This window comes from Medicago sativa, chromosome 7 (assembly GCF_051527215.1).
Source record: "Medicago sativa cultivar Bolivia chromosome 7, Bolivia_mono, whole genome shotgun sequence".
Classification (NCBI taxonomy): domain Eukaryota; kingdom Viridiplantae; phylum Streptophyta; class Magnoliopsida; order Fabales; family Fabaceae; genus Medicago; species Medicago sativa.
Genome location: NC_140755.1, coordinates 4,407,288 through 4,478,281, shown reverse-complemented (window position 1 = coordinate 4,478,281; position 70,994 = coordinate 4,407,288). Strand labels below are relative to the sequence as shown.

Below are 70,994 nucleotides of genomic sequence, written 5' to 3'. Positions count from 1 at the left end.
ACACTTGCTTCTATTTAATTGATTACCTAGACTTTGTAGGTACTAGACCAGCCGGTAAGGGCGACATCGTGGTGGGTGGCATCATTACATACATAGCTAGGTGTTTTGGGGTGAGTGAGGATGAGGGGATCAAACCAATTGAGGGAAACAATAGGCTCAATAGGGAAATCCTCATTGCTATGAATTTCATTAAACGTCGTCCACCTCTCCATTACCAACTAAAGCTAAATGTGCCTATTATGTTTTTACTTCCTAACCCATCTCGGACTACCACCGAGGTGGAAGAGAATTGGTTGTATGTTGATGATGTACATGTTCTTGGTGAGCAAGCTCATGATGCGGGAGAAGGTGCTACCTTGCACCAAGAGGAAGGAGAAGGTGCTAACTTGCACCGTGAGGGAGAGTACCATGACCATGAAGCCGGTGAGCTCAATGAAGATCAAAGATGGGCATGGATTCACAATGAAGTTGAAAGAGTGAGCACCGAGCAACAAAGGCAAGGTGTTGAAATCGACGGACTAAGGAACTATGTTCAAAGGGGCAACCGCTTAACTCAAGAAAATAATGAGATGCTCCTCCGGATGATGCAACACCTACAACTCCAAGGTCCTCCTTATGGGTCTCATACTCTCACTATCTACTTCTTCTACTTCTTCTTCTTCTTCTTCTTCTTCTTCTTCTTCTCTTTTAATTCTTTTTTGTTTGAATCATTGAGGACAATGCTTCCCCTAAGTGTTGGGGGGGGGGGGGGGGGGCTAATAAAGTGTCTAGAGTCGTAGTGTTTCCAAACTCCCTTGAACTTTATTCTTTTGTTTTGTTTTTATAGCGAAAGGCATGACAAGTAGCTTGTTTTTAATGTAAAATATGGCATAAATTTTTTTGTTTTGTCTCTTCCTTAAAGGTTGTTTCTTGTACATGAAAGTGGTTTCTTGTGTTTCTTGTGTTCTTGCTATACCCATATCTTGTTTTATTGTGAAAAATCTCCAATGAGAAAAGCACCCGGTTGCAATCTTTGAGCAAGTGTATGAATAGGTATTTTAAGGAGCACGTTCTATCTTTAGTGTTAACTTAGACCCTTTAAAGTCTTAAGAGTAAAAGTAGTATAAGTTTGTATGGGAAATTAATCAATTGTGCTTCAATGTTATATTCTTGATTGTTAAAAGTTAAATGGGGCGGGAGAATGGCACCAACATGTGGGGGAAAGGACAATCCCTAACTTCCTAATTGTGGTGGTGACTCCCTAATTTGAACTTAAAGAAAGTAAATTCATCAATGCTAGGGGGAAAGGACAATTACGTCCAAAAAGACTTCCTACGCGGAGATGAAATAAAAAGAAAATTTTGCAGCACTGCTTATGGTGATTTTGAATCTAGGGGGAAAGGACAATTACATCCAAAAAGACTTCCTATGAGGATAGATAGCCCCTAAGCACTTGCAGCCCCTTTGTGCTTAATTGTTAATTTAATTCAATTTTAACTAAACTCCCATCACTCTTATATGAAATGAAGAAAGGACTTTTCTCGGTTACTTTAGCATTAAGGATAGAACATGTCCCTCATAATATCTGTCTTATACAGGAGCAAGAAAATGGTTGGACTGCACACACACACTCACTTGGGACTTGATGTTGGGTTGAATAGGTTCATGAGGAATGTTTGAAATTGTAATTAGTGTACTTGAAACAAAACCTTTCTTTGAGACATGTGTTCTTAATAAGTATTGCCATGATTAATCTTTTGTTGCTATGTCTATTGCCTTTTGCTTGAGGACAAGAAAAGATTCAAGTGTGGGGGAGTTTGATGAGTCAATAATTAGTCTAATTTAATGCATTATTTAGTTTAGTTTTATAAAGATTTTATTTTATTTTATTGCATATTTATTTCCTTTTTGAATATTTTACTTTAAATTGCTTTTTATTATATTTTAGGAACGAATATATGGTGGAAGGTGTCTTGGAGCAAAAGAAAGAGGACTGGAGCAAATACAGTGCGAAAATACGAAGAAACAGAACAAAAATATGTTCCCACCAAGTCAGAAGCTTGGCACGGCCAGTGCCAACATGTGGCACGGCCGTGCCACCTCCAGAGGCCACTTTTGCTGCTTTTTCTTCAAGCCCAAGTTACCCTGTTGCAGCTTTACTGTTTTGCCCTTTTAGTTGCTTAGTTTCTAAGTCGATTGTAAAGCTATAAATAGAGTAGCTCCCCACCATAAACATTGACCTTTACTTTGAATATTTTAAGTATTATTTCAATAAAATATTTATTTCCTTTTACTTTCTTTTCTCGCAATTTACTTTATTGCATTCTCTCTTCTTCCCCCATGTCTACGATGAACATGAGTGAGTAGACTTTCTTTGTCTTGGGATTGTTGGATAAGTCTAATGACGTAATCCGGATCAAGCCAAGCCTTAAACCCTAATTATATGTTACCTTAATTCCTAATCTAAATTCACCGTTTTAACATGAATTAATTATTATCAAACTGTGGAAGCGAACGCGGAGGGTATGATAATGGTTAATTCATCATCACAGATATCAATTCATAAAGCGAACGCGGAGCTTTGATATCCGAACAAGTGAATTTAGACAAGGTTTGCGAAACATAAGAATAGTCTAGCAAACCTTGGGACACATAAAGTTTCGATCTTCAAGGGTCCCAAAGGCAATCACCCATGAGAATAGGTGTGGTTGTTGGAGGGATACACTCACTGACTTCGAGAGAAGCTGTGATATGCTAAAGAGAAACTTGTCCTTAGAAATTAAGATTAACATAGAATTATAAAGTTTAAGGCTTTCTTGTGAAAAGATTCGTTATTATGATGAACCAATGATCCCAAGGCTCTTTATTATTATTGTTATTTACTTTCAAACAACTGCACTCTCAACTTCTTATTTCTTTCTCCTCTAATCATTTTCTAAAAGTTAATTAGATTGAACAACTCCCTAGCGGAACGATACTCTACTTACTACTATTACTTCGATAGGCCGTGCATTTGCGGTTTGGCCCTATCAGCAACTGTCACGATTTTCCTTTTGTTCAAGTCTCCACTCCAGATGAAATTTTTTATCCACTTTTCTATTTCTCTGAGAAAGCTAATATGCCAAGAATAAATTGACATTGAGTAAAGAAACAAAGACTGAATAACTGATTTTACTAACTGAACCCTGCCAGCTATATATATATATATATATATGAGAGATGATTTCCATGTAGCAAGTTTAAGTTTGACTCTATCAGCTACTGATTAAAAATAAATGGATTTAGGTTTCCCTTTGAAGATGATAACACCTAAATAAGTGAATGGAATAGAGCCTATAGAGAAACCTAACATCCCAACAATGTTGTTCATTCTGTTTTGATTTATGCGACCAGCATGAATAGACTATTTCCTCAAATTGATAACCTGTCCCAAGCAATTAGCATATCTAGTAAACAATTCCAAAGCCTCAAGACTTGACATTTTGCATTTGTAATAAACCATGAGATCATTAGCATAAAACACTTTGAAAGTATTTTGGCCTTTTTAGAAGCACTGATCAACTCCACTTTCCCTTCTTCCACTAATTTAGAGATACCTATATTGAGAACCTCCTCAACAATGCAAAAAAGAAGTGGGGAGAGAGGGTCTCCATGTCTGACCCCTCTCTTGCACTTAAAGTATCATTCTTGAGAGCCATTGATACTGATAGAAACATTTGTTGAATTAAGAATTGCTATGATCCATTCACAATAAACTTGATTGAAACGAAAACTCTACAACACTTTAATGAGAAAATCCCAATTAAGAGTGTCAAATGCTTTTGAGACATCAATCTTTAGAGCTAAATTATCACCATATCATCTTTTATCAAGAAAATTGATTGCTTCAGAACCAATGCAATACAATCCTTGATGTTTCTTCCCCATATGAACCCTCTCTGCTCCTTAGAGATAATCTTAGGTAAAATATTAGCCAGTCTGTAAGAAAGAACTTTAGTGATTATTTTGAATTTGAAATTTTCAGGAGCAATTGGTTACTGATCAATAGTATCTACACTTGGACTCTTTGGAATCAATATCAAAGTATTGGGATTGAAATTAGGAGGAAGCCAACCAGTTTGGAAGAATTCAATGACAACTTCAGTAACTTCTTTATGAACAATTTCCCAATAAGTTTGAAAGAATGATGCTCCAAAACCATCTGGGACTGGTGCCCATCAGAATTGAGATTAAAAACAACATTTTTAATTTCATTTGTTGAAGGAAGCATAGTAATCAGTCTATTTGTTTGTTCATCAATGAGGCTTGGAATTACTTCATCCACAAGTAAAGATTCATGCAAAACAAAGTTAGTGGAAAACAAGGCATTATAATAATTCACAATATGATTGGAAATTCTCAGAGGATCTGTAATGATTTCATCCTCATTTCTTAGTGAAGAAATGAGCTTTGTTTTGTTCTTAATCTTTGCAACTATGTGGACAAATTTAGTGTTCCTGTCACCATTCACATGCCAATTTAGCCTAGCTTTTTCTTTCCATAATATATCTTGCTTGTTGAGGGCATCATCTAAATTACATTGAGCATTCTTTTATTCTCTCATCAAATCATCAGTGTGGCTAGATAGCTGAATTTTATTTTGCAATCTCAACTTCATTCACTTTACTATGATTATTTCTAGAAATATGTTTGTTCCACAGTTTGAGCTTGCCTTTCAGGATTATGAGTTTAGTACCGAGGATATGCATTAGACAACCTACAATTCTAGTACTCCATGTTTCAGAGATGAGTTGTTTGCAATCTTTGTGCAGGATCCACATTTTTAAGAATTTGGTTATTGGTGTGAAATTCAAATAGCAAAGGATAGTGGTCAGACCTGGTCTTGGTAAGGGTAGAGCAAGATATGGAGGAGCAAAGATCAAGCATTTGTTGGTTACATATTGCTCTATCAAGTATTTTCTTTGTATGTCTTCTGCCTAACCTACCATTATCCCAAGTGAATGAGACTCCTCTGGTGGGAAGGTGAATGAGATCATGTAAATTTGTCCATTGCTGAAAATCTCTAATTGGGGGTATAGCAGGGGGAGTGTTTCCATAGTGTTCATGTGCTCCCATAATAACATTAAAATCACCAAGGAGCATTATACTGAGATTGCAACTGAGAAAGTTTCTGCCAGAGTTCCTTTCTCCTCAAGTAATCAGTTGAGATATAGATTGCAGACAAAAAAACTGCTGAACTATTTACATTCAATATTGAATTAATTTTACATTTACATTGTTTTACAATTATTTCATCCATTAAATCGTCATGAATCCAATAGTCAAAATTGAATTTTAAAACTGTCTTTAAAACAATGTTTCTGCAATATTTTCAAAAGAGAAATTATTCAACCATCCTTCTAGATTCCATTGTATCAGTTATATAAACCAACACTAATTAATTCTTCAACATCCATATTTAGTAGTCGATATATTCCTCCACTAAATACCTTGCCCGCAATAAAGGGTTCTTTTCATTTTGGCAATCATCTTCATCTTTATGTTCACCATCTCAATCTTCACACAAAATTAAAACCTATAAAAAATAAAAACAACGAAACAATCAACCATCACATAAAATCATAATACTGAATATCGAAAAATGTGTAAAAGGCAAAAGTGTCAAATAACTAGAGTATCTTGATGATTCTATATTTAGTCTATTTTTATATATTATTTAGTTTAGTTTTATTTAGATTTTATTTTATTTTATTGCAATTTTATTTCCTTTTTGAATCTTTTTACTTCAATTGCATATTTTATATTTCAGGAACGAATATATGATGGAAGGAGCCTTGGAGCAAAAGGAAGGAGTCTGGAGCAAATTCGAAGCAAAAATACGAAGATACGGAGACAAAAATATGTCTCCCACAAGTCAGAAGCTTGGCACAGCCCGTGCCAACATGTGGCACGGCCGTGCCACCTCCCAGAACTCTTTTTGCTGCTTTTGCTTGAAGGCCAAGTTACTCTGTTTTAGTTTTACCGAAAAGCCCTTGTAATTGCTTAGATTTTAAATCGATTGTAAAGCTATAAATAGAGTAGCATTCCATCACAAACATTCATCTTTTGTTCTTGGAAATAATATGTGACAATTGTTTCTTTGAATAAAAGTTCATCGTTATTTTCTTGTTATTTATTTTATGTTCTTCTTCTTCTTCTTCTTCTTCTTCTTCTTCTTCTTCTTCTTCTTCTTCTCCATATCTACAATGAACGTGAGTGAGTAGATTTCTCTTGTCTTGGGATTGTTGGATAAGTCTAATGACATAATCCTAATCGAACCAAGCTTTAACCCTAATTTCATGTGATTCTAATTTCTAATCTAAATTCACCGTTTTAACATGAATTAACCATTATCAAACTGTGGAAACGAAAGTGGAGGGTTTGATAATTGTTAATCCATCATCTCAAATATCAATTCATAATGCGAAAGCGGAGCTTTGATATTGGAACAAGTGAATTTAGACAGGAATTGCAAAGGCAGTGAAATAGTCTTTGCAATTCTTGAGACATGTGTAGTTTCAATCCTTTTAAGCTTCTTCTAGTAATCAAGTCAGCGAAATAGGCTTGGTTGCTAGAGGTAAACTCTCACCGGACTTGATCGGAAAGGTGATGGGCTAAAGGGAAACCGGACTTGATCGGAAATTAGGTGTAAAGCATGAAATTAGAAGTTAAAGTCTTGGCTAGTGAAGGACTTGTCATTAGGATGAACCAATAATTCCAAGACTCTTTTATTTTATTATTGTTATTTCTTTTAATTAAAAATCCAAACTTTTTAACCTTTGAAACCTTCATCTAATCATTATTAAAAGTTAATTAAATTCATAACTCCCTAGCGGAACGATACTCTCTTTTACTACTATTATTTCGATAGACCGTGCACTTGCGGTTTGGCCTCATATATCTTTTCCATCGTCCATGTGTTTGTTCTTCCATTCCACTATTTTCCATCTTCACATTAAAATCTATTAGAAATAAAAATAACTTCCAACACCAAATCATGCCCCTCTGTCACTCTCTAATACTCTTTAATTGTCAAATTCTATTTCGCCCCAAATGTGTGTTTTTTTTTTTTTTTTTTGCTTTTGGTGTTTAGATAGTGCAAATTGTCAAGGTTTATGCACCAAGTGTTATGAGGAATGATATTTGTACAACCACATTTTAACAACTCTTTAAACAACTCTCTCTCTCATATTCACATGTTTTTTTATTCTCTCTCTTCTTCTTTCTCTCTCCATTGTTTTTGTCCTATCACAGGAGGAGAAAATTGATTGTCATCAAAGTTGTCTAATTTTATTTGTACAAATATCACTCCTCAAGTGTTATAGGTGGGTTGTGAAGTTTCATCAACAATGCAAGGCTTTACATATCAAAATCATTAGTAGAAGCGAGGCTTGATGACACCCACGAGACTTTAGTGCCAATTCATCATTTAGTTAGAGTTCAAGATAATATTATGATTGTAGTTTAGGGTTATTATTTTCCTTCATGTTGGAGCTTTGTATCTTTGTCATGGAAGTATTTTAACTGAGGTTGTACCTACATTCTTCCATTTGAAGCTTTGATTTACGAGTAAGTCAGTTGTAACAAAATCATTTTATAAAATGTGGAAATGATTTTAATCATCGTCTTTAGAAAAAACTTTTGCAATCAAATATTTTACTCTTAGTTTAGTTAAGTGACTATTGTGAATGTTTTACCCGTAAGTATTGATTGTTAAAAATGTATCCCCTATTAAAATTCGGAGTGTTATAGTTATATTAAGGTCTGCCTTAATATCAAGGATGTTGATAAGATCCCTAAGTACTTAGGTCTTCATAAAATTGTTGTTAGATCGAAAAAGTTTATTTACTAAAATCAATTGGATAAGATCTGGAAGAAAATCAAAGGCTAAAAAAAAGGGTTCTATCTTAAGCTAGCACAAGCATACTTCTTAAAGCAGTGGTTCAAGTTAATCCCTCCTCTGTAATATGATTAATCGATATAACGTGAAGGGTCAAAGACGTAAAAAATATAGTTATGAGAATAAAGTAAAAGTGTAAAACTAAAAGTTAAGGATTAACTATGTAACGAAGCATCCTTAAAAAAATTGTGTAATAAAACCAAATTTTATAAATATGAAAACAAAATTTTGAAATTTCATAGGAACTAAAAATATATTTAACCCTATTTTTAAATTACAAACTTATATAATTTTCCGAATACAACATAAAATTTAGGAAAACGGTAACAAATGTATTTAAGGCATTATTTAAGCAAACAAAAGTAATAACGCTTGTATAAAAAATTGTGTGATTATTATTTTTAGGCTAAAATATGCAAATGAACCCAGCAAATACAGGTTGGTTGGGTTTCGGTCCCTGCAAGAAAAAATTGAAATCAATTCTTGCAAAAAATTTTGTTTTTTAAAATAGTCCTTGGACCCACTTTCTAGATGATTTGGCACCATCTTGCTTATGTGTCACTTGCTGACTGTACCAACTTGTCCATGTTGCAAATACGTGGCATTTCATTATTTTTAAATATTTTATAAATCAATTAATAATAACTAAATTGTTTCTTATTTATTTTTCAACCAAAACAACAACATTCATCCTCAATCCAGCAACAACATTCATAAAAAGCCCAGCAACAACAAATCTTCCTCTTCTTCCACTTCTCTCTTCTTTCACAAAGAAGATTGCTTGTTGTTGGAATTTTAAACCCAGCAACATAGTAACAATAACTTAACAACAACAACAACAATACGACAACAACAACACGATTCTCTTGGCATAATTATCTTCTCCCCTCCCTTTCATTTCCACTACAACAACTACTACTCACATCATATTAGTGAAAAAAAATCTCAAAATTTCTCCAAATCCACCACCCTCCTTCATCATCATCACCATCGTTCAGCCACATCCCTCCCTCCTTCAAAATTAATTTCATGTGCAACAATAACAACAACAGATCTACAATTTCTCAAATCCATATACAATTTTCTTCTAGTTCGAATCAATATCATATATGGTATTTGCGAACCATTTCAGCAATTTGGGCGAAGAAGAAGACAAAAAATTAGCAAAGGAAATAGAAGAAAACCCAAATCAGGAAATAGAAGAAAAATAACAATTTGGGCGAACCATTTTCTCTCTCTCACAACACCCATTCGTCTTCTTTCTTTCTCTCACTCTGTCTCACAACCCGTTCTCTGCCGTCATACTCCCGCCATCACCAAACATTTTGTCATTCTTCTTCATCAAATCAGATCTGGAGGTGGCAGAAATCACTTTTTCATTGTGTTATTCAACTGTTCTGTTATTTTTGAAAAGGTGATTAGCTGGATTTGGGTTTGATTGAAGAAACTTAATTTCTCGCCATGATCATGGTGGTTTGGATCTGTGAAAAAGAAGAATGTTTGGTGTTAGGGAGGAAGAACATTATAGGGAAGAAGAATGACATAAACCCTAGATTTTAATCTACCCTTTCTATTTAAAAAAAAATTATGAAGAGGAGAAGATTGACGGAGAAGAAGAGGAGAAGATGAAATAGGAAAAATTGAAACCTTTTCTGTTTTTATTTTTATTAAAAATATTAATTTTTAATTTTAATTTCTGAAATTTTTTTTTATAATTTATAATTTGTTTTTTATTTAATTTATTTTTTTTAATTCTAACATCATCTACCAGTGCAATGATGAGTCATAATTTAGTCTATTTTTATGCATTATTTAGTTTCGTTTTAATTAGATTTAGTTTTATTTTATTTAAATATTATTTCCTTTTTGAACTATTTTACTTCAATTGCATATTTTATATTTCAGGAACGAATATATGATGGAAGGTGTCTTGGAGCAAAAGAAAAGAGTCTGGAGCTGATTTGGAGCAAAAATACGAAAGATTTGGAACAAAAATATAAAGCCCCCAAGTCAGAAGCTTGGCACGGCCCGTGCCAATGTTGGCACGGCCGTGGCACCTCCCAAGACTGCTTTTGCTGCTTTTGCTTGAAGGCCAAGTTACCCTGTTTTAGTTTTACCGGAATGCCCTTATAGTTGCTTAGATTTTAAGTCAATTGTAAAGCTATAAATAGAGTATCTCTCCATCACAAATATTCATCTTTTGTTCTTGGAAATAATATGTGACAATTGTTTCTTTGAATAAAAGTTCACTTTTATTTTATTGTTCTTTTATTTTATGCTTTCTCTCTTCTTCCCCATATCTACAATGAACGTTAGTGAGTAGATTTCTTTGTCTTGGGATTGTTGGATAAGTCTAATGACGTAATCCGAATCAATTCAAGCCTTAAACCCTAATTATATGTTACCTTAAGTTCTAATCTAAATTCACCGTTTTAACATGAATTAATTATTATCAAACTGTGGAAGTGAACGCGGAGGGTTTGATAATGGTTAATTCATCATCTCAAATATCAATTCATAAAGCGAACGCGGAGCTTTGATATTCGAACAAGTGAATTTAGACAAGGTTTGCGAAACATGAGAATAGTCTAGCAAACCTTGAGATATATAAAGTTTCGATCTTCAAGGGTCCCAAAGGCAATCACCCATGAGAATAGGTGTGGTTGTTGGAGGGACACACTCACTGACTTCGAGAGAAGCTTTGATACGCCAAAGAGAAACTTGTCTTTAGAAATTAAGAATAACGTAGAATTATAAGTTTAAGGCTTGATTGTGAAGGATTCGTTGTTATGACGAACCAATGATCCCAAGGCTCTTTATTATTATTATTATTTACCTTCAGCAATTAAACCTCCTTCTTATTAAACTTTCTTCTCCTCTAATCATTCTTTTAAAGTTAATTAAATTGAACAACTCCCTAGCGGAACGATACTCTTTCTTACTACTATTACTTCGATAGGCCGTGCACTTGCGGTTTGGCTCTATCATGCAACTATGCCAATGAGACAGAGACACACCCACAATCTTTTTTGGACCATCTCCATTCACCTCATTTGCATTGAGAATTTTGTCGCTGGTCTGCAACCGAGTAGAAAGCACAACCAAAAAATTTGCATCACATGTCCCACTTTTTTTTTTATCTTGTAACTTAATATGTGCTTTTATATCAAAACTTTTTCCCTAGTTAAGTTCTCTAATGACAAAAAATGGTTTTGATAATAGTAACAACAAGAGTTTGGAGTTCTTATTTTCAAGAAGACAAGCACAAAGCATTGTCAAACTTGACATCAAACCTTCAAAACCTTTTATATCCTATGCAGTGTTAAAAGTAACAGTACTTCACTTTGTCTTATGCCTATTCATTAAAATTATGCAGCTTGCAATCAATCACATGTATAATATATATATATATATATATATATATATATATATATATATATATATATATATATATATACATATATATATATATATATATACATATATACATATATACATATACACATATACACATATACATATATACATATATATATATATATATATATATATATATATATTGTGTGTGTGTGTGGACTCCTTCAATCTTGCACGATTATATTTCTAAATAGGGTTTGATTCCATGTTATATATAGACTAGTCATTAGATTCTTCATGGAGGCCATTTTAGAACCCTTGAAGAAGACCACCCAATGACAACGAATTATTCGATAGGTCATGTGGTAGGGACCAACTAATATGCTTTTTAAAAAATTATTAAGTATACATTGCAAATATAATGGAAGCTTGTTCATGGATAATTTATGTTTATGATGTCAGCTTTAATGATTGTTTTGTTAATTTTGTTAAGGTGCTTGAAATATGTGAACATAATTTTGGGTTAAGTTGGGAGAAGTCGTACTTAATTATAAGAGAAGGAATAAGTTCTCAAACATTTAATGTTGACATTAATGTTGATAGACCAAAATTGAGGTGATAGAGATGACTAGTTTTATGGTACAAATTTATTTTCACTATCGGATGAAAAAGTTCCACCATTATATCAAGTGAGAGATAATGAAACTTATTGATCAAATGATAAAATCAAATTTGTACACGATGCAATAGCATTTTATTTATGCACCATAGATTAGTCATGGAGAATATGTCATCTCTTAACTTTTGTTAAGAAAGTGCAGATGATTTCTTGAGAAATATTGGATTATATTCTACCAGTGTTTCATAAAAGGCTTTTCAAAAAATTCGACGAACTTGCTTTTTAAGACGTGTCTTTTGAGTTTGATAATTTGCGTAGATGCACTTTGCAAGTTAAACTAGGCATTGATATGAGACTCAAACGCAACTCATAAATCAGAGGTAGTTCCTTTTGAAATTACGTGTGTTGTAAACAATTTCTCTATTAGTGTAGTATAATGGTATATTGGGGTAGAGGAAAGACAAAATTCATGTGATTTGCACTATGCCACCGGTGAAATACCATCTATTCCGTAATATTGAACATAATAAAAAAGCATGCAATTTTTTTGTCGAATTAATAAGTTTTAAAGTAAAGAAGTCACAAATAATAATTTGAGGAGAAAATCAAACGAAGTTAGAATCTGAAGTCTAAATATCATTGTAGCAAACAATTTAAGTCATTGATCTAACAATTTTGAAAAGGATTAGAACGAGCACATACAAATTAGTCAATACATAAAAAACACATAAACATTATGATGTGTGTGTCCAAATATCCTTTACAATTTGAAAATATTGACATTGAATTCTCTCGAAGATATCTTTATGAGCTCTATCACTTCAACCATTCGTTCTCATACAACACTTGCTTGTGATAAGTACTTCACAATTCACATTGGATAAACCAACACCTAAGCCCTATCACATAAGGAAGATTAATTAACAAAAAAAGGTACCACTTATGCCTTAAACTCACGATATATAAATATATTGAAATTAAAATGAATGGAATGCGATAAAGGGTATATGTATAATTACAATCCACCAAAGGTTATGGATCCTACAACTTCAAATATAGTACCACACCTATTTAAGAATTGATGACAGCTCATCTAATGGTGTTTTAGTTATGTTTTTCGATCATTTAGCAAGCATTTGAGAATAATTTAAAGGAATTTTAGAGGAGTTGCTTATGGTTTAAGAGAAATTTTGTATTGTTTTTTTTTTTCATTTGAGTCATTGTAATTTTATTTCTTCCCAAAACCAACAACTATATAGATGTTGTGAGTCTTTATCGATAAATCTTGTAATTCGACAAACCAAGACCTCTCATAAAAGTTATAAAAGCGAGAGAATGAAGAACAATTGAGCTTTAGAAGGAAAACACTCGAAGAAATAAGAAAAACAACAAAATCCGCACATTTGAATGGGCAACTCGCCCCAGAATGCGCCCCTAGGCACATTGCCCTAACATAAAGCCGAATTTTCCCTACCTCATGTGCATTGCTACGAGAAAGATTAGCTTTTTCAAGCATGATCGATGGATAAATCCCATAATTCTTATGCAAATCCATGTACAAAGATGCCTCTGATAGAAACTCTTGTACAGAAAAATGTCCATTCATAAACTTAGCAGTACAAGGTGAAGGCAAACATCAATATGAGTTTCCATCTTCTCTGTTGGTTTTAGTTACCATGAGTAACTAAACACTATAGGATTAGGATTTTAAAATGAACCTCTATTCTTTTTTGTCGGGCTCAATCAATGCAATTTCTTTGTTCGGTTACGATCTAAGTCTTATTGATTTGCCATTTGTTCTGATCGTAATGCTTTGCAACTCAAGGCATAAGAACTAATGAGTCATAGATTAGTCTAATTTAATGCATTATTTAGTTTAGTTTTATTAAAGATTTAGTTTTATTTTATTGCATTTTATTTCCTTTTAGAATATTTTACTTTAAATTGCTTTTTATTTTATTTTAGGAATGAATATATGGTGGAAGGTGCCTTGGAGCGAAAGAAAGAGGACTGGAGCAAATACAGCGCAAGAATACGAAGATACGGGGCAAAAATACAAATCCCCCTTACCAGAAGCTTGGCACGGCCCGTGCCAACATGTGGCACGGCCGTGCCCGTCCCCAGAATCCTCTTTTGCTGCTTTTTCTTCGAGCCCAAGTTACCCTGTTGCAGCTTTACTGTTTTATCCTTTTAGTTGCTTAGTTTCCAAGTCGATTGTAAAGCTATAAATAGAGTAGCTCTCCACCATAAACATTCACCTTACTTTTGCTTAGAATATTTCTATTTTCAATAAAAGTCTTTATTTCTTTACTTTCTTTCTTGCAATTTTACTTTACCGTTATTTTCTCTCTTCTTCCCCCATGTCTACGATGAACATGAGTGAGTAGACTTCTTCGTCTTAGGATTGTTGGGGAGTCTAAATGACATAATCCTAAACAAACCAAGCTTAAACCCTAATTTTATGTAACCCTAATTTCTAATCTAGATTCACCGTATTAACGTGGATTAACAATTATCAAACTGTGGAAGCGAAAGCGGAGGGTTTGATAATCGTTAATTGTAACCGTAAATCCGCAAGTGCACGAGTTTACCGTAGTAGTAATAAAGAGAGAGTATCGATCCACAGGGAGTTATTTAAATTCCAATCAAAAGTAGTAAAGGTTAGGGAGAAATCGATAATTAGGGTTTCAAGGTAATCTAAACGACGGTTGAAAACAATAGCTAAAGGCAACCTAGGGATTATTGGTTCATCCTATGGTTGACCTAACATCCTAATCCTAATCCTTGTTTATGTAAATCCTAGTTTCTAAGGACGAATCTCTCTAAAGCCTATCCCCTTCTTCGTTCGATATCCGGGGAGTGTGTCTCTCAAGGTGTTAGACCTATTCTCATGGCTAACTCCTATATTAAGATCCTTGATTGTACGAGATTCTATAAGTCCCAAGGTTCACTAGGCTATTCTCATGCTTCGCAATCCTTGTCTAAATTCACTTGTTCGGTTATTAAGACTTCTTCGTTCGATTCATCACCTTAATAACTAGGGTAACGAATTAACAAGTACTAACCCTCCGCGTTCGCATCCAAAGTTTGGTACTTGTTAATATCGTTGTGAAGAACGGTGAATTTAGATAAGAAAAGTAGGGTTACATAAACTAGGGTTTCAGATTAGGATTGTTGGATCAAGCCATAGGACTCTCCCAACAATCCCAAGGTCTAAGGGAATTACTCACTCATGGTTGGTGTTGCCATGAATGAATAAGAAGAAAACAATAAGAACAATTGAATAAAAACGAGAACTTTTATTGAGAAATAGTATTCTGTCACAATACAATATTCAGAATTCAAGATGATCAAACAAGGAGAACAAGCTCTCTATTTATAGCCTACTAATGACTTAAGCCCTAAGAAATAACTGAAGGAATATTCTCTGAAGATCCATGGGCTTTATCGTCAAAGCAGGCTGCGTAGAAAACCGCTGTTCGGAGCAAAAAGCAGCTAAAAGGGATGCTGGCAATCGCGCACGGCCGTGCGCCTTGCAGGCGTGGGCCGTGCGCCCTTCACTGACTTGGGGGAGCGAATTCTGATTTCTTCAAGTGCATATTTCGGTCCCAAATCTTGGAAATCTCCTATTTTTGTGCTCCAAATCCCTTTTCTTTAGCTCCAAGCCTTGAAAATCATATATTTGATCCTGAAATATAATATTGGATTCTTTGAAGTAAAAAGCTCTTAAATATAAATAAAAACACATAGAATCTAATTAAATCTAAATAGAATTAAACTAAATAACTTAATTAAAATACGTAATAAATCTACTTATCAAACTCCCCATACTTGAATCTTTGCTTGTCCTCAAGCAAAAGGCATAGACATAGCAGCATAGAAAACATTTAAGTATATGACAAAATTAAAACACATGTTCCCTCCAAGGCCTTGTCCTAAGCATACACTAATCACAACCTCAAGAGCCCCTTATGATTCCTATTCAACCCAACAAGAGAAACTAAGTGAGTGTGTGTGTGTAGTGCATCCCCTTTGCTCCTGTATAAACAGGTATTATGAGGAAACAGGTTCTAACCCCAACAGTACATCAACCGAGAAAAACCTCATTTTCATTCCATATAAGCAAGGTGGGAATTAAGTTTAAGTTGGTTCAATTTTAAATTGTGGACCATATTTTTCTTTTCTTTTGGTCTCTTTTGGGGCTACAGATGCCTAGGGGATATCACTTTTTCATAAGAAGTCGGAGAGGGACTCACTCCTTCCTCCACTACTCCGGCAATCACCCTAAGTAGTGCTGTAGTTTGTAACTTCTTTCATAAAATTTTTTTTCTTTTTCTTTTCTTTCTATTTTTTTTCCAGAAGTTTGTAGAAGCTATACAATCACTAAGGAGGTACCATCCTTCGCGTAGGAGTTGTTCGAGTACACTATCCTTCCCTCCATGCTCCGGCGGTGTTCTCAACTTAGTGAAAAAGTGAAAATCATGCTTCCCCCCATATTATTTCAACGTTAAATAAAGTTAATTAAATTTCCCCACACAAGCTTATACTACTTTTACTCCTAGAGACTTTAAAGGGTCCATGTACCATAAAACTTAGAACTTGGTCCTTAAAATACCTATTCATACACTTACTCAAAGGATGCACTGTGAATTTTCTCATTGGAGAAGTTTTGTTCACCTAGAATCAATGTGGGTCTATTGGAAAAACTTAAGGCAACAAGAAGCTATTTTCATGTACACAACAAGAACATTATTTAGCCTATATTGGAAGAGAACTTAACAAAAAGTATATGTCATATTTAACAATTAAAACAAGAAAACTATCTAGCCGCTTACATGCCTTTCGCAATAAAACAAAACAAAAGATAAAAATTCAAGGGAGTTTGAAACACTACGACTCTTACTACGACTCTTACTACCTAGACACTTTATTGGCTCCCCCCCATACTTGGGAGAAGCATTGTCCTCAATGCTTAAAGAAAACAAGAAATTAAAAGGAAGAAAGGAAGAGAAGAGAAGAGAAAGGAAGAGGAAAGCTCACATTTTTAATTGGTTTTTAGAAGTGAAAAACAGCTCTTCCTATGTGCATAATCGCGCACGGCCGTGCGCCTTCCAGGCGTGGGCCGTGCGCACCTTTATGCCTTCCTGTGGTCAGATTTTTTTTTTCGAGTTTCCTCAGCATTTTGGACGTACACCTACAAAGCAAGCTTAAAACAAAACAATTAAATGCGTGGGTTGCCTCCCACGAAGCGCTCTTTTAATGTCAATAGCTTGACAACCAAAACCTAAGCAAGGTCTTTGAAAATTAAGGTTTCCACCTCGACTTCTTCACTAGCCCTATAGATTTTTAGCCTTTGGCCATTGACCTTAAATGTTCCGGTCTTTTCCGACCAGATTTCAACTGCCCCAAAAGGATAAACCTTGCGGACATGAAATGAGCCGACCATCTTGACTTTAGCTTACCTGGAAAAAGTTTCAACCTAGAGTTGTATAGCAGCACAAGATCACCGCTCTTAAAATCTTTTCGAATAATACGCTTATCATGCCATTTCTTTGTTCTTTCTTTGTAAATACGGGCATTCTCATAAGCGTCCATTCCAAGTTCCTCTAGCTCAGTTAGTTGAAGTTTTCTTTTTAGACCTGCTAGCTTTGGGTCCAAGTTTAGGTTCTTGATTGCCCAATAAGCTCGGTGCTCTAGCTCGACCGGTAAATGACAAGATTTCCCATAAATGAGTTTAAAGGGTGTCATACCAATGGGGGTTTTGTAGGCTGTTCGATAAGCCCAAAGAGCATCATCAAGCTTAGTTGACCAATCTTTTCTAGATGCCGAAACAGTTCTTTCAAGGATGGCCTTGATTTCCCTATTTGAGACCTCAACTTGGCCACTTGTTTGGGGGTGATAAGGTGTTGCAACTTTGTGTCTCACTCCAAATTTTTGTAGCAATTTTTCAAAATGTTTGGATATGAAGTGAGACCCTCCATCGCTTATGACAATCCTTGGCACCCCAAACCTCGGGAATATGATCTTTTTGAACAATTTTATAACAACTTGTGCATCATTGGTAGGAGAAGCAATGGCCTCAATCCATTTAGATACATAATCCACCGCGACCAGTATATATTGATTTCCAAAGGAGGAAGGAAATGGTCCCATGAAGTCAACACCCCAAACATCAAAAATTTCTACTTCTTGGATGTTGTTCAAGGGCATTTCGTTTCTCCTGGTAATATTACCGGTGCGTTGGCATTGGTCACAACGCGAGACAAAGGAATTGACATCTCTAAACAGGGTTGGCCACCAGAAACCGGCTTGTAAGATTTTAAAAGAAGTTTTCTGAGTGCCGGCGTGGCCACCATAAGAAGAAGAATGACAATGTTTAATAACATCACGTACCTCATTTTCCGGGATGCATCTTCTAAAGACATCATCTGAGCCTTTTCTGAAGAGAAAGGGATCATCCCAGTAGTAATGCTTGAGGTCATTGAAAAATTTATTCTTCTGGTGATAGCTTTGACCTGGAGGTAGTACTTTTGCTACAAGATAATTCACAAAGTCTGCGTACCATGGTGCAGCAGCTGTTGCTAATGAGAATAGTTGATCATCCGGGAAGGAGTCATCTAGTGGTAGTTTATTCTCATCGGGCTCTCTGAGACGGGACAGGTGGTCAGCTACAACATTTTCAGTACCCTTTTTGTCTTTTATCTCAAGATCAAACTCTTGTAGGAGTAGGATCCATCGGATCAATCTTGGTTTGGCATCTTTCTTGCTCAACAAAAACTTTATTGCCGAGTGATCGGTGTAAACAATGATTTTTGACCCCACCAAGTATTGTCTGAATTTATCGATAGCATAGACCACCGCTAAGAGCTCATTTTCTGTTGTTGCATAGTTCATCTGAGCTTCGTCCAAGGTCTTACTTGCATAGTATATGGCATGCAACTTTTTCTCCTTTCGTTGCCCAAGTACCGCCCCAACTGCATAGTCACTAGCATCACACATTATCTCAAATGGGAGGTTCCAATCTGGTGGTTGTATTATAGGGGCACTAGTTAGAGCTTCCTTCAACCTGCAAAATGCCTTTAGGCACGAATCATCAAAGACAAACTCTGCATCCTTAAGGAGCAGAATGGTCAGTGGTTTAGTAATTGAAGAAAAATCTTTAATGAAACGGCGATAAAAACCAGCATGTCCTAGGAAACTTCTAACTTCTTTGACCGATTTAGGAGGTAGCATGTTTTCAATGATTTCAATTTTTGCTTTGTCTACCTCAATTCCTCGTTCAGAGACTAAGTGCCCTAGGACTATACCTTCTTGGACCATGAAATGACATTTTTCCCAATTTAAGACTGAATTCACCTTTTCACATCTTTCTAAGACCCTTTCTAGGTTAGCCAAACAGTTATTAAAGCTGGATCCATGTACAGAAAAATCATCCATAAAAACTTCCATGATGTTTTCAACAAAATCAGAAAATATAGACATCATGCAACGTTGAAAGGTGGCTGGGGCATTACAAAGACCAAAAGGCATCCTCCTATAGGCAAAAGTACCAAAGGGGCATGTAAAAGTAGTTTTCTCTTGGTCATCGGGATGGATAGGTACTTGGAAGAAACCAGAATAACCATCTAAGTAACAAAAATGTGAATGCTTAGCCAACCTTTCCAACATTTGATCAATAAAAGGGAGTGGGAAGTGATCTTTACGGGTTGCTTTGTTAAGCTTCCTATAATCAATGCACATTCTCCACCCCGTGACAGTTCTTGTAGCAATGGATTCATTTTTATCATTTTTAATAACTATGAGACCACCCTTTTTAGGTACTACTTAAACAGCACTAACCCACTTAGAATCAGAAATTGGATAAATAACACCTGCATCAAGGAGTTTCAAAACTTCTTTTTTCACAACTTCTTTCATGTTTGGGTTTAGCCTCCTTTGAGGTTCAATGGAGGGTTTGTAGTCATCTTCAAGTAGTATCCTATGCATGCACAATGAGGGATTTATGCCTTTGATGTCCTCAATAGTGTACCCTATTGCCTTAGGGTATCTTTTGAGGACTTTGATCAATTTTTCAGTTTCATCCTCATTTAGGCTTGCATTTACTATGACAGGGTAAGTGGATTCAGGGCCTAGAAATTCATACCTTAGATTTTTCGGGAGCGGTTTGAGCTCCACCTTTTGTGCTTCCTTTGCGCGAGGTTCATCCTTCTCCTCACTTAGTTTTTCCACCTCCAATGATTTCACTTGGGGACTTTCATCTAGGAGCCTCTCATAGGACTTAGCATCTCCTTCAAGTTGTGTACCTGCATCACCAATCAAACATATTTCCTGACCGTCTTGTGTAGGTGATGCTAGTGAGCATTCTTTCACGCAACGGTCAATCATATCTATCATGAAACACGAGTCCTTAGAGGAAGGACCTTTCATTAGCTTAGCAAGTTCAAATTCAACTTTTTCTTTGCCAACATTAAAGGCCAACTTACCATTTTTGACATCAATTATGGCTCCTGCGGTAGCAAGGAAAGGTCTCCCTAAAAGGATGGGTACGTGAACGTCTTCTTCCATTTCCATCACAACAAAATCAGCCGGGATGTATACTCCTCCTACATTGACTGGAACATCCTCAACAATTCCGGCTGGGTACTTAACGGAACGGTCTGCTAGTTGAAGGGTCATCCTAGTGGGTTTGAGCTCTCCTATTCCCATTCTCTCACAGAGAGATAAGGGCATTAGGCTGACACTTGCTCCTAAGTCGCACATAGCCTTTTTTATAGTCTCGGTTCCTATGACACAAGGTATGGAAAAACTTCCTGGGTCCTTAAGCTTGGGTGGCAACTTATTTTGGATGATGGCACTACACTCTACAGTGAGGTTTACTGTTTCTCCTTCATCAAACTTACGCTTATTAGTGATAATTTCTTTCAAGAATTTAGCGTAAGTTGGCATTTGGGTTAATACCTCGGTAAAGGGGACATTAATGTAGAGCTTGTCCATCATTTCAATGAACTTTTTGAATTGTGCATCAAGCTTGGACTTGGCTAATCTTTGTGGGAAAGGGACCTTAGGCTTATAGGTGGAAGGTTCGACCGAAGGGGGTGTGATAGGAGGAGGTGTGACCAGTTCTTCAACTTCTACCCTAGTTTCCTCGTTCCTCTCATTATTGCTCTCCTTCACATTTTCGTCGGCTTGTGGTTTGATTGTAGGACCAGGCAGTTGCTTACCACTCTTAAGAGTGATGGCATTCATTCGCTTGGTATTAGCCTGACTAATGTGGAGGACTACAAGGGAGAGTTGTTCTTCTATGAGTTTGTTATGGATAGCGATGGAATCAACTTTTGATGCAAGCAAGGCAAGGGAGTCACTCAAGAGTCTATTTTGGGTTTTTAATTCCTGATTTTGTTCAGCTTGGTTTTGAATAAAACTCTCCAAGAAGAGCTCCAATTTAGACCCTTGGGTGACTTTATTGCTCTCTATAGGATTATGGTCAAATACCCCATAAACCCCTAAGGGTGAAGACGCGGGGTCATTGTCTATCCTATCAATTTCAAGTGATAAAGTGTCAATTTTGGCAGATAAATCATCAATAGAGGAGATTTCTTTCATACCTGCTTTCTCAATGGAGGAGGTGGTTGAATCGGTTGTGGTGATCTCATCTCCTGACCATTGGTAGTGATTTTGTGCCATGTCTTCAATCAACACATAAGCCTCCCTGAAGTTTTTATTCATCAAGGTCCCACCTGCAGCTGCATCAATGAAAATTTTTGTATTATATAGCAAAGCATTGTAAAAGGTGTGGATAACAAGCCAGTCTTCCAACCCATGGTGGGTACAAAGCCTAATTATTTCCTTAAAGCGTTCCCACACTTCATATAAGGATTCTCCTTCTTTTTGGGCGAATCGATAAAGTTTACCCCTTAGATAAACGGTTCTAGAGGGAGGAAAGAATTTTTGAAAGAAAGCTAGCCTCATTTGCTCCCAATTGGTGATAGAACCGTGTCTTAGAGAATAGAACCAAGTAAGAGCCCTTTCTTTCAAGGAAAACGGGAAAAGATGAAGCCTAACGGCCTCTTGGTCCGCTTTCATGGTCACACTAAATCTCCAAAAATTTGACATATGGAGGTAAGGGTCCTCTGAGAGACATCCGGAGAATTGGCTTTGTTGCACTAGAGAGAGGAGTGCAGGTCTTACTTTAAAATCAACTCCCTCAACCATCGGGTACACGATAGGAGAAGGTGGTTCATCTGCAGAAGGGTTAGTAAAATCCTTAAGGATACGCTTTTCAGCCATGACTGCAAGTAGAAAAAAGTTAGAAATAACAAGAAGAAATCGATTAGAAGAATTAAAAGACAAGAGGGAAGTAAATACAGAAAGAAAACCTAACCGTCACCAAAGTTAATCGGAATTTGGTCAACTCCCCGGCAACGGCGCCAAAAACTTGTTACCGTAAATCCGCAAGTGCACGGGTTTATCGTAGTAGTAATAAAGAGAGAGTATCGATCCACAGGGAGTTATTTAAATTCCAATCAAAAGTAGTAAAGGTTAGGGAGAAATCGATAATTAGGGTTTCAAGGTAATCTAAACGACGGTTGAAAACAATAGCTAAAGGCAACCTAGGGATTATTGGTTCATCCTATGGTTGACCTAACATCCTAATCCTAATCCTTGTTTATGTAAATCCTAGTTTCTAAGGACGAATCTCTCTAAAGCCTATCCCCTTCTTCGTTCGATATCCGGGGAGTGTGTCTCTCAAGGTGTTAGACCTATTCTCATGGCTAACTCCTATATTAAGATCCTTGATTGTACGAGATTCTATAAGTCCCAAGGTTCACTAGGCTATTCTCATGCTTCGCAATCCTTGTCTAAATTCACTTGTTCGGTTATTAATACTTCTTCGTTCGATTCATCACCTTAATAACTAGGGTAACGAATTAACAAGTACTAACCCTCCGCGTTCGCATCCAAAGTTTGGTACTTGTTAATATCGTTGTGAAGAACGGTGAATTTAGATAAGAAAAGTAGGGTTACATAAACTAGGGTTTCGGATTAGGATTGTTGGATCAAGCCATAGGACTCTCCCAACAATCCCAAGGTCTAAGGGAATTACTCACTCATGGTTGGTGTTGCCATGAATGAATAAGAAGAAAACAATAAGAACAATTGAATAAAAACGAGAACTTTTATTGAGAAATAGTATTCTGTCACAATACAATATTCAGAATTCAAGATGATCAAACAAGGAGAACAAGCTCTCTATTTATAGCCTACTAATGACTTAAGCCCTAAGAAATAACTGAAGGAATATTCTCTGAAGATCCATGGGCTTTATCGTCAAAGCAGGCTGCGTAGAAAACCGCTGTTCGGAGCAAAAAGCAGCTAAAAGGGATGCTGGCAATCGCGCACGGCCGTGCGCCTTGCAGGCGTGGGCCGTGCGCCCTTCACTGACTTGGGGGAGCGAATTCTGATTTCTTCAAGTGCATATTTCGGTCCCAAATCTTGGAAATCTCCTATTTTTGTGCTCCAAATCCCTTTTCTTTAGCTCCAAGCCTTGAAAATCATATATTTGATCCTGAAATATAATATTGGATTCTTTGAAGTAAAAAGCTCTTAAATATAAATAAAAACACATAGAATCTAATTAAATCTAAATAGAATTAAACTAAATAACTTAATTAAAATACGTAATAAATCTACTTATCATTAATCCATCATCCCAAACATCAATTCATAAAGCGAGAGCGGAGTTTTGATGTTGGAACAAGTGAATCTAGACAATAATTGCAAAACAGTGAAATAGTCTTTGCAATTATTGAGACAAGAGTAGTTTCAATCCTCTATGCATCTTCTAGTAATCAAGTCAACGAAATAGGCTTGGTTGCTAGAAGTAAACTCTCACCGGACTTTCATCGGAAAAGTGAGGGGCTAAGGGAAACCGGTCTTTAGAAATTAGTGTGTAAACCATGAAATTAGATGTTTAAGTCTTGTCTAGTGAAGGGTTTGTTATTATGACAAACCAATAATCCTAAGGCTCTTTATTAATATTGTTATTTACCTTCAGCAATCAAACTCCTTTTTACTAAACTTTCTCTCCTCTAATCATTCTTAAAAAGTTAATTAAGTTGAACAACTCCCTAGCGGAACGATACTCTTTCTTACTACTATTACTTCGATAGGCCGTGCACTTGCGGTTTGGCCCTATCAAGTTTTTGGCGCCGTTGCCGGGGAGTTAACTAATTTGATTAACTTTTTTTTCTTAGTGATTAGAATTCTCTCTTCTTCTTTCTCTTTTCTTTTTCTTTTTATTTTTAACTTTTTATTTTTCTGTTATCGTTAACTTCTTGGGTTCTCAATTTTTTTTATGCGAAAAACCAGAAATCGAGTTGTAATAATCAACGAGATCGAAAGGTATTTGCATAAACGAAAGAGAGACGCACGAAATAACACCACCATGGCCAATCGCACTCTCAAAGAGTATGCAATGCCGTCTACGGCTGAGCCACAAGCTGTTATTGTGTACCCAACGGTTGAGGATGACAACTTTGAAATTAAGCCTGCCCTACTTAACTTGGTGCAGCAAAACCAATTCTCGGGATCCCCCACTGAGGATCCCAATCTTCACATCTCTGTTTTCCTACGAATTAGTGGAACCATGAAGGAGAACCAAGAGGCCGTAAGACTTCATCTCTTTCCCTTTTCCTTAAGGGATAGAGCTAGCGCTTGGTTCCATTCCCTCGAAGTCGGTTCCATTACTTCATGGGATCAGATGAGGCAAGCATTCCTTGCCCGATTTTTTCCACCATCTAAAACCGCTAAACTTAGAGACCAAATCACACGGTTCAACCAAAAAGATGGGGAATCTCTCTATGATGCGTGGGAGCATTTCAAAGAAATGCTAAGACTTTGTCCCCACCATGGCCTAGAGAAGTGGCTTATAGTCCACACTTTTTATAATGGCTTGTCTTATACAACTAAGATGTCTGTTGATGCAGCTGCAGGTGGAGCACTTATGAACAAGAACTACATGGAGGCATATGCCTTGATTGAAGACATGGCTCAAAATCATTACAAATGGACCGACGAGAGAGCCATCACTAGTTCTTCATCCTCCAAAAAGGAGGCAGGTATGTACGAAGTCTCTAACTATGACCACCTTGCTTCTAAAATTGATGCGCTAACCGAAAAACTTGAAAAACTCAATGTTAGTGCTATCAATTCTGCTTCCACTCCTTCTTGTGAAATTTGTGGTATAACTGGTCATGCTGGTGTTGATTGCCAACTAGGTAGTGCTATAAACGGTGTTGAGCAAATGAATTATGCTCAATACAACCAAGGGATGAGACAAAATCAAAATTTTTACAAAAACCAAAATCCCTATGGACAAGTAGCACCACCCGGTTATGCAAACAACCAAAGATTCACTCAGAAATCCAATTTGGAAATTTTGTTGGAAAACTCTATTGCCAACCAAACCAAACAACTTCAATAACTTAAAAACCAAACTGGATTTCTGAATGATTCTCTTTCCAAGCTCAATACCAAAGGTTGATTCTATTGCTACTCACTCTAAAATGCTTGAAACTCAAATCGCTCAAATAGCCCAACAAGTGGCTACCTCTTCCCAAACACCGGGAGTCTTTCCTGGTCAAACCGAAGCCAATCCCAAAGCCCAAGTTAATGTCATATCTTTTGGGGGTAGTAAGTTAAACGAAACTTTTGCTAAGGTTAAAAACATTGGGAAAGAAAGTGTCAAGCCTTTGGGTGATAAAATTGTGATAGAAGAAGCAAAACCGCTTGAAGAAAACAAAACTCCATCCCCCTTAAATCTTGATAAGCTTAAACTAGAGGGTAAGTTTGAAAAATTTGTCAACATACTTAGGAAGATTTGCATTAAACTTCCCTTTGCTGAAGCTTTGTCTAGGATGCCTCTATATGCCAAGTTTTTAAAGGAAATTTTTTCAAAGAAAAGGCCTATAGAGCATAGTGAGACAATAGCTGTGGCTAAGGACACTAGTGCAATCATTCAAGAAGCACCCCCCAAGCTTAGAGATCCAGGTAGCTTTGCCATACCATGTGAAATTGGGAATGAAACCATAAACAAAGCCTTATGTGACTTAGGAGCTAGTGTTAGTTTGCTGCCTTTGTCTCTTCTCAAAAGGATAGGGATAGGAGAATTGAAACCTACCGAAATAGAGTTGAAGCTAGCTGATCGTTCTACCATGAAACTTGTAGGATTTGTCGAGGACATACCGATTAAGATAGAAGGGATATATATCCCAACTGATTTTGTAGTCGTTGACATTGCGGAGGACGAAGACGTCCCTATAATACTAGGTAGACCTTTCCTCGCCACTGCGGGAGCTCTTATAGATGTCAAGAACGGTAGGATAGTTTTTCAAGTGAGTGGTAAGATGGTAGGATTTGAGTTGGAAAATTTTATGAAGGGTCCCGCTCTTTACTCTTGTTGCATGCTTAACGATCATGTTGTGGAAGAACGTTTTATAGCGTCATCTACACAATATGATATCTTTGATCCATTCTAAGGACTCTTTCTAACCATCAAGCTAATGACATTAAAAGAGCGCTTCGTGGGAGGCAACCCACGCATTTAATTGCTTTGTTTTGTTTTGTTTTTCTTTGTTTTAAGTTGTTTTGTAGGTAATTGTCCAAGTGTGATTCGAAAAAATTGAAAAAGGAAAAATTTTGAAGCCCCCTACCAGAAGGTTGGCACGGCCCGTGCTGAAGCTGGCACGGCCGTGCCATGGTTTATGAAGAAAAAGAAGCCAGGAGCCACAGAGTGTTGTCACGGCCCGTGCCAAGGGTGGCACGGCCGTGCCCGACGTCTTGATGCCTATATACATAAATTTTTCTCTTCTTCTTCCTCATTCACAAACCACAACCTTCTTTCATCTTCTAAACCTCTCTCTAAACCTCCATAACTATCAAACCTCAAACCTTCATATCTCCATCAAATCTTCACCAAATCACTCCATTCTTTCACCAAACCAATTCTAAACATCATTCCAAACACAAACCACCAATCAAAAACATCTTTCATCCATCCAAACCTATAATTCACCAAAACCCTAATCTTTCAAAACCCTAAACCTTCCAATCAATTCAAACAAGGGTCAAATGGCTTCAAGAAGAAGTGGTAAGGAACCAGCAAGATCTCAAGGAGACCCTCCCCCAAAGAAGCAAACACAAGTCAAGAATCATGGAATTCAGTTCAAAGATAACAAACAAAGGGACAGGTACAAAATTCTTACTTCTAAAACCTTACATCCCTCTAGATATCCTGATTCCTATGATTTGAATGTGCTAGGGCTTAGAGATGATGTTTTTAGGTTGATAGGTAGGCTAGGTTGGACTGATATGCTAACACCTATGAGGGGTTATGAGAATTTCACTTATGAATTTTTAAGCTCACTTGTTTTTACCAAAGATAAGTTGAATTTTGATAACCCTAACCATAGAGTTGTTTTCCGGTTGATGAATATTGATTATGACATGTCACTTCAGCACTTTTGTGAGGCCTTAGGTTTTGCAAATGAAGGGTATATTCATGATCATTGGGATGATAGTCTAAAACCGGATAACTATGACCCAGCTGCCTTTTGGAACCGCATCACCGGCCTTGATAACTATGTCCCTAGACCCAACAAAGCTAGCAACATTCACAACCCCGTACTTAGGTACCTTCAGAGGATCATGGCTTGCACTATTTGGGGTAGAACCGAGCTAGGAAACACTACAACCGATGAGTTGTTCATGTTATGGGCAATGCTCTACAACCACCCGGTTAACACTTGCTTTTATTTGATTGACTACCTAGACTCCGTAGGTTCTAAACCAGTCGGTAAGGGAGACATAGTGGTGGGTGGCATCATTACATACATAGCTAGATGTTTTTGGGTGAGTGAGGATGATGGGATCAAACCAATTGAGGGAAACAATAAGCTCAATAGGGAAACCCTCATTGCTATGAATTTCATTAAAAGACATCCACCACTCCATTACCAACTCAAGCTTAATGCGCCAATCATGTTTTTATTGCCTAACCCACCTCGGACTACCACCGAGGTGGAACAAAATTGGTTGTATGTTGATGATGTGTAAGTTCTTGAGCAACAAGATGATGAAGGAGACGGTGCGAAATTGCACCATGACATAGGAAAGGGTGCTACCTTGCAACAAGAAGGAAACCATGGCCATGAAGCCGGTGAGCTTAATGAAAATCAACGATGGGCATGGATTCACAATGAGATCGAGAGGATGAGCACCGAGCAACAAAGGCAAGGTGTTGAGTTATTCGGGCTTCGAAACGATGTCCAAAGAGGCAATCGTGTGAATAATGAAAACAATGAGATGCTCCGCCGGATGATGCAACACCTCCAACTCCAAGGTCCTCCTTATGGACCTCAATAAATTGTGAGCTTTCCTCTTCCTCTCTTCCCTTCTCTCTTCTATCTCTCTTTCTCCTACTCTTCTTCTACTTTCTTCTTCCTGTATTTCTTCTTCTTCTTCTCTTTTAATTTCTTTTTCTTTTGAATCATTGAGGACAATGATTCCCCTAAGTGTAGGGGGGCCTAATAAAGTGTCTAGAGTCGTAGTGTTCCCAAACTCCCTTGAACTTTATTCTTTTTGTTTTGTTTTTATAGCAAGAGGCGTGACTAGTAGCTTGTTTTTAATGTAAAATATGGCATAAATTTTTTTGTTTTGTCTCTTCTTTAAAGGTTGTTTCTTGTACATGAAAGTAGTTTCTTGTTTTTCTTGTGTTCTTGCTATACCCATGTCTTGTTTTATTGTGAAAAATCTCCAATGAGAAAAGCACCCAGTTGCAATCTTTGAGCAAGTGTATGAATAGGTATTTTAAGGAGCACGTTCTATCTTTAGTGTTAACTTAGACCCTTTAAAGTCTTAAGAGTAAAAGTAGTATAAGTTTGTGTGGGAAATTAATCAATGTTCTTAATTGTTATATTCTTAAATTGTTAAAGTTATAATGGGGCGGGAGAATGGCACCAACATGTGGGGGAAAGGACAATCCCTAACTTCCTAATTGTGGTGGTGACTCCCTAATTTGAACTTAAAGTGAAACAAATTCATCAATGCTAGGGGGAAAAGACAATTACATCCAAAAAGACTTCTTACGCGGAGATGAAATAAAATAAAATTTTGCAGCACTGCTTAGGGTGATTTTGAATCTAGGGGAAAGGACAATTACATCCGAGAAGACTTCCTACGAGGATAGATAGCCCCTAAGCATCTGCAGCCCCTTGTGCTTAATTGTTGATTTAATTTAATTTTAATTTAAATTCCCATCACTCTTATATGAAATGAAGAAAGGACTTTTCTCGATTACTTTAGCACTAAGGATAGAACCTGTTCCTCACAATATCTGTCTCATACAGGAGCAAGAAAAGGGTTGGACTGCACACACACACTCACTTGAGACTTGATGTTGGGTAGAATAGGTTCATGAGAAGTATTTGAAATTGTAATTAGTGTACATGAAGCAAAACCTTTCTTTTGAGACATGTGTTCTTAATATTGCCATGAATAATCTTTTGCTGCTATGTCTGTTGCCTTTTGCTTGAGGACAAGCAAAGATTCAAGTGTGGGGGAGTTTGATGAGTCATAGATTAGTCTAATTTAATGCATTATTTAGTTTAGTTTTATTAAAGATTTAGTTTTATTTTATTGCATTTTATTTCCTTTTAGAATATTTTACTTTAAATTGCTTTTTATTTTATTTTAGGAATGAATATATGGTGGAAGGTGCCTTGGAGCGAAAGAAAGAGGACTGGAGCAAATACAGCGCAAGAATACGAAGATACGGGGCAAAAATACAAATCCCCCTTACCAGAAGCTTGGCACGGCCCGTGCCAACATGTGGCACGGCCGTGCCCGTCCCCAGAATCCTCTTTTGCTGCTTTTTCTTCAGGCCCAAGTTACCATGTTGCAGCTTTACTGTTTTATCCTTTTAGTTGCTTAGTTTCTAAGTCGATTGTAAAGCTATAAATAGAGTAGCTCTCCACCATAAACATTCACCTTACTTTTGCTTAGAATATTTCTATTTTCAATAAAAGTCTTTATTTCTTTACTTTCTTTCTTGCAATTTTACTTTACCGTTATTTTCTCTCTTCTTCGCCCATGTCTACGATGAACATGAGTGAGTAGACTTCTTCGTCTTAGGATTGTTGGGGAGTCTAAATGACATAATCCTAAACAAACCAAGCTTAAACCCTAATTTTATGTAACCCTAATTTCTAATCTAGATTCACCGTATTAACGTGGATTAACAATTATCAAACTGTGGAAGCGAAAGCGGAGGGTTTGATAATCGTTAATCCATCATCCCAAACATCAATTCATAAAGCGAGAGCGGAGTTTTGATGTTGGAACAAGTGAATCTAGACAATAATTGCAAAACAGTGAAATAGTCTTTGCAATTATTGAGACAAGAGTAGTTTCAATCCTCTATGCATCTTCTAGTAATCAAGTCAGCGAAATAGGCTTGGTTGCTAGAAGTAAACTCTCACCGGACTTTCATCGGAAAAGTGAGGGGCTAAGGGAAACCGGTCTTTAGAAATTAGTGTGTAAACCATGAAATTAGATGTTTAAGTCTTGTCTAGTGAAGGGTTTGTTATTATGACAAACCAATAATCCTAAGGCTCTTTATTAATATTGTTATTTACCTTCAGCAATCAAACTCCTTTTTACTAAACTTTCTCTCCTCTAATCATTCTTAAAAAGTTAATTAAGTTGAACAACTCCCTAGCGGAACGATACTCTTTCTTACTACTATTACTTCGATAGGCCGTTGTTTGACTTTACCTACTTTAATAAAAAGTTTGTAGATTTCTTGAGTTATCCTACTTACTATTATACACTTTTGAAAGAAAAAACTTATACAGTGTGTACTTTAAAAATTTCTCGAGTTCCAAATTTTCTATTATTTCAAGAATCCTTTTATGCTGGACTTTACTGCTTTTTTCCCTTTCTGCCAGTTCAAAATTCACAAATATGCAATGTAAGTTCTATAAAAGTGTTATCTTTACCTTCAAATCCTTCAAATGATGCCATGTTGTTGTTTTTTATTGCACGTCACATGCAGTGGAGAACTAAGCCTAACTAGAGGGACTTGAGGAATTTCAAATTCGAATTTATGGCTTGCCTGTATCAGAAGAAAGTTTTCATTGGTACTTATAAGAGGGTGAATTTCACATGAAGTGGAGAACCAAGCCTCGCTAGAGGGACTTGAGGAGTTTCAAATCTGAAATTGTTGCTTGCCTAATAGATGAAAGTTTTTATTGGTGCTTACGAGAGGGTGAATTTAGGACTAAATAGGGGTTTCACTTTATTGTCTTACTGCTTAGTCATGCTAAAATTAAGCCACCCTCAGGTTTAGTATAAACTATTCATATTTTACATGTCCATTTACAACCATTAAAAACTCTGAAAATTGTAGGCTTGGGGAACCATTCTCCAACAATGTCAAATTGCAGGCTTGGGGAACCATGCTCCAACAATGTCAAATGCTTGGTCTGGGTCTAAACTGTTTATTAATGATGATTCCATTGAGGAACTCAAACAATTTAAGGAAAGGTAACCAATTAAACATAAATCAATTTTGAGTTATGTATACAATATTATATAAATTGAGTTAAGTATACAATATTATATAAATTCTTAGACAAGCATCACAATTTTCAAAGGTTGCCTGTTATTGAAGCTATTGTTTGTGAAAGGCAGGCATCACAGTTGCAGTCAAATTCTCTATTTTTACCTTTTTATTTATAGCTTTTTGGGTTTTATTCAGTTTCAGAGTGTGATTTTCAAGCAGGCCAATTCTCTATTATTAATTTAGTTCAGTAGCATACTTTCAAATTGATTCAGACTTAGAATTGTGTTAATTGGTTGATAATGATATCCATAAATTGAACAAGTAAAAAGAAAATTTTGAAGTGATTTAGACATTTAGTATTACTGTTATTATTATTATTACAAGGTTAGTTTAAACTTGTGTTTTGTTTACAGATTAATTCATCATGACTGAACTTTACAAGGTCATTCACGGTTGGTTTTATGACAGCTGCACTAAATGCACCAGGAAGGCTAAAACTCCAAATGGCCAATTTAAATGTGATTGTGGACAAGTTTTTGAACAGGCAATCCCAAGGTAAAAAAATATACATGTCTTTGTGCTTATGGATATCATGATGGAATGTGTGCTACTTGATTCGATAATTGACATGGTAGTTTCTTTTGTTCACAGGTACAAATTTCCAATTGTAGGTCTTTTTATCAAGTAGGTCTCAATTTGATTGAAGATTTTATGATGAGAAAGAACATAAATAGTGGTTAATGAAATCTGATGGGAACAAACACCAAGTTAATTTTATCAAATCATAGAACTCTCCAATTAATGCAACATGGATGGACTTGGACACTTCTGTCAATGAGACTGTGGCCAATTCTGTAATTGTCACTATGTTTTAAGGACTAACTTGGGTTTGTTGTTGTTTTAAGTTTTAATCTTACTAATTCTATATGTAATTTGGAGTTTAGAAGTTTGACATAATCTATGCTTTTTTATTGATAAACTCATTGGAATAATCGAAGCATTTTCTGGATTATATATATCAATGTATTTGGTATTAATATTCATCAATGTATTTGATATTACTTTGAATATTTTCTGGATAATTTTGATAGTAATTACTTTAAATATTTATCAATGTATTTGGTATTAATATTAATGTATTTGTTGGGACGTGCTTCATCCGAAAATTGAGATGCGAATGTACGTTGTCGATACACGCTTTGTCAAGCATCGTAGTACGATTGTATGTTGTTCTGACTTCTGTTGTCCGAAGATAAATTTAACCGTGCGTACGCGCACGGGTCACACACTAGTACATATACAACGAAGTCTAGAATGAATAATAATCATATTATATTTATTTTAGAAAGCGAGGCTCAACGATACCACATTTTTCACTTTTACACAATCAATACAAATGAATTTTCATTACAATCAACGCCTATATCTAGTGAACTAAATTCTGAATAGGTTATTAGGAGGAAGAGGCGCTACCTAAAAACCTTATGACCTATAGTCTGATAGCGACTCAAAAACCTAGAACCATATGGTTCTGGGACTTACTGGATATACCATCGAATCTCAACCACATTCCATGGAAACCAAACTCTAACAAATTGCATAAAACAATATAGATGTCCCCACCAAACCAATCCTAGTCATAGTTTGGATAATATGATGACAACCTACAAGATTGAGTTTTCCCAAACACACACACAAACAATGAAAGGGTGAGTGATATTAATCATGAAATACAAGACACGAGTAAGAAGAACAATGATCATGTATTTATATCATATAATCATGAATGAACATGGAAGAATGCATGGATGTGTGAGTCATTAATGACATAATATCATTTGGAATGTGTTGATGTATGATGTCATGTTCATATTAATCATAAAATAACATGTTGATCATGCATATTCAAAATATTTGCTCACGAGAAAAATTTGTGTGAATGATGACTAGAGTCACTCACGCGAAAGAGGAAGGTGTGATTGTGTGACAAACAATGAAAATGAAATTCTTGAAGGATCTAGGCGTTGTTTGTTATATATTTTAAAAAAATGATATTTTCTTTCAATTTCTAAAAATGATTTTTTTTAGAAACTTACTAAAAAATACTAAAAATTATTTCAAACTCATTTGTTAATCCAAATTTGTCTATCGTAATTTCATATGTTTATGGCTTGCATGAAAAGAATGATGTGTTTAGTAAGGGCAACAAACTAGAAAAATGCTCTTCTCCCAACAAGTTTTGCTCACTCCCAACCGCACTTCCTAAAATGCCCCCAGCGTGAGTTAAGTCACGCATGGGTTAAACACTGCATGAGTTAACTCATGCCGAAATTAACACCTGAGTTGTTAACTCACGATGTGTCTGTGCAAAATACCAGAACAACAGAAACTCAATTTTCCCAGTTTTCTTCATTCCTTCATTCATTCATACATCCATTCCATCATTTTCATCATTCATTCAATCATTCACAATCATTCATTAATTAATAATTAACATACACATAATAAAACAAAAATTTACGCAAAATTAAAAATCGATAAACTAATCAAAATGTCATAAAAATGCGCAAACACGCGAGTGTAAATATATTACATCAAAATCCTCCGAAAATGTCACAAAAACATCTAAAAATATACAAATGTCCTAAAAAAGCTTGAACAAGACCCTAATTCTCCTGTGGGACCAGATCACTCCTCTCCTGCTGGCTAAGGACATGGACATCAAACTCTATGAAGGCCATAACCACCTCCGCTGGCTCAAGATCCCCAATTGTCGTAGGAGGTCTGAGAATGACATGGACATAGTCGTACTGCCTCAGAACCCACTTCGGCAAGTGACGGCACATCCTGTCTTTGTCGGCCATGATCCATCCCGAGTACCAACATGTGTCCTGAAAAGGCATCAGGTCTCGTTTAGTCTCGTACGACCTCCAAATGACATTATGATGCTCCATCAAATAAATTGCACTTTTGTAGTGTCTAGGATTAGAAAAGCCCTGGGGAGATTTCCATTTACCCACAAGCGGGTCAACACCCAGGTAATCTTGCTCACGCTTCATCGAAACGAGCTGCTTGAAGTGCGCCAAAACCCATCCCTGCAAACACAAATAGACAAATTTATATGAGCCCAAGTATCATACAAAAACCATACATTTATGATCCACTAAAAAAATAAGAAAAAAAGATATTACCACAAGCAAGGTTATGTAACCACCAACAACTTTAACAGCTGAGTCAGAGGTAAGAGAAAACTGCTCATACAGGAAAGCAAGTGGCATCCCACCCCATGACCAGTCACCCACCCTGTCGAAATCCTAAAGCACAAGCAGCCATAGCAGATTAACAGTTCTGTTGTTCTTGCCGGCAAAAATGGTGTAGCCAAGTAAGAGCAACAAAAACGCCTTAACGCACACTACTAGAAAAACGCAAATTAGAGAGGGATTTTAGGGAGGGACAAAATTCCGCAACTAATTGTGACGGATTTAGAGACGGATTTCGGTATTAAACACAAAATTTGAATTGCCAATGATTAGTGAGGGAATGGTATAAACATCCCTCACAAAATATTCCTCACAGAATATCCGTCCCTAAATCCCTCACCAAATTGATAAGTTTAACGTTTGTTACGGAATTTGACACGGAACAGATCCTTCTCTAACGATTCCCTCACTAAATCCATCACTAATGTCCACTACCTAGTTGGTGAGGAAATTAATCCCTCACTAACAATTAATGCTATTAATAAGAAACTGAATTATTCCCCCCAATTGTTTCACGTTTTGGTTTTCCCCCTTGTTATATTGAAACCTTCCCCCTCTTTTTTTTCACAAACCCTAAAATAAAATTTTTCCCCCAAATTTTGGCTCCAAAGTGCAGTCAGCGAACTCCAAAATGCACAAATCGAACTCCAAACAGCTTATGAACTCAAATTTTTCTCCCCAAATTTTTTCACGATCCTAAAACAGCCTATGAACTCCAGCACCAAAAATGCCGAAATCGAACTCCAAACAACTTCACTGAATCACCTTAAATCACTCCTAATTCCTCATACCCTCAAATCAAACCAAAATTTCACTGAATCTCTTTCAAATCTTCAAATCATACCAAAATCGAATCTCAAATCTTCACTGAAATCAAACCTCAGTACCAAAATCGAACCTCCTTCCTTCTTCCAGAATCGTTCCCTCAAATCTTTCCTTCTCTCAAAACTCACAGTAATCTCTCTCTCAATCTCATATTTTTTTATTTTTTTTATTTATTTTTTATTTTATTGTTATATGATTTGGGTTTTGTGGGGTTACAGTGAACTCAGTCACATTTCTGAATCTAAAATCGAAGTTGCTCTGAAACAGGTGAATCCAAACCGTTCCTTTTGTTTGTTAATAATTTTGATTTTCAATTTTGTATTTTGAATGATTGTTGTTGAAGACTAGGATTATTTAACTTTTGATTTTGTTGAAGATTGGTAGTATGAGACTTGTTTTAGATTAGATTTTTGAATGTCTTACACTGTTGGTTCTGTTCTCTGGTATTTGTCTACCATTCTAGTATTTTGTGCTCATTGACTTAACCCTTTATGGATTTGTACGTTGAAGAAGAAGCACTCTTTTGTGTATTAAGCTTTAACTGTGCAATTGGAACATGTGATTGTTCCTTTTAATTCTTATTTTTGTTTTCACTTGGTTTTGTACCTTTGTAAGTTTTAACAAGATTTCAATTGAATGAAGTAACCTTTTCTGGTGAATTATGAATCTAGTTTATGCTATTACTTTTTTGTTTCTTTTACGTGTTTTAATCGTATAATAGTATCCTTTTTAAAATAACTTTATTTGTTTTATACGTGGTTAAGTTGATGAGAAAGTTGCAGCTGATTATGCATCTGCTTATTAAGTTTGTTATTGTCGCAGTGTTTGTAAGTTTATCACAGTGGCTGGAATAGATGATACTAGAAATTTACATGTGCACAGTTGAGATTAATGTTGGTCTGTTATGTTTCCGTCTTGGAATGAGTTGTGGAAATTTTTCTTGTTTATACTTTCTTTTTACTTTTGTAAAGAAAGCTAATGCTTTTTCTGTTATAAAGATAGTAGTTGATATTATATGAATTTTCTGGATGGATTTTAGGGAAGGATAAAATTCTGTCACTACTAGAAAAGTGAAGTTGGATATCATTGTTGTTGAAGGCTGGTGAAGTTGCTCTGAAACAGGTAAATCCAATGAACAATGAGGTCTTTCATCCTCAAATCATTCATTTCAATCTCACTTTTAATTTCCCCTGTTAAATCATCCTTCATTTTCAAAAAGAGAAGCAAAATTCAACTACAAGACACTACCAAGTTCATAAATTTTTAATGCTTTACAAAAGATAAAGTTAAATTCAAGCTCTGTCTATAGCTTTAGAAGGCTGTTGTAGCAGTGCAGTTTCCCAACTTATTGATTGTGAGGGTACCCTTACTTATTTTTCAATTTTATATGAAACTTGTAGAGTTGAATCCACAAGATGGACAAAATTCCATTTCTTTTTTTGCTATGTTATGTTCCACTATTGAATAAGAAACCTTTGTCTCATGAAAGGGGATTGCAAGGTTTGAAACTTTATTCTTCTAATATTCTGCAGTGTTTTAGAAATAAGTGGTTTTTGTCCTTGAGAATTATGGGACTTTGTTGCATATATAGTCATGATGTCTTATAACGTGTCTCATTTTTCACTCATAATTAGATAGAATGTCTTTTACAAACGATAACACAATTGGTTACTTTCATAGTTCATGTGATGACAGGCTGTTGTCACAAAGTATAACAAAAAAGAGAGTATTGTTTCCCAATTTTTCTCTAAATTTTTCCTTCCTATCTTCAAAGCACTCTCATTTTCTACCTCCAAACTCAAAAAAGACATGTAGCTACCACCGTAACCGATTGCTACTTTCTAGAGTTCACCGTGTGCCAACATTCCTATGTGTCATTACATGCCATTTTCACAATGGCACATTTGTACCGTGTCATCTCTGTCCTTAAGCCACACTTGTTGCACGTGTCCATCATGGTTTTTAGCACTTACTAATTTTTCATAAACTAGTTCCAACTAGACTTTTCTAATGAAACTTATTGTGTTTATGGCCATGCATTAGTTTACTACTTTCCATGAACATTTTGCATTCTATAAATAAAATCATATATGAAACTTTGTTTTTCTCTATCTTGTGAACAATAGTTAAGACTACTAGTACAAAAAGAACAAAAAGCTGTTAGGTTTTGCAATTTTTGAGCTTTTCGTGTCTTCTGAAAATAATTAACAAAGGCTGAAATATTAATTGACAAAGGCTTTTCGTCTCTCCAGTATCATATACTTTTCAAGTAGTATCATTTACTTTTCATTACTCTGACCCTATGCTCTGAAAACATATTGATTGATTAAAAGATAGTGAAAACATATTGGCCATTTTGAATTGATTGAATTTGATGTAGACACACGTTGTATGTTTGTGCGTTTATATATGCTAAATGTGCCGTAGCTGCAAAATGTAATGATGTTGTCGTTGGTTATTTGGTGTGTGAGCAGCACCTGGTGTTTGTTTTTGCTGCTACAGGGGCTGCTGTTTTTTCTGTTGGGGTAGGGGATTATTCTCGAACATTTTGTGATTGTTTTTTTGGATTGTTCAGCTATAGTTGTGAAGGATGCATTTGTGTTTGATATATATGTTTATTTTAGATTTTTTTTTCTTTCTATTGTGAATGATACATCTGTTATGGGGTAATTTAGTTTTCTATCGCTTGATGTTAAAATTTTAAGCGATATATGACCCCACGAATAATACTTTATTGTGTCGATAATGCATCAGCAATGGAAGTACCTGAAAATAGGAAGTGGATGTATAAAAGAGTTGATTGTTACAAGAACATTACTGCAGAATTTACCGACATGATAAGACGCTTTTCTTACAAATAACAATTGAACTTTCTGACATCTGCGTTATATATTTTTTAGATGTGTCCAGATTTTAATGTGTTAATCAAATATATGTTTTTTTATATGTATATATAGATGGCAGGAAATGAAACTCCAGCGGGTGGAGGAAGAGGTACTGGTAGAGGTATCAATAGAGGTAGGAGAGTTAGGGGTACCACACTTTCATCTGGGAGAGGTATGGCTGCCACTGCCCCATCACACTCTATTGACTAAATTGATGGAAATGGTTTCTCAAGGTCATCTACATCCACCTCCACTTGCATCTACTTGATATATAGATATATAATATATGGTTATTTTGATAGTTTAGTTGCAAACTTAGTTAATGTGCTACTTCTAGTACCATTAAAAATGTTTAAGTGTTTCTTATGAAACTTATTTTGAGAGTTTCCTTATGACTCTATGTATTTTGAGAGTTGAACAATGGTTGTCAACTTATTGAGAGTTTCCTTATGACTTTTATGGTGATGAATGTATGTGATGGGTATGAAGACAATTTATCAAGTGTTATTAATTGTATATTTATAATTTCCAACAAGTTCAATATGGTTTAATATAGTAAATGCATTTACAATATTAATATAATTGAACATTAAATCGTTTGAATTAGTGAGGGAAATAAATTTGTCATTAAACAAAAGATTGTTGTTTGTGAGGGAATTCAGTTTCATCACAATTAGTGATGAAATTTGCCTTCACAATTTGTAAGGGAAAACCAATCCGTCATTAATTAGTGACGGAAATATTGGTAAAAAAGTGATGGAATAGTCCCTCACTATTAGAGAGGGAACAAGAATCCCTCACTAATTACTGACGGATTTGTCCAAGTTTAAGCACATTTCTGGTTCATTTTTAGTGACGGATTTATTTGATTAGTGAGGGATTATATCCGTGTCAATTAGGGACGGAAACCAAAATCCCTCACAAATATTTAGCAAGGCCGATATTCTTAAGGGATTACCGGTCGTCACAAAATCCCTCACTAAATTCGTTTGTGAGGGATTTTTGGTAGCTTAGTGACGGATTTATACCCTCTCTAAAATTGATTTTTCTAGTAGTGGCAGGAGGTCCTAACAACACTCTGCTCCACCGCCTCCTCCTCTGTTGCAGGCTCCACCAGCTGATTATACATATTCCACAGTGATTCATAACGCCTCTTCAGTTTAGTGTAATTGACATGAGCACCACGCTGTTTTTTCACCTCAGCACTCACATCCGCCACTGTAAAAAGTAGCTCATCCTGCAGTAGCTCTATGCCATGGTCATGATCTAACTCATCCTCCTCAATGAGCCTCCAAGTGATGGTGATGTCTGGAAGACACTCAACATCATCTAGTGTGATGGTTATCTCCCTAACATGCAGATGGAAGTTGCTGGTGTCCTCATGACATCTCTATGACAAGGTACAAACGAGCTCGTGAGAGATGTTGCCATACCCAGTCTTAAGGAGAGGGGCAAGACCGGAATCATTCACCGGCACCCAGAATCAGTCATTTGCTTCTCCTGGCAACGACACTGTCAAGTTACTAAGCCTAAACTTCTTCCCGTGCGAGACACCGTATGCGACAATTGAAACTGAAATACAAAAAAAAAATAACAACACTGTTAAAAAATTAGTAAGTAAAATAAAGAAAAAATATTCTAACATAAATTTTAATTCTTAGGCAAAATAATAAAGCAATAACATAATCATTAAAATAAGTAAAATAAGTAAATTTTAATATTTTAACATAAACATGAAATAAGTAAAATAATAAGTAGAATATCATTAAAATAAAATAAAGCAACTATACTTACTTCGGGATCGACTCATAACCTGCATGCCACGTGTTTACCGAAGTTCGGTAAAAGCGACAACTCATAAGGCCCCCCAGGAAAGCCATGCGGTCCAGCCTCAAACTCCATCCTCGGCTCCTCCTAAGCCTCACCCTGCTGCTGGAAAGCCTCATCCTCCTGCTGGCGAGGTTGCTCATACTGAGGCTGATACGCCTCATGCTGATGCTGATATTGCGTCGGATCCACCATCTGGGACGCAACCGCTTGTGAAGATGAACCCTCAACATCATCATCCCTACCAAACCTCGTCCCCCCACCTCTCTGTCGACCAGCATGAGGAGGGCGTTGTGCTTCCTTTTCTCTCCGTGCACTGCTAGTAGAGGACTCCCTCCCTCCTCTAACTCTGTCAGGCCTTTGAGACATATCTGCACAATACTTCAAAAAGCAAAAAATCAATGATTTATTTCATACAGACATTGTGTCATTTCTAACAATTCAAAAACAACACTTAAATTTTGGCAGTGTCATTTCAGTCCGTAAACTACCACATTGCAGTTAAACTAACTATAATCAACACCAATTTCTAACTAATTTCATCATTAACAATCCAAAAAACAAACAAAATTTCTTCGAGACATTTTATCAAACACCTAGAGTCCAACTTTCAATCAACTTAAAATCTAACAATTTCTAAACCTTAAACTTCCACATTGCATTCTAAACAACATCTAAACTACAATTCCTAATTTAATTCGTCGCTAACAATCCTAAAAACTAACATGCAAACCAAATTTCTAAAAACCTAAAAATGTAAAATTTATACAAAAAATCAAAAATTTAAAAAAAAAACAATGCAATAGGATAAGCAACAATTACTTGTTGATTTGTGTGATTTGATGTTGATTTCGCTGAGTTTGGTGAAAATCACACTTGGTGATGTTTTTGAAATGTTTTGCAAATGTGCGTTATGTTTATGACTTTGCTCGTGAGTTAACTCACGCTGAAAGTACTTAGTATGACTTAAGTCACGGTGGATACTTTCGTCCATCGAGTTGGGAGGGAGTGTTTTTTGATGGGAGGGAGTGTTTTTTGATGGGACAAGAGTTTCAACAAAGTAGGAAATGACAAATGAGGAAATCTGAATCCAAAGGCAATTAATTCGGGTTTTCTACTGAGTCGGGCGGGTTCGGGTGGACGTGAATAATAATTAATTAATTATATTGGGTTCCCTCTTCTCTTCTCCGTGAAAAAAAAAAAAAAAAAAACAATAGAAAAGATATTGGCTTTCCTCTGTTTGCGGAAATCGACGTTAACCTGATAGAGAGATAGATGTCGGCAAACTAAACTGCTTTTTCCGTCCACGTCCGTGTAACCACGGCCCACCACCTCTTCTCCGCTCGATCCAAATTCATTCGATTCATTCTTCTTTGTTCTCATTATTATTATAAATTTCTATCTATTTATATTTTCAATCACATCGCAACAGAATAACGCGATCTCCTCTCACTGCCCTGTTCTGTTTTATTTTGTAAACAGGGCCTTTTAGATTTAGGTTTTTTTTTTATATTTATCAAAACAAATTCCCTATCTTTTATATATATAATATACTGACAAGGAGGAGGAGGAGGAGGAGATTAAATATATAGTTGTGTGCCCCCAACCCATACCATTACCACTGCGTTTGTTTGTGTTTGATTGATTGATTGATTGTAGGTGAGAAGTTGGTTGGATAGTATTAGTGGGTGTGGCCGTGTAGTGTGCAATCATATCATTTCTTTATTATTATATAAATAAATATGGGTTCTGAGATCAATGTCCTCCGTGGTGACTTGAAAAATGATCATCGTGCTTCTTCTATGCCTTCTTCCCATTCCAAACTCCTTACTTTACCCACCATTCTTACTCTCGCCCGTGTCGCTTCTATTCCTTTTCTCGTTGCCAGTGAGTCACTGTCTTTCTTTCTTTCTTTCTTTTTTATTCATTCCTACATTATTTGCAATTCATTCTTGATTCATTGTTATGCAGCCTTTTACATGGATGGTTGGCAAGGAACTGCTGTTACCACTTGTATTTTCACCGCAGCAGCAATTACAGATTGGCTTGATGGCTATATTGCTCGCAAGGTAACCTATCATTGGCTTCACGTTTATTTAGTAATTGATTCAACACTTTCTTCCTCCTTAAATACTTACTTGCATTCTATTGTATTGCAGATGAAACTAAAATCTTCATTTGGTGCTTTTTTGGATCCAGTAGCTGACAAGGTCAGTCATTCTCCTCCCTTAATTACCTTTTTTTTTTTTTTTTTTATTAACTACAGGATTCTCTCTTCTTAATATCTGAATTTAATAATTAGTACCCAAACTAACTCATTGCAGCTTATGGTTGCTGCCACGTTGATCTTATTATGTACTAGACCTTTGAAAATTGCTGCACTGGCACAAGCGCCATGGCTCTTAATTATACCGTCAATCACCATTATTGGTAGAGAGGTAAACAGATTTCATGCCCTTTTTTACTTCACTGATAACTTAGTAAATGTGATCGCCCAATTCTCTTATCCATTTTATTTCTTTTATATTTTCATATCTCTTTCAAGGTATTCCATAGTACTATATAGTTTGTAACATGTGTTTCAGTGTTATAAAACTATCTTGGAGTCCAAATTACCAATGGCCGTTGTCACTCTAGAATGCACCAAAGCATGAGTTTGGTTAAATTATTTGTCTTGATAAAAATTAATTGTAAATCTAGTGTTATACAAAGTGTCATAATTTAGTGAGTGTGAATTTGGGATCTCTAACGGTTGTTGCTCTCCAACTCCAATGGTATGACCGCTGAGATTTGGGTCTTTCTGGAGTCCTGGAGGATGAAATCCATTATGTTTTGATAATGTGCATTTGTTATGAAACAAGAAAAAGAATTGGAAAAAATCATAAAAAGAAATGAAAAACATGAACATGTTTTATGTTGAAAGATTGAGAATAGGATAGAAGACACTCCTCCAAGGGTTTCCCCGTCCACAACGGCGTCAATCAATATGTTACTCAATCAATGTTTACGAATGTTAACGATCTCATCCTCCTATTTATAAATGTATTTCCCATTAACGTCCTCCAATCAATGTGTTAGTCAATCAATGTTTACGAATGTTAACCACTGCTATAACTTTTCTTCATTATTTATGCTAACAATACTACCCATCAAATCAATTTGTCCTCATGGTTTCAACCAGGGATAGAAAGACTTATGTCATCAACTTGTATAGAATGAGCAATACATTTCAATTCAATACTTGACAAAAGCTTTCCTCCTCAATATCGAGGAAAACTAATCTGCATAATTTCCCAAGCAAGATCCTCATGAGTTATAGCCTGCAGTGTCCAACTTCAATTTGATCAGATGAATAATCATCCATGTCTATGTATTTATTAAAAACATTGCCGCAAAGAAAAGGTTGTGTGTTACTTATGCTTTATTGACTTTCGTCTTGACCGTGAGATTTAAAAGCGAGCTAGGTTGTCAGAACTTTTCTCTTAATCTTCCTCCATTAATATCCTTCCTACGACATAGTTTGGCTTGGCATATTAGGTCATGTGAACCAACCTTATTTTTCAAAATATATGTACTTCCATTATACCTTCCTCTATCTTCAACACCAATCCATGCAGTTGAAGGCTTACCATGCTGCTGCAAATCTTTTTGGGACATATCCATTGATGTCTGTTGGTAAAAACCCACTCACTACTGCATGAGGGTTGGCTTACAATCTGATGGGGACATGGTTAATTCTCGCGTGACAATCTTTACGGCAGACATTTGGAAATTTCATTGTGGAAAATGGAGCTTGGTAGCTTGGAGTGTTTGAAGAGATGAATGCCCGTATTTTTCCCATTCTTGCCACTTGTTAAAAACATGGTGTTTTAAATTTTTCTATATGAAGTTGTTAAGTTTTAATTTTTAATACTCTAGCCAAAGATGTTCATTCATGAGTTGTTGGTGACTTTCCTATGGTTTTTGAGTTTAAATTTAAAACGTTTGAAGTAATTTAAAGGTTATTTTAGTAATGCTATCTTGTATGCATATATATGAATTTATATATGTGTTTTGTAAATGTTTTAGTATCTTATGTTCCATGGAGTGCCTATCACAATCCCACTTGACTTCTCGTTCCAAAGTAAAATCTCAATTTTGACTGTGAATATAGGTATACTCTACCGTAACCTTAACCACACACATCTTTGTCGAAATGTCTTCCTCTGTTTTTGTTACTTTATGTGGTTTTGTTTCTTGATTCTCAGGAAACTCCCATGACCAATCTGATTTTTCAACCTTGTTAGTCTAAGATTGCTCCTCCTCATCCAATGAGGTGAAACTCCTCCCATTGTATCTCCCAAATTTCTTTTCTTTGTCGAAGTTGTGGAGTGAACTAGTTCTTTCTCCCCTTGGCTCTCACTAGTCTTCTTCACCCCAGACTTGCTTCTGCACCCATCTGAAAAGAAGATTTGTGATATTCAGCTGCGTTCTTGCGAAGGTCAGAAATCTATGTGGTCTGGTCAACAACTTCCATGGAGGTTGCTAGTGCCAACAATGAGTTCTCCTACACTCTTCTCCATCATTAGTTTTTTGACATTTTTCTTGATCACAAGGATTACTGTCAGCTATTGATCGTCACAACCTGGTTTATGCTCCTCTATCATCTTCTTCAGGAGACTCATATATGGATGCCAATGGTATAGTAAAAGCTGATCTCAATGAATTAGAAGTTGCGTTCAAAAACAATTTGAATGCGACGAAAGTGAAGATGGAAACTGTAACAGGGGAGAGTCAATAAAAAGAGAGAGGGAGGAATGGTTAATAAGAAAGTGTGGAACATGAACAAGAGTGTAGAATAAAGCTAATATGACTACCGTTTGGTGCTATAGTGTAGACTTGCAACTGACATATAGACCTCTGCCATACACTATACATCCTAAGTGGAGGATAAATTAAGATGGATGGGCATAAATGCTCCACATTTCACCCTTATTTCGCTCTGGTGTTTCTGGGAAGCTGTTATTTTTGCAGAGACAATAGGGTAGTTTATGATCATGTTTCTGAAGACACAAACCTGACTTTGTTCAGAGTATTCTTGTTGAAAGTGCATTGAAGTATATGTTACTGATACCATCTTTGCATTGCAGGGTCTTTAGGTTCAGTGTTATGCAATATTTGTTTGGTTGATTTTGTTTGTGTATATTTGCTTGCATGTTTTCAAGCATGCTTAATTTACATAATTTTCTTTTCCTTCTACTTTCAAGAGCAGATGTCTTACATTTTTTCTTGTAACTTTTGAAGCAGATTACCATGTCAGCACTCAGGGAATGGGCAGCTTCCCAGGGTAGTAAAGTTTTAGAGGTTTGTTTTACTTCATGTTCACTCGAATCAATTTCCTGCTTCATATGCAAACTTTCAAGCTTCTATGACTAAAAACTAAAAATAATAGGCTGTTGCGGTTAATAATTTGGGGAAATGGAAAACAGCCACACAGATGACGGCATTAACCATCCTCCTTGCTACCCGTGACTGCAGGTATCTGTTTTCTTTACATTTTCATGAAACATTTTATGAAAAGTAAAATTGTTGATCTGGCTATAAATGACATATCTGTTTGGTTTCTGTTTTCAGTCATGGAGGACCTGCCATTTTGGCAGGCTCTGGCGTTTTCTTGCTTTATATTGCGGCAGGGCTTGCCATATGGTCCTTTGTAGTATATATGAGGAAAATGTGGAAGGTGTTACTGAGGTAACATGGTTGACGGCTCTCTGCCTTCACATATATTATCTTCTTTGATGGGTTTGGTTCTCACAAATCATGACCATTATTTCTGGCAAAAATAGTTTAGTCAACGATACCATGGAAGGGAGATGCTGTTTTCAATTTTCATGACATATATCTGTAATATTTACTGCCTGCATTGTCTAACTCTGCAAAGCGCCGTTCATCCCATTTATTAAAATTGTATGCACAATTTTTTCCTTAGTTACTCAAGGTAAAGGAGAGAAAAATGCAACAAAATAAAGAAGCGAGAGATGGCAGGCAGATTAAATTGGAAGAAACTACACGATTGAAGGATGTACAAGTGATTGCCCAATTTTGGATCCTTTGAAAGTTTGCCAGCTGAAACATTTCTCTAGAGAAATATTTTATGGTTGTTATTTTTGTGCTGGTCATAAAGTTAACAGTTGCTTACTTGATACTCCAGTTATTTTTCAATGTTTGCAAATGTTCGATGTTCTTGAAATTTATGCACTTGACTTCGTCATAGTTTGATTTAAATTCAAATAAGCTTGAGCTACAAAATCTGCTGATTTATTTAAGTGATGAAGTAGTAATCCTATGACTGAATTCATTTTTGTCTTTTGACGTGTACATGTTTGTTTGTTTGTATTTTTACATTTATGAACAATAGTATAATTACCATGTCTATATTAACCAATCAAACACATATTCTCATAAAAGCCAAATACATGGTCCCATAAAAATAAAATAAAAAATCAAACATGTACGTCAACATAAATTTTTTAAAACAACCAATTAGACATTGCTTACTTAAATAACGAGTTAAACCTTATTTTTGTTTCGAAACCGGTTGGTGGATTCAGTCCAAAGCTTGTGTTGCAATGGCAGCAAAAAGGTGGGGATCCCTTGTTTATTCTACGAGTGGTTCACCATCAATATAAATTTATACCTTTGTTGTTCCAAAAAAAGTTTTCCTCAAATTGCCAAAATGGTATTGGTATTTAAAATCATTAATGTTTGTCGATTTTTATAATAAGTAGAAATAATCATTGCAAAATGCGAAACATATACGTCTGTTTCAGATAAACCACCAAAACAAAATTATCTTTTGGGAAGAACATACTGAGATAAGTCTTGAGTAATCAAGAGGTAACCCCATCAAGAGCGAAGATTGATCTTAGTGTCCAAAAAGTGGAACCGAGTATGTTAGGATAAAATTGGATTGTTAAAGTAGTTAAGAGTTGGTAAGTTGATGAGTTTGTTGGGTGGTTAAGAGTTGTTAACTATTTTGGATATCCTTAGAAAGTCCTTAAATATCCCTCAATTGGTAGAACGGAGGGATAGCTTTGAATAATCAAATTGTGATTAGACAATTATCTGGCGTGAAAGGAGAGTTCTCTTTTAGGGCAGCCTTGTGTGCAAGGCTATCATCTTCATTGTCTACCTTTTGTATCTTCTCTTTCAATCTCTCTACAACAATAAGAATCATTCACTTGTTTTCAATCTTTGTTCTAGAGTCATTAGGAGTAATATACCATAACCATACATTTATAACGATGACTAATACGCAAACCATAGATGTTTGCCCAGAGAAAAATAAATTTGTTTACATAGAGCTCATGGAAGAATAGAACAGAGTACAGTTTTTTTTTTTTTTTTGGTGAAATGAAAATCAGTACAGTTAAATAATAGATTCATCCAGTTCCCAAGTGATATTCTCAATGTAACATGAATTACATAATAATAACATGAAGATTGAAGGCCTTTTAAATCTATAATAACATAGTGTAGATGCTGGTTCCTGCAAGAACTGAAGGCCACATCCGTCACTATGGTCTAACCACCAATCCATGGTACCAGCAGATGATAAGCTCCTTGTTGACAATACGATAGAAATTGAGCATATTACTGACTGAGCAATTTCGAGTCACATGCCACTATTTTAACCCGTCCAACATTCTCTTGGTTGTCTTCATTCTTAAACAAAGCATCTTGTAAGATGAAGGTCCAAACATTGTCACAAAATCTGTATGTATGCAGATGTCCCTGTGATTGGAAAGTGAAAAGAAAAAGAACACTCAGAGTAAAGAAAAGGTATATAATTACGTCGATTAATTATAAAAACTTGAGCTTCAGCGAAAATTCAAAAATTACAATCAAAATCACATATGTAGTATGAAACATAAAAAGATGTTTTAAGGTGTTGGGTGATTCACAACCCACAAGCTACTAAGCACGCCAACAACATGAAACGGCAGCCCACAGTCAAATTAATCTTCTATATTCTATGAAACAAGAAACTGTCATTTCAACATGCATTCAAAAATTTTCACGCAATATAGTGAAAACAGTGCTAAATCATAAAACTTCATTCTCATAAAATCGTTGTTGTTAAATAGCAGCTATAGTGGCACTATACCACTATAATGTAGCGGAATTTGAACACACCGTTATTGTTCCACGATACGTTATTTAGTACAAAATGTTGTTAAATGGAGGATATAGTGGCGCTATAGCCCTATTACGTAGAAATTTTTTAACAATCTGCTATTTTCTGCTATCTGCAATTGACTTTGTTGCATAAAATTATCTTATCTACTTAAACTTTTACATGAACAAGCCATGGTTGTCATCATCATGAGACATACAATAGTGTACAGCCTTGCTATCCAACAATAGTCTACTTAGTTTCAGCCCACTCCCTCAAAAAGAGATGGAAAAAACATGAGATCGTATAGTGCAAAAGGCTGCAGCAAACAATAACAGTCATATATGTCAATGGTAGTCATAATCATGAGTAAAAAGTATGGAAGTCATGACAAAAAAAATGGACATATGACCAAACTGCATACCCGGCAAATGAACCTCATGTTTAGAGCCAAAAAATTAAGTAAAAAGGTAATTGTGGGTGATAATCATACCAACTCAATCTCTTTAAATCTCGTGTTGTAGTGATAGTTTTGCAAATACAAAGACAAGTGTCTTGTTATTAAGTAATAAATGTCAGCATGCATGATTCAACCAAAAATTAAACCTTGAATGAAGCGTTTCTTCTCCAAATAGAAGATAATGCAAATAGAGAATATTTAAAGATGCCTAACTTGAGAGGGTATCCCGCCATAAGGAATTTCTAAATGTAAGAAATATAAGACACTGTTAGACCTCTCATGAAGAAATACTATGCAAGGAAGAAAAACTGAAACTGACTTTGGCAGTTTCTGTGTCAATTTTTGTGCAGTTAGTATCTATTATGGCAGTTATTGTGAGCAATTATTTTAGAGTGTGCATATTTTCTGTTTGTACTAGGAATAAATATGGCAAAGTCAGACTTTGTTAGTTATTGTAGAATTATTGCGTGGTTAACTGGAATAGGAGACACAAAGCTCTAGAACCCTTGTGGAAACCGTGACTGTGTTTCACTAATCCTGTGTAATTTTAGTTCTGTGTGTTTGATTGTGAACTGTCTCTGACTTGGGAACTTGTCCCCAAAGAATTTATTCAATAAATTGATTGTTATTCAGTTACAAATCCTATTTGGTACCAGTTTTTATCAGACAATTCTATAATTCACCATCAAATTTGGTTTTTCAACACATAAAAAGTTATCTGAATTCAGTATCAATTGTAACTATATGAGCATATATAGACATAAACATCCCTATTTGATCCTGATTTGTGGACTTGAATTGTGTTCTTTATTTATCAGCATGGTGATATTAGCACCAGATACAACTGTTAACACACAAAGGTATATTGTAGAGGGAAACCAACTTTACGAATCTCTAAAGGCTGAAATAGGATGACATGTTTCAGTATAAAGGGAGATTAATAGCAGCCAATGCCACACCTTTTCAAGAGATTCTTAAACCGGAACAATGAGCGTGATCAGAAAGTTTGTGAATGAGTTTCGGAGGATGGATGGAAGAACATGAAAAAATGAGGAAGAGAACCCGGAAAATTGTTATTTGATGTGTAATTAAAATTTGGTTTAAGACATTGGATCCAAGTAAAATCAAAGTCGAGGATATGGAATAACTTGTCAAGTGATGTGTAACTATACATCTCCTCTCTCATAGTTTGGAATAAATCGGCACAACCACCCATTGAATTGAAAGGTAAAAAGCAAAAGTGACACAGCCATTGGATTGAAAAACTGATACATAGATCACATCTACGTAGTTTCATACAAATTGAAAAGTGAAAACTAATTGAAACTTGATCTTATTGCATTATTTTAAAGTATAATATATGATGTTTACCACTCGTAACAAGTTACGTCTGTCAAGCCTCAAACAAGTGTCCACACACAGTGTGCGTATCTCTGTAACAAACTAAACAATGATTGACCATACTTAAACTGAAATGCGACCCTAGGTAAACTTCATCTCATTAGTTTGAATTGGCTGGCAGTGTGACCTGAGGGTGCTCTCACTTACCAGCCAAACCCTTCGTCTCTCTGATTGAGCCAAAAATATACAAGGCTCAGTAATCATTGAGCAACAAATATACAAGGCTCAGTAAGACTGCAATAGCTAGAGCTCAGCGCAAGTCACGTCCATCCCTACTAGACAATCTTAACAATAACCATGCTTCACCTCACCAAAAAATCAACACCTTACACTATCTAACAAAAGATAAGCAGCGTTACCTTGATAGAGACCTTGCTTTTAACTTGTGTTTCCAGAGCTTCAGTCATAGACTACAAAATCCACATGCAATTAAAATAATAAGTAAAGTGAACATTAAACCAGATCCAGAAACGAAACATGTAGTCTCCTAGCACCAATTCCGAAACCTACCTTATCAAACTGAACGAGAACCTGAATCGCAATCTCAGGACTAAGAGTTCCATTCTGAACCATCTCGTCCAAAGTCTCAGTGAGGCACATTCCGATTGTCGACCTACGATAAAGTTCGAATGTCGCCATTTTAGCTTGAAAAATGTGATCTGCATCAAATAACAAAGATTAAAATACTTGTTATAGATGCTATTTAACAAGACTGACTGCACTAGGTAGAGTTGATAGTAAACATTTCATGAGAAAACAAAGAGGAACAAACTTATAACAAACTAAACTTGCTTTCGTTACTACTACCACTACTACTACAGTATTCATTATATTCCGCCGGTAAGAAGCTATGAAAATGAATCAATTTAACGCATACACCCAGTTTCAAGTAGCAGAATCACAAAATTGAAAAATCAAATTAAGAAATGACGAAGCAGAATAATTCAATTAACAAAAAGAGTAGGGTTCATACGAATAACCAAAAAATAATCGCGAAGAAGGAAGGTTCAATAAACATACCTAAATCGATCGCCAAGATTAACTAATCGAGAGAGAGAGAGAGAGAGAGTCAACTTGAAGCTACACTTCTCTCTCACGTGTATGCTCTTGACAGTACGTAGTAATTTTTTATTTTTATTTTTTTAAATAAAAGAAAAAACAAAAAATATACTTTATATCTAACTTGTGAAAAAAAAAAAACTGTAACACAAACAAATAGTGAAAAGACGGGCACTCACTTGCCCGTCTTTCCGTTTTTTTATTGCGCTAACGAGTGTATATTATCAACGATATTTTATTGAAATTTGTGTGTAAATTACAAACAATATTTTATATAATTTTTTGCGTTAATTATGTTTTTAGTCCCTACAAAATTGCGACCTTGTAAGTTTAGTCCTTACTTAATTTTAATAGCATTTTTAATCCCTACAAAAAAATTTCTGCACTCAATATTGGTCCTTACTCAATCCAAATTTGTTTAATTTATGCTTAAACTCTTAAGTTTTTCAACAATTTTTTACAGACGTGTTAAGAACGTTATTAAAAGGTCCTCCGAAAAAAATATCGGAAAAATTTGATTTCTACGTCCATATTTTTGTTACTTATATCTTAAACTTTTGTCGTTTTAAAAAATTCATATTTAATTTATTTCATGTTAAAAAATTATAGATTTTAGTAAATGAACCTTTCATAGTGTTCTAAACTTGTATAAAAAGAATCGTTAAAAAATTTAAGAGTTTAAGGATAATTAAACAAAATTTATTTTAGCAGGGACTAAAATTATAAGTAATTTTTTTTTGTAGGGATTAAAAAAGCTATTAAAATTAAGTAAGGACTAAACTTAGAAGGTCGCAATTTTATAGGGACCAAAAACATATTTAACCCTAATTTTTTTGATATAGATTAAAATGATAACTATGAATATCTTTTCTAAAAAAAAACTATGAATATCTATTAATTTCAAATGTAATAAACTCAACAACCATATTAATCTTTTCATATTGACAACAATAATATAACAAATATAATAAAAATTCTTATCGTTTTTAATAACACCAATAATATAACATTATTATAGGGAAAATATGTTTAAGGGTATAATTAGAATAACAAAAAAGTCAGCCCAAAAGAGGCGAAACATGTTATTTTCGTTATATATAGTATAGATGATATTACTATTAGATAGTAAGAACTAAGAAATTTCTTTCAATTTTGTTTTTAAGAAATAATTTCTTCTAACTTAATTGGTATATGAATATTTTTTAAGAATGCAGCAGTGTTAAATTTTAGAAGAGTTTTGTTATTTAGTGTGGTGTCATTGAATGTGAGAGATTAATATCTATTTCTAACTCACACACAACTTACATTCGTAAATGAGAATCTTTGTGAGGACTTTCTCATTTGTGAACGTGCAGGGATATTTCTTTTGACCAACCAATTAATTAAAAATAAAAAATAATAGGATTTTAATTATTTTTTCCATGTTGATGGACATGAATTAAGTGGTAGGGCAAGATAAGTGATGGGGAAGTACTCCCCGCCCCATGTTCATCGAGGGGGTTTTACGGTTTAGGATTTGGGATTTTAGGGTTTAAGTTTATGGTTTGTGATGAAGAGTTTTATAAACATAAGTATGGAGTTGTTGCACTGTTGATGAGAAGTCGTTACCACTGACACACCATTAATGTCGAGCTTGTGTCTGTTACAAGTTGTTGAGGCGTTAAGGAATGGGAGAATCTTAGTTAGTCGTTGAGACAATGATGAGGTGGAATTTTTATCCAACACCCGTAGCCAAGTGAATTACCATGTCAATTTTTGGATTTTACTTGTTTTTGACCCTTTCTCACTAAAACAGCCATAACTTGGGATGTCCTTATCTGGAAGGAGTGTGTGAACATTTGTTGGAAGCATAGCTACGACTTCTTCCCGTCGAACATTTTTTTAAACGAAGAAATTTTTATGTAAAACAACGATTTAGAAATATGAGTCTCATCGGAAACATTTAAAATCTTATAGGAAACACCGAAGAAAAACCCATTTATCTCATTTTTCGCATAACTTATTGACCAATTATTGATTAATTTGTGGTTTTGTATGTCTCAGATGACTCATGGCAGATTTTTAGAATTTTTGAAAATTCGGCTTGAATGGAGGCCAAGTGAATTACCATGTAAATTTTCGGATTTTACTTGTTTTTTACCCTTTCTCACTAAAACGGCAGTAACTTGGGATGTCCTTATCCGGTAGGAGCTTGTGAACATACGTTGGAAAGCTAACAAGCATAGCTACGACTTCTTCCCGTCGAACATTTTTTTAAACGAAGAAATTTTAACGTAAAACAACGATTTAGAAATATGAATCTCATCCGAAACAATTAAAATCTCATAGGAAACACCTATGAAAAACCCATTTATCTTACGCATAACTTATTGACCAATTATTGATTAATTTGTGGTTTTGTATGTCTCAGATGACTCATGGTAGATTTTTAGAATTTTTGAAAATTCGGCCTGAATGGAGGCCAAGTGAATTACCTTGTCAATTTTCGGATTTTACTTGTTTTTGACCATTTCTCACTAAAAAGGCCATAACTTGGGATGTCCTTATCCGGTAGGAGTGATGAGAATCCGCAAGTGCACGGTTCTATCGAAGTAATAAAAAGAGTTATCGATCCACAGGGAGTTGATTAAATTTTGATTATCTTTTATGAATGATCAGCTGAAGGATTATGGTTTTGAAAAGGTTTGATTTTTAATTGAAATAAGATAATAATAAAAAGAGCATCGGGATTATTGGTTCATCTAATGACAAATCCTTTACCAGCCAGACCTATATACTAATTCATGTTGGCCTTATTTCTAACGTCTGGTTTCTCTAAAGCCTATCAAAGTTTCTCTCGAAATCAGTGAGTGTATTTCTCCAACAACCACGCCTATTCTCATGGTTGATCGTTATTGAAACCCGTTAAGAATGAAACTTTAAGATCTCAAGGTTTTCTTGACTATTCTCATGTTTCGAAATCCTTGTCTAATCTCACATGTTCAACACTAAACCTTCACATTTTGGTCCTTCGGTTAGTATTTAAGATGACTCAATAACAACTATTAAACATCACATTTCGGTCCTTCGATTAATACTTGTTATCGTGTATTGAGAACGATGATATTAAATTAGAAAATAGGGTCACATAGAATTAAGGTTCTAGGCTTGGCTTGATAGGATTTAAGTCATTACACTCATCCAACAATCACAAGACAAAGAAGTCTACTCACTCATGTTCATTGTAGACATAATAGAGAAGAAGGAGAAGAAGGAGAAGAAGAACATAAAAGTAAATAAGAAAATAAAGAACTTTTATTAATGAAAATAATTGTCACAAAGAATTCTCAAGAACAAAAGATGATTCAGTATGTTTGCTAGCTGCTATATTTATAATCTACAACTACTTAAGCCCCAAGAAATACATCACTAGAGTGTTCCACAAGAAACTATGGGCTTTAGGTCAGAAATAAACTAAACAGGCAGCTTGTCTGAGAAGCAAAAGCAGCAAAAGGAAGCCTGTGCATAGCGCACGGCCGTGCCACCACAGGCACGGACCGTGCCAACCTCACTGGAATCTGGCTTCTTTGAAAAACTTTGGTGGCACGGCCACGCCATTGCTAGGCACGGCCGTGCCAAATATTTTTGCATAAGATCTTTATATTTTTGGCCTTAATCAGCTCCAAATCTCCTTTCTTTTGCATAAAGACTCAATCTTTCATATATTTGTTCCTGAAATTCCATAACTTGCAATTGAAGTAAAATAGTTCTAAAACGGAAACAAAAACATATGAAATCTAAATAAAATAGAACTAAATAAACATTTAAAAAGCAACTAAATAATGACTTATCAAGGAGCGTGTGAACAATTATTGGAAAGCTAACAAGCATAGCTACGACTTCTTCCCGTCGAACATTTTTTTAAACGAAGAAATTTTAATGTAAAACAATGATTTCGAAATGTGAATCTCATCAGAAACATTTAAAATCTCATAGGAAACAGCTATGAAAAACCCATTTATCTCATTTTACGCATAACTTATTGACCAATTATTGTTTAATGAGATGACTAATGGTAGATTTTTAGAATTTTTGAAAATTCGGCCTGAATGGAGGCCGAGTGAATTACCTTGTCAATTTTCGGATCTTACTTGTCTTTGACCATTTCTCACTAAAACGGCCATAACTTCGGATGTACTTATCTACTAGGAGCGTGTGAACATTCTTTGGAAAGCTAACAAGCATAGCTACAACTTCTTCCCGTCGAACATTTTTTCAAACAAAGAAATTTTAACGTAAAACAACAATTTAGAAATATGAATCTCATCGGAAACATTTAAAATCTCATAGGAAACATCTATGAAAAAACCCATTTATCTCATTTTACGCATAACAACAGGATAGAATGAAACAGAAAACAAGCGATTAAGAAACAATGTAGTTTCAGACTATCCAAACATCTCAATCGAAGAAAATTTAGCTTTCGAATTCAATCAAAGCAAAATAAGAAATCCTTTTGGAATGAAAGATAAAAAAAAAATTAGTACTTTAAGAAGAAGGAATCCCCAAAAATAAGAAAAGCTGGGACTTTCTCACTACTGGTGTTTATGGTTCAAAAACCAAACTTTCTCACTAATTGACCACGAGATTTTTTTTTTTTGACAAATAATTGACCACGAGATTAAAAGCCAAATGAAATTATAGAAGAGTGGCTATGTTAGAGTACAGTTAGAATACTTGCATAACAGAGATAAATGCCAGGTGGCAAAACAATTTTAGATCTGTTTGGAATTGTTTTATTTATTGGGAATATTGCGACATTCACCTTGTATCATACTAACAAAATAATTAAATTTCCCCAAGATTCAAAGCCATATAGTAGCAAAAATAAATAGAAGGTTGTGTGTGTGTGATACATGGTAGAGTTGCCCATGAATTGCAGGCTGGTTAACAAGATGCCGCAATGGAAGGGCTCCATCAATTCCACCACATGAATCATAAGTGTAACAGAAAAGCAGTCCATATGCAATCTAATTCCAGCGTATTCTCGGTAAAATTCTTGACGAATCATTCATGGATTTTAATAAAATGGTTCATACTCGCGTCAGGGCTTGTTTGTTTCTTTTGTATCAACATGTCTCCAAGGGTTGAGAGCTTCTCTAATAGCTTGAGCTTCTGGAGAATTCTCCAAGGCGCGCTTTTCTGACTCCAAAACAGTTACTTTGTCATCTGCACAATGCAAAAAAGTGAAACTGATTCAAACTTTCTAAACCTAAATCCTTTGATGATGACAGAATTCAAGAGAGCAAGCAAAATCCTCGAGAAAGCAATTATTGAAAACAAATATCCTCTACATATGCAAAATATCGACTTAATTGGGCAATTTGACCAAAATAAATTATGTAAAAGACACAGGGGACTTTGTTTAAATTGATGTAAATTCATTCAAAAATAACTTTTTCAAGAATATAATGAAGGGGATTCCTCAGTATCTTTTTTAAAAAAAAAAAATATTTGGCTAAAAATTAGTGTGTGGAGTGTAGAGGCAGTTGTAGAAATTATAAAAAGAAATTTTGCGAATAAAATCTATACCCACCTCATGGGAATGTATTTTCCCAACCCTTCCCTTGGGAATAAAACCACCAAAAAGTGAGTTTTTTATTTTTTCATGGAAAACTATACTATATCCAATAATGAACTTTTTAACCAACATGGGAATACATAGTCTGTTTGTCAAGCTATTAATGCAACTACTGAAAGGGTCTTACAAGTTTATTACAGAAAGAAATTTAGGAATATAAATAGGCCTCTGGTCGTATAGTTTGAGAGGAGGTAGTTAGGGGTCAGTTAGAGTAGTTGGGTTGTTATCTCTTGTTATTTCTGTTAGTCTTTTCTTTTATCGTCAATCAAGGAGGAGGTATTGTGTTGCATGCTGCTGCATTTGGGGCATACAACAGCACACCAATTTCAAATGGAGGAGGTCGTTTTGGGATGAATGGCAACAGACGAATGTGCAAAATTAAGGAGCTAAGCCAGGAGATGCAACAAATTTTGGTTCAAGAAACAGGAGTACTCGATGTCCCCTTTACCTGGAGCATCTGAAACGAAGAGAGGAGGAAGGTGTGTCTGTTGTGGCTTGGCTTATGGTCCAGGCCATCATTCTCCAGGGAAGAATATATGGGTGGTCATATTGGCCGAGGATGAGAAATTAAATGATGAGAGAAAAATCACAAAAACTGAAGCAGAGGAGAATGCATAGGAGGAAATGGAGGAGCTGATGGAACCATAATGCAAGTGGATGGACTTTGTTTAAGCTGGAGGATTCACTCAACCATACACTATGGGCAATCTATAAATAGATTCTCCTGTTTCTAGTGTGAGTGGGAATAGCTCCTTTGTGTAATCTTTTCTTTTTGTTATCAATAAATTCAGGGACGAATAATTCCTTTTCTGCTTGTAACTGTTCAAAGTAACCTAACGCAGTCCCCACTATATCATGGGAGAGTGTTTAGATGACTAAAAACTAACACACTATATGATGGGGTCCATGATATTTCCCAAAAAACCCTTACCATTGAAAGACATACTAGACAAAACTAAAAAATTCATCCCTCGAAAAAAAAAAAAACTAAAAAATTCACTAAATTAAGGAGTGGTGTATCTAGTTGTATTGGTAGTAATATATTTTACTTACGATAGCATCTAGTAACCAGAACCACTATCCTGCCACTGTACAACCCAACAGATCATATAATAACCAACAACAATTTGAAATTATAATAGATTTTTAAAGTCAGTATCAATGAGAAAATGAGATGGAAAATTCAAGAAAATGCAAAGGTGGCAAGAGTGTTTAAAGAATGAGAAAGGAAGTTTCTCACACAGAAGCCTGTTTTGACCATGAAAAATTCCATAGAAGCTCCAACCAAAGCTGACGCAACCCCAATCTTCAAGTACCAATCGAGAAACTTCGTTTTCAACTGGACAAAATTGCAAAAGTGATTATTGAGTAAGATTTGAAAAAAGTCAATAAAGTTCGATCTAGACAATTAAAACAAAATTTGAATACATAACTGTATAATCCACAAGACTAATTGAATCAGAGCAGTAGATAGCTTAAATTATAAGTGATGATTGAACTTATGATGGAAAACTACAATCACAACCTATCACTAATTTACTTTTAAATTTAATCATTCACGAGCATTTGATATAATTACTGCCAGCTAAGTAAGTACAATGAGTGAGTCAAAGAATGCAAAAGCCACATTGACCTGATGGCTGACACCATCGCATGGTAATTGAACCCCGGAGTGTTTTTCAGTTCAGCAAAACCAAACGGATTCAGGTTGTTGGGTTTGGTGTTTCGTATTTTCAAGCCGAACCAGTTTCAACCAAACTGCTAAACTGCGAACCAAGCTAAATTCCAACATTATGAACTGAACTTCCCTACCTATATGAATCGAACTGTTTTTTGGTGCTGAACTTGTTTTTGAACTATGAACACCGACACAGTGAAGATTGTTATGTTTTTTTTTTTTTTTTTTTTTTTTAACAGAGATATGAAATTTATGGCCTAGTTGATCTTAATTTAATGTGTTCACTAGCGAGTATAGGTATGACAACTTTCTATCATCAAACCGCAAAGATGGACAATGCATAGTTTCATTGCTAAAATCACGTAAGTTGGCAAGAATCAGAAGAGTTGAGATGGGACACAGATGGTAAGATAAGTTTAGACCCATTAATTAACGGTCACAACTCTTCCTAAATTAAGAACATAAACAACAAGATTAAAGATTGAAGGAAGAAAAGATCCAGGCATCATCACCATGACTAAATATAAGGCTTAATAGCAGTTTTCGCCCCCTAACTTTCACGAAGTTGCGATTTTGGCCCCCTAAGAAAAAAACTACAAAACTGCCCCTTAAGTTTTGCACCTGTAGCAGTTTTGGCCCCCAAGGCCAAAAAAAATAAAAAAAAATAACACGTGGCACCTCACTTATGGTGCCAAGTCAGCGTAGACCGAGTCAAAATTGGCCTTGGGGGCCAAAACTGCCACAGGTGCAAAAATTAGGGGGCGGTTTTGTAGTTTTTTTTCTTAGGGGGCTAAAACTGCTATTAAGCCATTATATAAATAAATAATCAAGAATTGCATGTCGAAAATCAAAATACAGGTTAGATTAGTAAGGTATTTTTTTATAGCAGTAGAACTATACTCAAGGATCCAATTTTCAAACCACATGACTAGTTGCACAGAAACTCTTTGATCTTATATATGTTTCACAATGAAGCTAAAAACACCATATGGTCAATCAACTTGCACATAATATCATAGCTAAAATCACCAAGCAACTCCCATTGGTAATTGATTACTGGAAAGAAATCTATAATGAATTATATCATACAGATATGTCTGGTTTCTTCTTTGGGTCATGCTAACAAGTGCCCCTGGGGCACTAGTTAAGGAAACTAAAAATAGTAGATTTACATTGGAAATAACAACTTTAAAACTTTTATAAAGTTGAATTCACCGTTTCCCAACACATTATGTCTATATCTGCTTCCTTAAACAATGCCCCAAGGGTACTCTTTAACATTTTCCTTCTATTTTTCCTACTTTGAAATGGTTAGGTGCCATTTTTGTTTTTGTTGTTGTATTCAATGAACAAGAGCAATAGTGCATCATTCATATTTCTTAAATCCATAGAATGAAGACATTACATTCAAGTGAAAATGAATCGAAGGAAGCACACAAGTGTGAATTAAAGGTAGAAACCTTACATGGCAATACATATAGTTAGAAACAAACAGAAAAGAGATTAAGAACTAGAATTCAAAACGTTGCTTCTCATGACAATAGGGGAATCTATCTGCTTGTTATTTTTTACTAAAGATAAAGCAATAACTACAAATCAGAAGTGTAAAAAAAAAAAAAAAAAATCAGGAGTAGAATAAAAAAAAAAAAAATCAGGAGTAGAATAGTTAGTCAATATACCATTGATGAGAGCCTTTGAACCTGAAAGCGTTGCAGTAATTTCAAGAAAGTATAGAGGAAGTTTCTGTAAACCAACACCAAGCTGATATTGTTCCAGTATAGTGCAGCAACAATGAAGGTGGAATAGAAACTAATATTACTTAAAATTTACCTACACAATAAAGATACATTAGCAAGTGCTGAAGGATAATAAAAAATAATGTCAGATAGGTAAAAGTTGAGTTCTGTCCTAGTAGTATATAAATTAATCATTCCCTCAACTAACACCCGTGTTTGAATATCAACCGCAAGGTTTTATTATTAACTTATCAGAGTATATAAATGAACCAAATTTGCATATAAACTGAAATATAGAAGGCTGTAACACAGCAAAAACAACAACCCAGGAACTCAATACATTCCTTTCATCCAACGGATGCAAACAAAACACGTCCATACATAGAAATACAATGCAACAAAAACCAAGCACGTTGGACATAATGTAATGAATCATCAAAATCTTCTCCAAGAGTAGGGCAGAACCAATATGCTAACCAAAACCCAATATTGTTTGACAGAAAAATGTCCACAATACAACTATAATGCAAAGTTAAGTTGCCTACATGACCATACAAGGACTCCAAATGCATTAATGCGATGCAACTTTTAATGCAGGGGGTACAATGGAAACTAGAGAGACTCAAACTAGGAAAGTTTTACACTATAATAACATCCTACCACAGCTTGATAAGAGTATCTCATCCAATGCAATTTCTTTTGGAGATTCCAAAAGAAACCATCAGTGAAGCTTAACCCAACCCAGCAGCTATAAATAATTATTACCATATTATATTATAACTAGTCTTTACTTTTATAAGTAAAGTGAGAATATTGAAGGGCCAACTGAGACTAAGCACAAGGTTTGCCAAAGATCATAGCCAAAAAATCACAACCAGGAAAACTCAAAGCAATAGGAACACATGCCATAGTTATTAGTAGCAAGTGGGCAATCCCTATAGATATATATGCTCTGTTTGGATAAAAGGCTTAATTAAGGGCTTATAGCATCACACATATCATATAAGTGCTTATGGATAAGTTGTTTCTGTAAGAAAAGCTCAAATAAGTCAATTAAAATATGCTCATAGTACCACTCAAACTATGCATTTAAACATGTAAGAGCAAGGAAGGAATTACACAAACTTGGTTGCAAAATGAACCAACACGCAGAGTAACAATCGAAGCAAAAAGAGAAATTGAAAGAAGAAAATTATAAATAGAAACGAGAGTTTGAGAATAATTATTACCAAACAATGGCGACTCGCAGATCGGAACAATTGGTAGGTTCTCGTCGAACTTCCTACATGTTTGTGTATAGGAAACCTGCTTCCTTTTCTTTTTTCAATCGATTTTTTATTTATTTAAAGTCTAAGAAGTTTTTTTTTTTTTTTGAAGGAAAAAGTCTAAGAAGTTATTGTTATCAGTTAATTTTTTTTACTTTAATTAAAAAATATTAAAAAAAAATTACTTTTAACTTTTCTAACTAGAATCAGATACACTAGTTAGCATAACTATTTAATTAATCCTCACTCGCTCTTTAAAATTTTAAAAAACACATAAGGGTTGTTTGCATTATAAAATCTGAATTGTTTGTTTTATTGTATTATAAAATCCAAAACCTTATACACCTTTTTGTTAAGAAAACAAATCGTGGAAAAAACATATTCATATTACATAATTCAAATTGTATTTACACAAAAACTAAACGAGTTTGTAACATGAATATCTTGTGTAAGAATCATAATAATAACCATTCTAATCCCATGCTCAATTTGTGCTTCTTGTGTTTTAGGTCTTGGAAGTGAATATTTCTAGTTATAAAAAAAGAAGGTTTTAGGCTCTAAAGCTTTCTACACATTTTAGGTGAAATTTCAACACGCTCCGAAATATGATCAACTTCAATATTTTCAAACACTTAAATAAAATATTTTTCCATCAAGTCATTCGTCTCAAAATCCTTCAAAACCATCAAACACAAGTGACGTAAAAACCTGAAGGTAGAAAAAGGGCTTGAGATTAACAAATTTGAACTTCATCCAACTTATTTTAAACACCCAAAGGTTAAGACCAATAACAAACTTACTTTAACCCAAAAAGGCACATGACTAAACCATGAGAATAAATATAACTAAAGTGTAATCAGTCTTTTGAAATCATCAATTAACATCAACCTTAAAAGAAGAGATAAATAAAAAAGATAAGCTTTCAGATTAAAGAAAAAAAAAACCTTCAAGTAATTTAACAAAGACCAAAAGCTTAAAGATAAAAAAACTGTAAACAAAGCAGTTGATTAAAGAAAACTCACCCTTAATAGAAGAAGATAACACCACACCAGTAGTGTGGTAATTCCTAAAAGTAACTAGTTTATAGTAGCTTTTTTATTTAAGCTTTCTAGATTTAGATCTCCACTTGTATTTGATTAAATCTCCATATCTGTTCCAAAGAAACATACGTATATCAGACGAGAGAAAAAAACTTGAAAAAAATTGGGATAACAAGCTCATATGATTATCAACTAAATTTTTAAATGAAAATAAATATCTACATACCGAGACTGGAGTGTAAATAAAGGGCAAAGAGCAAGGAATGGGGCGAGTTGGAACTAACATTTGGTGTTCAAAATCCACATAAGAACAATCAAAACAACAATTAAAGCCATCAGAACCAGGACAAAACCAAAGAATGAGAGATGAAAAGGAGAAAAAACAACATTAAAAAATTTAAAAATATATTTGAGAAAAACTAATTTCATTTTTAAAAAAGAAAAATCAAATGATGAATACAATTTAAATGTATAAACATAAGACACACAAGCATAAAGATGAAAATTTTAAGGGCAGAAGCATATGGATGGAAGACCAAGTAGCTCGAAATGAAATTTTTTGACCAAAAACATGAAAAAAGAAAAAGAAAAAAATATCAAAGAAAGCATGGTTGTCTCTTAGACAATAAATAGGAACCATACAACCCCTTCTCTCCAATAGCTTTAAGCTAACTGGTTCACAATTCTACAAAAATAACAACAGGATAGAATGAAACATAGAAAACAAGCGATTAAGAAACAGTGTAGTTTCAGACTATCCAAACATCTCAATTGAAGAAAATTTGGCTTTCGAATCCAATCAAAGCAAAATAAGAAATCCTTTTGGAATGAAAGATAAAAAAAAAAAAAAAAAATTAGTACTTTGTGAAGAAGGAATCCCCAAAAATAAGAAAAGCTGGGACTTTCTCACTACTGGTGTTTATGGTTCAAAAACCAAACTTTCTCAATAATTTATAATTCAGTTCCGCTCCTAAAACCTGATTAATTTTATAAGCAGTTTCACAATTTCAATACAGAATAATTCTCTCTAATAATTTGAATTGAAATTAAGCGATTGTTAAATGGCTTTACCCACTAGGTTGGGCATAAAAATCAACTCTTTAAAGTAATTTAACAGAGACAACGCTTAAATAGAACAATTGATAAAAGAACACTCACCCTTGAAGAAAAAGAGAATCACCATAGCAGAAGGGAAGTAATTCCTTAAAAATGGTTCTTTTCTTTTATTTAGAATTTCCAGTTTAGATCTCCACTTGCCTTTGATTAGAACTCCAGATCTGCAAAAAAAAAAAAAAAAAAATCACAAAACCATAAAAATCAACACTTTTATACATAGGAAGATAGGAAGATTATCGTATTGCATATCACTTCCTAGGAGGATTCAAATTGTTTCGATCTTCAACCTTTTGGAAACGTGAGACCCATAAGGTTGAAGCATTCATCTGTTTTCAGATGTTAAAAACAAATCACAAGGATTCAAACTGTTTTTGCATCTTTAGGTTGAGGAATGCTATTGACAACCTCTCTCACACTCTCTCTTAAACACTTTCTTAACCATTGGTCCATGTCATCATCTTTTAAAAACTCATTACCTGCTAACCTGTTCTACAGGTTTGGATTAACACACACTTTTTTTTTATTCTAAATTAAACAAAAAATCACTCCTCCTTCGCTTTCACAGAACCATCACCGATTCCAACCAACCATGTTTTTCACTTCCATAAATATTTCTTAATTTCTTTTCAATAACTTTAGAAAATCTCACACCCATTTTTAAGATCTCTCGTCAGATTCACATGAAGCTTAAGATGCAGATTTCCATCACCAACACTTGCTGTCTTGCCACAATCTCGCCGACAATATCATCTCAACACCGTCGCTTCTCTCGACCTTGGCCATGATTTCTATCTCGATCTCTCTCGATCCAGTTCCTATGGGGAAAAATCAATCATCAGGTAATGTCGCCGGAGGAAGCAAACCTCCGTCGTTGCTGTGGAATTTGGCGTCGCCACCGACGGTTCCACCATTGAAAAGTCCATTAATTTTTGCTGCACTTACTGATATCTATTCACTTCCAGCAATTTTTGCTGCACTTGACATATGCGGAAGGCTTTGCGATGAATTTCCCCATTTTTATTAAAAAAGATTAAAGACTTGATATAAAACAAAACTATTGATTTTTTAATGGAGCCGGTTGCCAGTTTCAAGAATTTTCAATATTAGTGACGTGGACCAATGACAGCCGGAGTGTCTAAAAGAGAGTGCTTAAGCAACTGTGCTTTTAGGTTTATCGTGAGACCCATAAGGTTGAAGATCGAAACTTTAATTTGAACAAAGACCCATATACATGAGAATCAAAACTTTAATTTTTAACAAGGCCTCAGAAGTATAAAAATCAAAACTTTTTAACATCGTAGGAAAGTAAAACTGTGATTTTGTTTTGGTATCTTTAGGTCTATTGTGAGATCCAGAAGGTTGAAGATCGAAACTTTAATTTGAAAAAAGACCCATATGCATAAAAATCAATCATCTGTTCATGCCTATACCGCCATTGATAACTGAAGTGGCCAATATGTTTCATACTTTTTCATTAAACTGAACGCAAGCATAAGTTTAAACACAAAGTTCCATACCTTAAAATCAGTGGTAGTTACTTTTTTCTCTGACAACAAAGAGATCTTAATTATTGACATCATTGTGCATAACTGAAGCTAGATAATGAGGATTAATTAATTAAAAGATCACCCTTGGTCGGATAACTCATCCAACCAAAAAAGGATAAATAATAATACATATGCATATCTCAAACCATTTGATGCATTATACTACAAATTCTAATTTTAGCAGCTAGTCAAAACAAAAACAAAAATGTAATCAAGGAAGGATCCTGCGTGAGTCTCTCGTCTCACATACATTTTCTCCATCTCATTTAGTGGTCGGGTTGATCCCATTTTCTCGACAGTGAAAGTCCATCCATCTTCAGGGCATCGTCGATTATAATATTAATAGACTCAGAATCATAAAAATCAAAACTTTAACCTTAAAAAGAAGACAAACAGCATATATCTGATCGCAGAAGGCAAAACAAACGTTTTTGGAGATACCGACGGATGGGATTTATGTTTAGATTAAGGAATAGAGGAAAAGCCATAGCCAGAGAGAAAGAGAGATAAACCAGAGAGAGAGAGTAAAGAAGTATTGAAAAACTGAAAGGAAGAAAATGACAGAGATTCTTACTGTTTGTGGCTGCCGATGAAGAACTCCGGCGGCGTTGAGTTCAGTGAGACTGTACATATATGTTTGGAATAGCGTTTGCTCTAAAAATCTCGCGTTCCAAAGCTGTTTCAACGCCAAAATAAAGAAGCTGGGAAATGGAGCTTTAACTTGGATGCGCGTTTGGCACTTGAAAATTGCTGTTGACACACTAGCTTTGGCTGTGTCACACATGTAAAAGACGTTTGGTAGTTAACTGTCGAATTATGAAACCGGCTGTAGTTAACTACCGAGGAAAACTTCGGCAGTTAACTGCCGAGGAAATCTAAAACTTCGGCAGTTAACTGCCGAGGAAACCTCAAACCTTTTTTTTTTTTGACAAAAACCATTAATTCTTTTTATTCTTTAAACCTAAATTTTCCTTAATTAAATTTAATTCTTTAATCCTTTTAAGGAATTAAACATAATTCTTTTTATGATTTCATTCATGTGATTTTGTTGCCATAAATGAAGAAATATGAGAGATGAATAATATCTGCAATCAGTAGTTAATGGACCTAAAATGATGATTCAATAAAAAAAATGCAACAACAAAAACGTTACAAATGATAGAATAATTATATTTGTAATTATTAGTAATTATTTATAATATTTCAGATATTTTTTTGTTGTTGACAAATTATAATATTTCAAATATTATTCATCTTTCTTTCAAATAATTATATTTGTAATTATTCTATCAATAATACCTTTTTTTGTACAAATAAAACCACTTTTCTATTCTTAAAAAAAAAACTCTCTTTTTAATTAAGAAACGTGATTGAATATGTAGTAATTATAGGATCTCATATTTTTTTATTTATGGCAACAAAATTATATGAATGAAATCAACAACTTTATAAAAAGAATCGTGTATTTAATTTTGTCCAAAAAAAAAAGAATCTTGTATTTAATGGCAACAAAATCCATATTTCTTCATTATGGCAACAAAATCATATGAATGAAATCATAAAAAGAATTATGTTTAAGTCCTTAAAATAATTAAAGAATTAAATTTAATTAATGAAAATTTAGGTTTAAAGAATTAATAGTTTTTGTCAAAAAAAAATAGGTTTGAGGTTTCCTCGGCAGTTAACTGCCGAAGTTTTCAATTTTCCTCGGTAGTTTACTGCCGAAGTTTTCCTCGGTAGTTAACTGCAGCCGGTTTCATAATTCGGCAGTTAACTACCGAAGGGGCAAAAACGTCTTTTACATGTGTGACACAGCCAAAGCTAATGTGTCAACAACAATTTTCTTGGCACTTTTGAACGTGGAAAGCAAACACAGGTGTAAAAAGGATGAACCGGTTGTGATTTCAGGTTTCAGGGTTTTGTTTTAAGGGGAGTGAATACTCAAATTCGTCCTTGAATTTGCACGAATCGAACAAAAACGTCCCTCAATTCATCGAAATGCACGCTTTGTCCCTGAATTTAACAAACGTTCATCAAAATAGTCCTTCCGTCCAATTGCTCCGTTAGTGCTGCTGAGTTGTCGTCCTACATGGCTTGTTGTCTTGTACACGTGTCTACAAGGAAGCCACGTGTACAAGGACCAATTTGATGGAAACGCTAAAAATGTCAGTTTTACTTTTTGAATTCAATTTTTTGAGTTTTTCCAAATTTACCCTTGTAATACCTATACCTTTCCATCCTCACATTTCAGTCAGAACATCATACATGTCCCTGACCTTTCTCCTTCCTGATAAAACCTTCATCATCTTCATCAACATCATCTCCGGCGAGGAACGTTGCAAAAGATTCCGTTTTGATAGAAGATTTCGTCATTTCATAAGGTAACGCCGTTCTTGTTCGTTTTCCATTCAGTCATGTTCGTTTTCTCCCTTTTTGTGTCCGTTTTTGTGATTTTCGTTTTCAGTTTTTAGACATTCGTTTTCAACTTTAAACTTCATTACATGCTTGCTTTGATGTTCATTTTTGATGCTGAAAATGCAGAAAATGTTGGAAATGATGTACCAGGAAATGGTGAAAATGCTGGACATGTTGCAGAAAATGCTAGAAATGTTAATCCTGCAAATCTTGTTGCTGAAAATGATGGACAAGTTGCAGAAACTGCTGAAAATGTCGATGTTGGAAATGTTGTTGTTGGAAATGTTGCAATTCAGGGACAAAATGTTGTCAATGTTGTTGCAAATGAAGTAATGCCTTGACAGGTATGACTGCTTAATCTTAAGGATCGATTTGGTAGTTAGTGATATAATTTAGGGACTTATTTGATTGAATGTTTTCTGAATTAGGGACAGATATGATTGAAAATGTTGTTGCAGGGTGTTCCTGCAAGGAGGTATGACATTAGAGGGCCAATTATTTCAAATGAGGCCTAAGCAAACACCAGTGAGGGGTCCTGCACCAGCACATCCAACTGCTCCTGGCGTTATTAGAGTTCCATATCTAAATTATGGTCCATCCGGTTCAACTCAACCTAAGTTCATGGAGTTTATCCCAACCCCCGGATTTCCAAAGAAGTGATACTTGATGCATGTTTAGATTATGCTTTTTGGAGTATTTTGACTTGTTTAAATTATGCCCCCTAGTTGGGTTTCTTTTTGGATATGTAATATTTAAGAACATCTTTCTATGACTTATGCCCCCTAGTTGGGTTGCTTTTGCCTAAGTAATATTTCAAACTTAAGACATATGACTTATTTATTGATATTTTCAAGGATGACGTTGTGTTTTCTGTCATTTTTACTTGAGTAATGATATTTTGACATCCATTTGATGACTTTTTCTCACTTCTTATTGGTCAAAAACAATGGAGAGAGAAAAAGGAAGAGAGAGGATAACAACATCATGTGAGTATGAGAGAGAAAGTTGTCCAAAAGTTGTCAAAAAGTGGTTGTCAAAATATCATTTCTCTTTTTACTTTGTTCTGTAAATATATGCTTCAAGGATCAAATTGGATATATGTTATATAATTCAAGGACTTATTTGACGGTTTTTAATATAATTTAGGGATCGATTTGACAGTAAGTAAAAATTAACAGGGACTATATTGCATAACATTTTCTGAAAGCAATCAATTTCGTCTTTGGAAATTTTTGTCACTATTGATCATTATAGTCCTGCTTACGTGGCATCTGACATGGCAACCCATCTGAGAGGTTAACGGCCACGTCATCACCATTAACGCCCCAAATGGACGTAGGGACTAATTTGATTGAGATATGACAAATTCAGGGACAAAGTGTGCATTTCGATGAATTGGGGGACATTTTTGTCCGATTCGTGCAAATTCAGGGACAAATTTGGGTATTCACTCGTTTTAAGGGCCTCTTCAAAATAATTGGGCCTGGATTATTACAATCAAAAAATGCAAAAAGTACTATCCAACTCACATATATTTCTAATATCCCCATATATTAAAAAATTACTTTTATTTTATTTTACCAATTTTTGAATTATTGAGTACAATAAAAAATTATTCTAGAAAATTTGAATTTTGATTTTTATGAAGATAAGAAGCGAACAGAGTTCTCTTAGTATATATGAAAAGAAGGATATAAGATGTTAGTCAGAAGGGAGAGTGGACTATGATATTAAAACTAGAAGATTCTAGTTTAAAAAGGAAGTTTGCATAACTATTTCCTTCTCACATGGTGTGAACATGTCAATCTTGATGAAAAAGGTCCTTGATATTTTGGATCAAAGTCACATATTTGTGAAACATTGGTGTTTGAACCTGGAGCATATCCACACAATGAAGATAATATGTGTAACATGTAATGTCATGGTGATGTAGTTGTTTAGCCATCAAAAGTCCTTGATTTAATGCATGGAGCTCAACATGAAGAATATCAAAGGAACCTGAAAGAAACCCTGATAAACCATATATCCACGACCTAGAAGAATGACAAAGGAGACCACAAAAACCCGGCTCTGATTAGCTTGCTAAGGCGGCTGTCATCAACCTTGTAACTGATGCAAAAGTAATTGCAAGAGTTCCATAAGCAAGATTCAACAATCTAGATCAAACAAAAGAAAAATAAATGGCATCTCCCAAGTAATATAATTTTCATCTCATCTTAAATTTTAAGACTGATCAACCAAAGGGATTAAAAATCGATCAAATTTTCAGCATGTATCCAACAAACAATTGATAATTTCTTGCTATAAAAACATCAACAACGTCATATGGAATCTCATATTCAAGTTTCATCTAAATTTTGTAAATTTATCGACCAGAGTAACCAAAATCCGAAATAATTCTCAATTCTACACAAAGAAAACTCATTTGAAGCATCCAACAAAAATTTGCACACAAAGAAAACTTATCACCATTCTTAATTCTCAACAACAAACACATAATACTTAAAATTTGATCATCCCAGAAAGAAAAAACTTTGAAAATCATAAATTCCAGACACAGTCATTAAGGATTAGCAAATTACCTCCTTTTTATTCTAAGAACAACAATAAAAATTTTACTCTCACAACAAACCAATTGTACCCTTTCTCTCAAATTTTAAACTCATAATTCATGTACACAAAATGGAATCAGTAAACAACAAAACAAAACCAAAATCAAAACCTCAACTATAATAAAAAAACCCTTTTGTGAAGACATGCAAGCAAAGTTCAAACAAAACCCTAAGAATTTTTGGAAAAGGACATGCAATAACAGATACAAAACAACGATAAAATAGGAAACAAAAATTTATCGCGTTACAATTCATTTATTTCAAAATCGAACTGCAAATAAACACAATCGAAAGCTGCAGTGCTTCAAATTGCTGCTTCGATTTGGATTTTGAAACAAATTCGATTTACTGTTCATGGGGTTTCTCCTTCGCAAAAGAGGAGAGAAGCAGTAGCCACCTTCTCGTTTTAGAGAGAGCATTATTTTAGAGAGAGAAATGAAGAAGGAAATGGAGATAATTATGTTAAATCACCAAATATATAGTAGAAAAGGTAAGAGGTGGCAACCAAACAATTTCACACATTATTGGATTACCAAAATGCCCCTCAGAAGGGCAAAATTGGAAAAACAACACGTATT

General features: G+C 35.0%; 6 protein-coding genes, 1 long non-coding RNA gene and 2 other non-coding genes across 19 annotated transcripts; 4 read left to right on the top strand and 5 right to left on the bottom strand.

Moving 5' to 3' along the window:
* Positions 1–19,718: 19,718 nt before the first annotated feature.
* Positions 19,719–22,181, bottom strand: LOC146903658 (uncharacterized). The gene has a single exon (XM_085725031.1). The coding sequence runs from the start codon at positions 22,179–22,181 to the stop codon at positions 19,719–19,721; it is 2,463 nt and encodes an 820-aa protein (XP_085581157.1).
* Positions 21,709–21,814, top strand: LOC146903659 (small nucleolar RNA R71). Its single transcript, XR_015020910.1, has one exon. It is a non-coding gene; the product is annotated as a small nucleolar RNA R71 (small nucleolar RNA).
* A 2,521-nt stretch (positions 22,182–24,702) lies between the features above and the next one.
* On the bottom strand, positions 24,703–24,809 carry LOC146903657 (small nucleolar RNA R71). The gene has a single exon (XR_015020827.1). It is a non-coding gene; the product is annotated as a small nucleolar RNA R71 (small nucleolar RNA).
* Positions 24,810–30,722: 5,913 nt separating this feature from the next.
* LOC146903656 (uncharacterized) lies at positions 30,723–32,585 on the top strand. Of its 3 annotated transcripts, none has more exons than XM_085726605.1 (4): positions 30,724–31,293; positions 31,397–31,496; positions 31,984–32,070; positions 32,167–32,585. In XM_085726605.1, exons 1-4 carry the CDS (start codon positions 31,189–31,191, stop codon positions 32,184–32,186), a joined length of 312 nt encoding a protein of 103 aa, XP_085582731.1. In that variant the 5' UTR covers positions 30,724–31,188; the 3' UTR covers positions 32,187–32,585. The 3 variants fall into 3 exon arrangements, 1 of the variants encoding a protein (XP_085582731.1); XR_015019041.1 differs by having other exon boundaries at positions 30,741–31,293; positions 31,929–32,070; XR_015019040.1 differs by having other exon boundaries at positions 30,723–31,496; positions 31,929–32,070.
* Positions 32,586–34,181: 1,596 nt separating this feature from the next.
* Positions 34,182–35,194, bottom strand: LOC146903655 (protein MAINTENANCE OF MERISTEMS-like). Its single transcript, XM_085725030.1, has 3 exons — positions 35,175–35,194; positions 34,707–34,818; positions 34,182–34,610 (listed from the first exon to the last, which is right to left on the bottom strand). Exons 1-3 carry the CDS (start codon positions 35,192–35,194, stop codon positions 34,182–34,184), a joined length of 561 nt encoding a protein of 186 aa, XP_085581156.1.
* Positions 35,195–35,282: 88 nt separating this feature from the next.
* Positions 35,283–39,010, top strand: LOC146903654 (uncharacterized). The gene is made up of 4 exons (XR_015019820.1): positions 35,283–35,729; positions 35,819–35,867; positions 36,640–36,722; positions 38,558–39,010. It is a non-coding gene; the product is annotated as an uncharacterized LOC146903654 (long non-coding RNA).
* A 2,495-nt stretch (positions 39,011–41,505) lies between these two features.
* LOC146903653 (CDP-diacylglycerol--glycerol-3-phosphate 3-phosphatidyltransferase 1, chloroplastic/mitochondrial-like) lies at positions 41,506–46,600 on the top strand. The gene is made up of 7 exons (XM_085723443.1): positions 41,506–42,199; positions 42,284–42,381; positions 42,472–42,522; positions 42,637–42,750; positions 45,599–45,655; positions 45,744–45,829; positions 45,926–46,600. The coding sequence occupies exons 1-7, from the start codon at positions 42,055–42,057 to the stop codon at positions 46,044–46,046; spliced, it is 672 nt and encodes a 223-aa protein (XP_085579569.1). The 5' UTR covers positions 41,506–42,054; the 3' UTR covers positions 46,047–46,600.
* A 1,020-nt stretch (positions 46,601–47,620) lies between these two features.
* On the bottom strand, positions 47,621–51,410 carry LOC146903652 (transcription initiation factor IIA subunit 2). 2 transcript variants are annotated; one of them, XM_085731052.1, is made up of 4 exons: positions 51,302–51,410; positions 50,839–50,987; positions 50,688–50,738; positions 47,621–48,085 (listed from the first exon to the last, which is right to left on the bottom strand). In XM_085731052.1, exons 2-4 carry the CDS (start codon positions 50,965–50,967, stop codon positions 47,945–47,947), a joined length of 321 nt encoding a protein of 106 aa, XP_085587178.1. In that variant the 5' UTR covers positions 50,968–50,987; positions 51,302–51,410; the 3' UTR covers positions 47,621–47,944. The 2 variants fall into 2 exon arrangements, with proteins under 2 accessions (XP_085587178.1, XP_085587177.1); XM_085731051.1 differs by having other exon boundaries at positions 51,349–51,410.
* Positions 51,411–56,148: 4,738 nt separating this feature from the next.
* On the bottom strand, positions 56,149–66,078 carry LOC146903651 (uncharacterized). Of its 8 annotated transcripts, XM_085731046.1 has the most exons (8): positions 65,964–66,078; positions 65,360–65,437; positions 63,885–64,003; positions 62,953–63,005; positions 62,709–62,836; positions 60,365–60,515; positions 58,250–58,346; positions 56,149–56,595 (listed from the first exon to the last, which is right to left on the bottom strand). In XM_085731046.1, exons 6-8 carry the CDS (start codon positions 60,365–60,367, stop codon positions 56,471–56,473), a joined length of 225 nt encoding a protein of 74 aa, XP_085587172.1. In that variant the 5' UTR covers positions 60,368–60,515; positions 62,709–62,836; positions 62,953–63,005; positions 63,885–64,003; positions 65,360–65,437; positions 65,964–66,078; the 3' UTR covers positions 56,149–56,470. The 8 variants fall into 8 exon arrangements, with proteins under 8 accessions (XP_085587172.1, XP_085587175.1, XP_085587173.1 ...); XM_085731049.1 differs by lacking the exon at positions 62,953–63,005; XM_085731047.1 differs by lacking the exon at positions 65,360–65,437 and having other exon boundaries at positions 61,651–62,836; positions 62,953–63,411.
* Between the last annotated feature and the right edge of the window lie 4,916 nt (positions 66,079–70,994).

Bases quoted from the DNA above. Each gene is read 5' to 3' on its own strand.
- LOC146903658 (XM_085725031.1), bottom strand. From the start codon at position 22,181: ATGGCTGAAAAGCGTATCCTTAAGGATTTTACTAACCCTTCTGCAGAT.
- LOC146903656 (XM_085726605.1), top strand. From the start codon at position 31,189: ATGAAAGTTTTTATTGGTGCTTACGAGAGGGTGAATTTAGGACTAAAT. The intron at 31,294-31,396 runs GTTTAGTATAAA...GTCAAATTGCAG, and splicing joins TAAAATTAAGCCACCCTCAG to GCTTGGGGAACCATGCTCCA. The intron at 31,497-31,983 runs GTAACCAATTAA...GTTTTATGACAG, and splicing joins CTCAAACAATTTAAGGAAAG to CTGCACTAAATGCACCAGGA.
- LOC146903655 (XM_085725030.1), bottom strand. From the start codon at position 35,194: ATGGATTTAGTGAGGGAATC. The intron at 34,819-35,174 runs GTTAGAGAAGGA...GGATTTCGACAG, and splicing joins ATGGATTTAGTGAGGGAATC to GGTGGGTGACTGGTCATGGG. The intron at 34,611-34,706 runs GTAATATCTTTT...TTGTGTTTGCAG, and splicing joins GTTACATAACCTTGCTTGTG to GGATGGGTTTTGGCGCACTT.
- LOC146903653 (XM_085723443.1), top strand. From the start codon at position 42,055: ATGGGTTCTGAGATCAATGTCCTCCGTGGTGACTTGAAAAATGATCAT. The intron at 42,200-42,283 runs GTGAGTCACTGT...ATTGTTATGCAG, and splicing joins TATTCCTTTTCTCGTTGCCA to CCTTTTACATGGATGGTTGG. The intron at 42,751-45,598 runs GTAAACAGATTT...CTTTTGAAGCAG, and splicing joins TCACCATTATTGGTAGAGAG to ATTACCATGTCAGCACTCAG.
- LOC146903652 (XM_085731052.1), bottom strand. From the start codon at position 50,967: ATGGCGACATTCGAACTTTATCGTAGGTCGACAATCGGAATGTGCCTC. The intron at 50,739-50,838 runs GTAGGTTTCGGA...TGGATTTTGTAG, and splicing joins TTCTCGTTCAGTTTGATAAG to TCTATGACTGAAGCTCTGGA. The intron at 48,086-50,687 runs GTAACGCTGCTT...TTCCAATCACAG, and splicing joins AAAGCAAGGTCTCTATCAAG to GGACATCTGCATACATACAG.
- LOC146903651 (XM_085731046.1), bottom strand. The intron at 56,596-58,249 runs GTGTGAGAAACT...TGCATTGTGCAG, and splicing joins CATGGTCAAAACAGGCTTCT to ATGACAAAGTAACTGTTTTG.